This window comes from Vigna unguiculata, chromosome 10 (assembly GCF_004118075.2).
Source record: "Vigna unguiculata cultivar IT97K-499-35 chromosome 10, ASM411807v1, whole genome shotgun sequence".
Classification (NCBI taxonomy): domain Eukaryota; kingdom Viridiplantae; phylum Streptophyta; class Magnoliopsida; order Fabales; family Fabaceae; genus Vigna; species Vigna unguiculata.
The window spans coordinates 17202719-17274807 of record NC_040288.1 but is presented as its reverse complement, the minus strand read 5'-3'; the positions used below and the strand labels follow the sequence as shown (position 1 = coordinate 17274807).

The window sequence follows — 72089 nt, the reverse complement described above, 5'->3', positions numbered from 1 at the left end:
AGGCTATAGCGAAAAGAATATGAAGGTGTATAACTTATTAGTATGTGAGAGTGGGGTTGCATATGACATTATGAACATGATAAGGAATGATGTTGATGGTCAATAAGTTTGGGGGTGCTGGGAAAAGGTAATGTTTTGTTGGATATAGAACTATGATTTTTTGACACTTACTATCTATTAGGGTAAGGTTTAAATCTTAAATTGGTGTAGCTTTAGGTGAAAGAGATTGAATAAAAGGTTGGCATCATTTCAATAGGGAGGTAACAGGTAGTTTAATTATTTATGTACTGGAATTGGTGGACCTTTTCCATGAGCTTCATTGAGGTATTATGCAATGTTAAAGGACTTGGTAAAATCATAGGATTTGAATAAGGGAATTGAGAGTTATGAATGATAGACATTCGAACCCTGTGAGAACTGTAGATTACCAAGAGTCTAACCTTGAGTGACGAGTGTATTTATGGACTTTTGGAAGTACTTTAGTCTTTAAGCCAATCTGTTTTGGGGTGCTAAATCAGTAGATATCGCTACTAGTATAACGCCTGGTGGCCCGGGTGTATGTGCCAGGCGATAGGACCTCTAGGGAAGTCCCTGCACTGCGTGGCGCCTGGCGGCAAGGTGTGTTCCACTAGGCGACAGACCTTGAAACGGTGGGGTTGTCTGGAGCTTGGCGCTTGGCGACGAGGATGTTTTGCCAGGCGGTCTGCATAGGTTTTGTCTAGAGGCGGTTAGGCTGCACTAGACTATAATGTTGTGGTTAGTGGCTTGTATGTGTTGTTTTCACGCAGTGATGCGATACTTGGATGGTGGTGAACACGTGATGGTATAAGCAGGGAGGTTCATATCCTCATACTTTCGTGTGGGGATACGAGCGAGGTAGGTTCATATGTTCCGTGCTCACACTTGAGAGATGCTGCATGCGGGGAGGTACGTAGCTGGTGGATCACGTGTGTTGGACTACGAGCGGGCAAGTCCGTAGAGCAGGACTACAAGCGGGGAGGTTCGTAGAGGCAGGACCACGAGCGGGCAGGTTCATGTGAGCATCATAAATCCTAAATCCAAGGCTAAGTATTGTGTGATTTGAAGGTTGAAAAACCTTGGGGTATTAAGGTCTTGGCCAAGAACTGACTAGACTAAATTAGTTGGGTAATTGATATTATTAATGTATGTGTTATTTTCATTATGAGCTCACCCATTTTGTTTGTGATTGGCGATGATCATGTGATTCGTTACACGGGAGCAGATGATGATACAGGTGATGCTGAGGATGCTTAGGCGACGGAGTGAGGGCTAGCTAGGATTAGAGTTAGGGATTTTTATTATGTTTTTATGATTTCATATTTTTGGAGATTGTAATGTTTTTTTTCTATTACTGCTTATAGATTTTGGCGCGATGATTAAACATTTTAACTTTTTTCGCATTGGGAATAATAATATCGCGACGTATTAATTTCATTTTTTTATTTATTTATTTAATTAAGTAATATTCCTTAGGGATGTTACACCTCCCGCAAGCTGGAGAGGAGTTTCAACCATCTCTAGCTTGGACAAGTTTGCATGGAATAGCCAAGGGGGAAGAGCTTTAGTGAAGATATCAACAAGTTACCGAGATGATGGAACTAGAAGAAGTTTCATTAATCCTGCTTGTATCTTTTCTTGAACCAAATGGCAATCGATCTCCAAGTGTTTCATTCTTTCATGAAAGACTGGATTTGCAACAATGTGTAAAGCACTTTGATTATCACAATAAAGTGTTGCTGACTTAGAACACTGGATTTTGAGATCATGGAGAAGTAAGTTAACCATTGCAACTCGCAGGTAGTAGTAGCAAGGGCTCTATATTCTGCTTCGGAGGAAGAACGAGACACGATATTCTATTTTTTGGTTTTCCAAGAAATTAAAGAGTTCCCTATGAAGAAACAATAACCTGTGACTGATCGGCGTGTGAATATGCAAGTTGCCCAATCGGCATCACTAAACCCAATTAGGTGGATAGGATAATTCCGTTTGAAGTAGAGCCCCTTGGTTGGACAACCTTTCAAGTATTTAAGAACTCTTATTGCAGCACCTAAATGAGACTTTGTAGGATTTGCCATGAACTGACTTAATTATTGAGTCGCAAAAACGATGTCTGGACGAGTCGTTGTGAGGTAAATCAAACGACCAACAAGGCGCCTATAGGATAGGCGATCATCAAGTAATTCACTCGAATTATCCTATGTTAAACGAAGAGAACTATCCATAGGAGTGGAATCTGAAAGCAACCCAAGGCAGCATTTTCGTTGAGATACAAAGATGCCATCATCAAACCAGCTTACTTCTAATCCTAGAAAATATTTGAGTTCCCCCAAATCTTTAATTCGAAAATTGGATTGAAGTATATGTTGAGCTTTGTTATTTCAGTGGAAGAGTTGCCAGTTAAAACAATATCATCAATGTATATCAATAAACCAGTAAATTCCCCTTTTTCATGCTTGATAAACAAGTTGTGATCGGCATGTGATTATGAATAACCAAATGAGAGAAGAAGGTTAGAGAGTTTCTCATACCATTTTCGACTTGCTTATTTTAGGCCATAGAGAGATTTCTTGAGCTTGAAACACTGTAAGGATTCGTACCCATATAGACCTTGAGGAATCTTCATGTAAACCTCCTCGGACAAGTCATTGTGTAAAAAGGCATTACTAACATCCAGTTGCTGCAATTCCCAATTGTTTATGGAATTTAGGGCAAGGATAACTCACATGGTGATCATTTTAACCACTGGAGAATCCTTTCGTAACAAGCCTCGCCTTATATCGCTCCACACTCCCATCTGGTTTCCTTTTGAATTTGTAAACCCATCTACATCCTATGGGCTTTACATTCTTAGGAGTTTCCACAATCTCCCAAGTTTTGTTCAACTTTAAAGCCTCAATTTCATCCTTCATGCCTTCTTTCCAACAAGGCTTCAAAATTACTTCTTGATAGCTTAGGGGATCAATCTCAGAAGTTAGGTTCATGACATAATGATGCTCAAACTCATTAATGGAAGAAAGAACATATTGGATAGGATACCTGCACGTTGACGATGATTGATTTGGTTTGGTCTCTAGGTTGTAGCAAACAAAATCTATAAGTCGAACATTGGGTTTAGAGCTACGAGTGGTTTGTCTTGGTATGAAAGGAATAGGGTTTGGATGAGGTGAGGAAGAGATATGTGGCGAGATTGACTAGGATGGAGAAGAAGATGGCGAAATTTGTAGAGAGGATGAGGTTGTTGGGGAAGGTAAGGTTTGAGGTAAAATGGGAGTCTTTGATGGAAGTTGGTCCTGAGGTGTAAAATTATTGTGTTAAGGTGTAAGTTGGAGAGGATCAATGTCATGGAAGGTCTTTGTTTGTGGAGGAAATAACTTTTCTTTTTCTTGGGCCTCGGGTTTGTTATTAAAAGGAAAATGGGACTCATAGAAGATAACATCTCTAGAGACAAAAATGTCTTTATTTTGTAAGTCTAAAATAATATAACCTTTTGTGCCAAATTGATAGCCGAGAAAAACTTCTTTTCTAGACCTAGAATCAAATTTCTGTTTGGGCCCAGTGGTTGATGCATAACATAAAGAACAAAAAACTTTAAGCATGGAAAAATCAGGTTTTTGGTTATGCAAAGTTCGTAAGGAGTTTGTTTCTTTGTAACTAGTGAAGGTATACGGTTAATAAGATAAACTGCATGTTTTATTGCATAAGACCAAAAATGTTTGGGCAATTGAGATTGAAACATGAGAGCACGTGCCACATTAAGAATATGTTGGTGTTTTCTCTCAACACGCCCGTTTTGTTGAGGGGTATAAACACAAGTAGTGTGATGTATAATCCCTTTTGAAGCAAAAAAATCTTTAAGAAAAAATTTTGGACCATTATCCGTCCTAATACATTTTATTTTGGAATCAAATTGATTTTCAATTAAAGAAATAAAATTTTGAACATGTATTTTCACTTTGGATTTTGATTTCAATAAGACAATCCAAGCATAACTACTAAAATCATCCAAGATAGTTAAAAAATATTTTTCACCATGAATGGAGGCCTTAGAAAAAGGCCCCCAAATGTCCATGTGCACTATATCAAATTTTTTTGAAGCTCTACTATCACTAAGGCAATAAGGCAATTTTCTTTGTTTTGCAAAATGACAATGACAAATGTCACAATTTTCATTAATATGTTTTGGAATAAAAGGGAATTGTTCACATAACATATTTAATCGGTTTCCCGAGATATGTCCTAATCTATAATGCGAAAGGTTGGAGTTTGAGATGGTATTGGTAGCACTTTCATTAATGGAAGGTTTGTTTGTTGAAAGAACCTTGGCTTCTTTGTTGACTTATAGATGATAGAGACCTTATTGAAGATTAGCCAAACGAGAGAGTTGGGCCCTGTTACATCAGAAGAATTCTTTTGTTGTTGTGGTTGGAGCAGGGACATTAGGGTTTGATATTGGGCCTGGGTTAATGTTATGGGGCCTCCCTCCTTCTCGAAACTGTTGCCTCCCTCAGTTGGTTCGATCACAGCTGCATTGTTAATGGAGGAAGAGCTAAAGGCATCGCGATTGAACTTTGGCCTCCCTGGGTATCGAGGATGACTAGGGGGATAGCCATGCTTTCCCCAACACACGTCAATGGTATGTCCAGGACGGTGACAATAGGAGCATTTCTTAGTGGAGGCCCCTTTGAGAGCGGAAGAAGGACCAGAGCCACACCCTTTGCCGAAGAAAGAGTGATTAGCTGAATTCACAAAGGCGTTGGGTTCAGTAGGTGAAGATAAAACGAGTTGGCGTTCCTACTAGACAACCATGGAGAAGACGCGGTTGATAGCAAGGAGAGGATCCGTCAAAAAGATTTGGGAACGCACAACAAAGAAGTGTTCATCCAGAACTTTGAGGAATCAGATTATGAAATCCTGTTGGTGGTAATTTTTGACAAGACACAAGCAAGAAGAAAAGGGTTTGTAGTTATTGAGTTCTTCCCAAAGGGTCTTCAATGCGATGTAGAACTCATAGACATGACGAGTTCCTTGAGTGGTGTCCTGATTGTAAAACAAATCTAATACTATATACAATTGGGAACTAACAAAAGGCAAGATTTTCAATTGAATAATATATCTGACCTACTTCTCAATTCAAATTTTTATCTACAAAAGGTAAAAACGCTGATGTGTCAATCTCTCAGCATTTTGAAGTCTGAAAAAAAAATGGAAAAGAAATTGAAAACCGAAAGTTTTAATTAAAACTTCTTTCTCTCTCTTCCTCAGTCTTCTCACCTTCCTCTTTCTCAATTCTTTCTCTCTCTTTCTCATTCTCTCTGCGACCACCTTCTTTCTTCTTTCTCTCTCTTTCTCATTCTCTCTGGCACCGCCTTCTCACTTCTTTCTCTCTCTGTCTTTGTTTCTCCGCGTTCATCATGGTTTCTTTGCCTTTCTTAGCTTCTTCTCTAACATCTTCTTCTGTTCATCTTCTTCTTTTCATCGAGTTGTTTTTAAATCGCAAAAAAACGACTATGGAGATGGTTTATATTTTTTTCTGAGCTTTGTTCTGTTCATCTTCTTCTGTTCATCATTTTTTTTTCTTTACAGACTTCAACTGACGCTTACAAAGACATGCATCCGAGATTTGCCGTTCATCTGTCCATTTTTTTTGTGGATATCTATTTTTCTTCTTATATTTGTCAGATCTAACTTTTTCATGCGTTTTTTTACAGGTTTAAACCCAGAAGTCGTATTTATTTTGATTTTTCTCAAGCAAGCATCTCATTTTCTTCTTATATTTTGTCAGATCTAACTTTTTCATGCGTTTTTTTACAGGTAAGAACCCAGAAGTCAATTTTATTTTGAATTTCTCAAGCGAACAACTCATTTTCTTCTTATATTTTGTCAGATCTAACTTTTTTCATGCGCTTTTTTACAGGTAAGAACACAGAAGTTGATTTTATTTTGAGTTTTCTAAAGCGAACAACTCATTTTCTTCTTATTTTTTGTCAGATCTATCTTTTTCATGCGTTTTTTTACAGGTTTAAACCCAAAAGTCGTTTTTATTTTGAGTTTTCTCAAGCGAACATCTATTTTTCTTCTTATATTTTGTCAGATCTAACTTTTTTATGCGCTTTTTTACAGGTTTAAACCCAGAAGTCGATTTTATTTTGAGTTTTCTCAACCAAACAACTCATTTTCTTCTTATATTTTGTCAGATCTAACTATTTTTCGTTTTTTTACAGAACTAATATGGTTCACTGAGACATATGGTTTTATTACGCAGATTTCGTTTTCATTTTGACCTTTCTCAAGCGAACAACTCATATTCTTCTTTTATTTTCTCAGATCTAACTAATTTTTTCCGATGATGGTATTTTCTAGGATTGCTACATGTCTAATATGGTTCACTGCGACAGATTTAACATCAGGTTTATAAAAAAAATTTATCTAACTATTTTTGGCGTTTATGTACTTTGATCTAACTGTTTCTTATATTTTTCTTCTGTTTACATGCTTCAAATCAAGATTTCAAACTGATTCAAGAGTCTTTTTCGCTGTACAACTTAACTGGTAAGTAATTTGTATCAAAATCTACCTTTTTATTTACCAATTTATCTGTATTTTTCCACCTTTTACAAGCAACCCGTTCATCTTCTTCATTTTTCTACCTTCAACTCTCTTGGTGTCATTTTTTTTTCGTTCATGGTATTTTTTTAATAATGCATTCTATCAGCAGATCTTTTTATTGTTACCCGATTTACGTTTTTATTTGGACATTTTTCAAAGAGTTCATCATACACTATATTTTTTCAAAGTTCTACACCAAAAAGAGTTAATCTAACTATTTTTTCCGTTTATCTACCTTGATCTAACTGTTTTTTCTTCTGGATACAGGCTTCAAATCAAGATTTCAAAGTCATGCACGAGTCTTTTTCGCTTTACAACTTAACTGGTAAGTAATTTGTATCAAAATACCTTTTTCTTTACCAATTTATCTGTATTTTTCCACCTTTTACAAGCAAACCCTTCATCTTCTTCATTTTTCTACCTTAAACTCTATTTGTGTCATTTTTTTTCATTAATGGTATTTTTTAATAATGCACTGTATCACCAAATCTCTTTATTTTTACCCAATTTTTGACTTTATTCGGACATTTTTCAAAGAGTTCTTCACATTTTTCCAATCACCGTTTACTCCATCAAAACCATTTCGTTTACAAAACGTTTTGTATTCCAACCCCTTCAAATACTGCTTCGAATTTTTTCCAAATCAACCTGTCAATCAGTATTCAAACGCATTAAATTTCACACTGCTCGAGATAATGATGAATAAACTGCTCCATCATCTGCCACACGTTATAATTACTAAACTTTACTATATTCCAATATTAAATGCCCCTTCCTGAAAAAAATCAACATTAGTAAATTACATTAAATAATTCTTCTTCTACTTTTACGACGCTTCATAATTCTTTTTTTTAACGTATTATTTTTTAATTCGTATTTATTATCCTGTACTTTTACCAATTCAGACTGTCCAGTATGTACGGATACTTCCAATAGCTATGATTTCTCCTATTCTTTTTATATATATATATTCCCTATGTTTACCAATTCACAGTCAGACATCTGATTTTTCTACTGTTACCCATTTTCTTCTCTTACAATTATACTTAATCACCAACCTATTCTCCTGCAATGGAATCCATGCTCACACCATAATCCATACTTTTTTCAGAAATGGTTGGCAGATTCATTTCTATGTTTTTGAAAGACCAGGTATATTTTTTGATTCAAACTCATGTATTTTTGTTATTTATATTTATTTATTTCTTTATTCTTAACTTGCTAATCTTTTAAGGACTTTGGACACGTCGACCGAGTGTTCATAATACGCTGTTGGAAGGACCTTGCTACTAAATGGATTGTTGTTGATTACCAAAGTAATGTTCACCATGCTACTTACAACATGGATATTCACACTCCAATGATTACCCAAGGCTGGAACCAACTAAGATCTTTCTATGGAGATCATCAACTCTCTACAGAGGATCACCCTGAATTGTTTTTTGAAATTGAAAGTGAAAGAACAAGCAGAGATATCAAAGTTCTTTATCCATTTTTTTTGTATTAAAGTTGAAAATTTTGTATGTAATTTTGTTTGAACTTCTTATATATATCAATATATAAGAAGATTTCAATTGGACTCTTATTTTGTATGCAGTTATTATATATCTCAATATAAAAGTTATATTTTATTCTCTTTTATTATATGTATTTTCCTTTTTTGTATTAGATTTTGTTCGACTTCATTTTAGTCAATATAAATTAGTTTTAATTAGAAATTGAATTAATTAACATTAATTACCATTCCATATAAATTGGAAATTTAAAAGTTAGTGAAATACAATAACTATTACTTATTAATTATTATTATTAAAATAATATAAGTTATAAAATAATTAAAATATTTTTCACCATTTTCATAGTCAGAAGAATTTAAGATCAATTTTTATGGAAAAATAAATTTAAAATGACTTTTAAAAAACTTTTTGTATTCCAACGCCTCCAAACAGTGGTTCGAATTATCTCCAAATCAACGTGTCAATCAGTATTCAAATGCATTAAATTTTGCACTGCTCGAGATAATGATGACAACGTGTCAATCAGTATTGAAATGCATTAAATTTCGCACTACTCGAGATAATGAGGATTAAACTGCTATATCATCTGCTACACGTTTTAATTATTAAATGTTTTCATATTCCAATATTAAATACTAAATCGCCAACCAAGGAGCGTTTCATTTTTTTAAATTTCTCTTCATTATGGTTTTCACTTCTCAAGATAAAATTAATTGCACTGTCCAGAGTTATCAACACTTCTCAAGACGATAATCATGATTGCTCTACGTAATATTATTATCACTAACACGCTTTGATTACCAGTACCTCTCTTCACACTCAAAGATAGACATGTCAAAGTGAACCAACCCGTGTGAGCCGGGTTGGCTCACCACGAGCCGGGTTCAAAATGAGTGAACCCAACCCGGCTCACTTTCTGGTGAGCCAGAAATTTTGTAACCCGGCTTAACCCACCACGGGTTGGTGGGTTAAGTGGGTTGGCTAACCAACCCACCTAAAAAAATTATTTATTTATTTATTTTATTATTCAAATATTTAAATAAATTTTTAAGTAACCCATGAGATGACAATCATAGTAAAATCAAGAACCAATGTTTTGATCATGCTCACCACCAATATATGAAGAATTATTTCCAAGAAAGTATCCATTAGTCTAAGAAAGCATGACTAATATTACAAATTTTCTGTCATGCTATTCAACAAAATATAAATAAAAAAAAAAACTATACATTTTTTTCATGCTAATTTAGAAAAAATTGTTTATAAGACGGTTACTTGAGTAATTTACTATAAAGATTATTGTTAAAGATTAAAGTATCAACATATATATAACTTGACAATCAAATTAATTAAACATTCAAATAATTCAAATATAATTAAGCAACATTCTAGCATTTAAAAATATGAAATTGTGAACAAATATAATTGGAGTAGTAAATAATTTAAAAAAAATTAAAAGAAAATTTTAAAAAAATTTGTAAAAAAATGTTGGTGGGTTAAGTGAGCTAACCCACCTTCAATCCGGCTCGAACCCGTTTAACCCGTGGGTTAAGTGAGCCGGGTTGAGTTCAACCCACTTTTGAAAAAGTTGAATTTTTTTCAACCCAACCCGGCTCGAACCCGTGGTGAACCGGGTTGGCTCACGGGTTGAAACCCATTTTGACATCTCTACTCAAAGATCGCTGCTACGTCTACAATTTACAACTTATCTTCTTTCAAGGATACTCATATGGGTTCATATGTGTAGATCAGATTTCCAGACATGTATTGGAATATACAACATTCATTTATTATAGTAAGAGAGTGTCATGTCCCAAAAAAACATAATTGGTGGTCTTCATAATTAATGTTTTGGAGCAGTAAGTGTCATAAGATGACATTTTAGGAACCTTTACAAAGTTTTTTTAGAGAAAGTAACTATTGTTTTTAAAATAAATTAAACTAAAAATGGTAATACAATAAATTAATTAGGATTTGGTGTGGAATTTACAAAATATTACATGATATTTACTGAAATGTTTCGTAGTTTTGAGAGTGAATACTTTCAAATATAATTTTCATGTTATTTGATATAATAATATTTACTGTTTAAGAATTATAATAGTGAAGTAAATGAAAATCATAAGTTACAATTTATTTTTAAAATAAATGCAAATCGAGGTAAAATCTAAATTTTCTAAATTTTTCAACAAACAAAATTGAAATAAAGCTCATGCTTCAATAAATATTTATTAAAGTTTAATAAGTTAAATCCATGAATGAAATATATTTGTTTGCTTCCTCATTCCAGTCCCACGTCTTAAAAATTTCAGAGTACAAAAAATATTTATAATTTAAAATTAAAAGAATGCATAATGATAACTACCAAATATTTTTATATAACTATTAATAGTTTCTCCTTTTTTATAGACAAAATTAGTTATTTTTTTAATTTTTGTTTTAAAAATAATATTACATATTATAGTTTTTTGAATCTGATTAATTAATAATTTCTTATTAATAAAAAATGCAAATAAAATTATTTACTTTAAATACATTTATTTACCAAATTAAAAATTAAAACTTTTTTTTACTTGGCTTGCTAGATATGCTGTTAATACTTTTCAAAAAATACTTTTCATCTTCCAGAAATTAAAAGATGTTTAGGAGAATAAAAACAAATTTTCAGTTTCTTTCAACACTACTTTCAAGATAAAAATTTGTCTCTTCCAACACATTTTTATAATCAATTTAAATTAGCATTAATTATGAAGAAACCAACAACTTTTTTAGTGTCTCAATACAATGTTATATTTGAATTTATTGTATTATAATTTTAAATGGAAAATATTTTAAAAAATCTACATACCTTCTTGAAAAACTTTTATACGGGATCCAAAAATCTTCTCACATTCCCATAGAGTAAAAGTCATTTTGAATGACCAAAATCTCTAATAGTATATAATCTCATATATAATTATATACAATTGCAAAGCTAACAATATTGTTTTGAGTTTTAATGGCATTGTCCCAAAATATACATCATTGGTGGTCTTCATAATTAATATTTTGAAGTAAATATGATAAAATAACAACTTTAGAAACTTTTACAAAGTTTCTTGGAGATGGTAGCTAATTTTTATAAAATAAATCTAATTAAAGAACGTAATATAATAAATTAATTAGGATTTTGTGTGGAATTTATGAATATTACATGACTGAAATGTTTTGTAGAATCGAGAGTGAATACTTTAAAATATAATATTAAATCTTATTTGATAAAATAATATTTACTATTTCAGAATTTTTATAGTGAAGTAAATGCAAATCATAAACTACATTTTATTTTTATAATAAATACAAATTATAAAGGCATAATCCAAGTTTTTAAATTTTTGAACAAACAAAATTAAAATAAAGTTCTGACTCCATGAATTTGTCTCATTAATGATAACATAGACTTTTAAAAAGTTCAAAGTAGAAGAAAGATTTATAACTAACAAATATTTTTTATATAAGTATTAATATTTTCTCCTCTTCTACAGAAAAATTATGTATTTTATTAATTTATTTTAAAAATAGTCATTACATATTACACTTTTCTTAAAATCTGATCAGTTAATAGTTTCTTTAAATTAGTTACCTTAAATATATTTAATTACCAAATTAAAAATTAAGACTTTGTTTTTTTTTACCTAGCTTACTGAAAAATATATTTATATGTTTCAAAATCTACTTTTCATCTTCCAAAAATATAAAGATGTTAAGAATTAAAACAATTTTCCAGTTTTTTCCAACACTACTTCCAAGCTATATTTTTTCAACTTCTTAAAGAACTTTTCAGTTTCTTCCAACCTACTTCCAAGATATATTTTTACGGCTTCTCAAAGATGAATGTCTTTGTCATTAAATAACATTAAATATTAGAAACCAACAACTTTTTGTGTTTCTCATTGCAATGTTATATATGAATTTATTGTATTAAAATTTTAAATGGAAAATATTTTAAAAATCCACCTACCTTTTTAAGAGAGCTTTATATAGTTTTCAAAAATCTTCTTAAATTTTAACGTAGCTTATTGAATAAACTTTATAAATCAACACTTACGTCTTTCAATATACATGTAAAAAATATACAGAATAAATGGAAAACTTTTCGTCTTCCAAGAATTTTTCATTTTGAATTATGACTATTTATTATGAACAACAACAATCATGATTTGTGGGACTCAATGAATCATGAAGTATCAATCAAACACATAATTAGAGTTTAAGACATTCACGAAAAATATTATTTATCAATTTTAAGTATATAAAAAATATAAAAATTTTATATCATCATGTTGTTTTTTAGATGTTATATGCTTCTTTATTTATCGCTAATGATTAATACAAAATGCAAAATCTTCTTCTATTAATATGCTTGAAAACCGATTGATCTAATATTACTTATTATGGTTGTATTCTTAACTTTATATCAATTATGGTTTTAAAATATTGCATTGGAAACCAAAATCTTCTTCTATTAACGTGTTTGAAAACTGATTGATCTAATAATACTAATTATGGTTGTATTCTTAACTTTATATCAATTTATGATTAAATTTAAATATTAATTTAAGAATAAATTTATATTTATGTAGGATTAATGTAATATTATCATTTTATATTTTTATATAATATTACATCACATTGAATTTACATTGGAAACAATTTTTTTCATTTAATGTCCTTTGAAACTGAACTTTTCTTATAGTTGATTTTTGTAAATGTAAGCTCTTTTTTTTTTCAGTAATATAAAGTTTGGGCCTGGCCTTTTCGGAGGCCCAAGGCCCTGCCCTACAGAAGGGCACCCTACCCTACCACCAGCCCCTCCACTCTCCTCATTTCACACTCTGCTGTTTTTCAGAAACACTCTTCCTCTCCATTCCACAACTCAACCAGAAGTCCTCTGCTAGGGCACAGCAGATCTCCTTCACCTGGCTAGCTAAGTTCGTTTTGGCCTTCAAGTAAGTAAAAATCTTGGAAACTTTCATGGTCTTTCCTTTTCTTCCGCTGTTGGGCACATGAGTTTAGTTGGGATCTAACTCTGTACCCTTGCTTGGTCCTGGTTTCGTGGTTGCAGCCCAGTGTAGTAGTTCTGAAGCTGTGGTGTTCGGTGGTGTGAACCTGTTGTGGTTGCTAACGCTTAAAAAGGTAAGGGAAGCTAGATTCGTTTGTTCTAAGTTGTCCTTGGCTGTTTTTGGTTGTTTTCGTGTCCATATGCATGTATAGTATGTTTTGTTGAGAGAAATGGGGTTGCATGTGGGTTTGGGGGTGGATCTGGGTGGTTTCCGCCGTTGCATGTGGGTTGACAGTGGTGAACGCTGCTATTTTCGCCCAAGCGAGCTTGTCTCGCCTAGGCGAGAGTATCAGAGTACTCACCACCACGAAAGCTCGCCTAGGCGACCTGCCCACGTTCTGAGCGACGCCATGTCTCGCTCAGGCGAGGAGGTCTCGCCTGAGCGAGAAATCGTGAGAGACCCACGTCGCGCGTCTCGCTTGAGCGAGAATTCGTGAAGTGGTCACGTTGTGCGTCTCGCCTGAGCGAGAATTCGAGATGAGACCCTGTTGCTCATCTCGCCTGAGCGAGAATTCGCTGCCTCAGGAAGGCCAGCGTCTCGCCTGAGCGAGTTCGCAAAAGGGTGTCATGTTTCCTTGGCTGTTAAGTGATTTAATGTATGCATTGTTTTGATTATTCCCCCTAAATATGATGTACGTGAATATGCTTGGGTGTTTGGGTTTTTATGAATGAAACTAGCATGCTTGGGATGAGATTGATCATGGAGTTGTGGTTTTGTGATGTTTTAACATGAGGATTGTATGCATGAGATCAACGTGGTGGTTATAGTATGAGAAACATGATTGTGATGATGTGATAGGCGTAATTCCATGAATCTCGTGGGGAGACTTTATGGTGGCGTGTAGTGTATATATTAAGATAAGGATTCAAGTAAGGATCGCATCCCGAAACTCTAAAGGGTCAGTGAGTCTCAAGTAGAGCGAACTGACCCAAGTGGTGAGAGTAGCGGGAGGCCCTAGTCTTTGGCAGGATAATGGCCTTAGACGCTTGAAGGCTAACCTCGTGAGTGGTAGGGTGAAACCCATTGGCAATGGCTCTGCAGAGCAGTAGAGGCCACCACGAGTGCAGGCATCCAGTGAATCCGATCTTAATATATGTATCCGGATAATTGAGTCATAGTGTCTTGCTTGTTTGCCAAAACATGATCTATGTGCCTCTGTGTGGTATGCCTGGAATGTTTATGTATTTATCCCTTTATGCCATGATAAGTAATATGTTACACTAGCTTACCCTTACTTTCTGTGTATGTTATGTCTTGTGTCCTTCTCTTTTGCGATGATCACCTTTTGGTGGGAGCAGATGGAAGGAATGATCGGGATGGATCTGAGAGGAGCAGCGGTGCGGCCTAGATTTCCTTGTCTGGATGTCTTAGGAGTAGTTCATGGCCATGAGGCCTTTAGTATTAGTTGCCTCAAGGGCAACCCTTTTGCAAGACTGTTGAACTTTTAAAATTGTGTTCTCTTATGGCATGGTTGTATGCCCAGGTTCTTTCCTAAGTACTCATATGGATGACTGTAATAGCCACTTCCGTATGTTTCATCTGCTTGGTTCTCGTTACTATAATTTTGTGATGTTTATTTAGTAGTGTAATCTATTAAAAATGGGACGTCACACTTTTATGGTATCAGAGCCTTCGTTCCTAAGTGTCTGTGGGCTATGTGTTTGCTTAGCTTTCGTTGTGTCTTTCTTGTCATGTTTAGATGAGTTTCCAATCTAATCGAGTTTCTAATGGTGCTTTCTGTGTGTCCAGTGATATGGCACCCCCTCGTGTAGCTCCTCCTCAACCTTCTCAGGGCGACGGACAAGACCTTGCTAGGGCGATCGAGGCTATGGCTGCAGCCTTGACGCAACAGAGCAACGCTATGATGCAACAGCATGAGGCGGCGATGCAGCGCCAGGAAGCCTCTCTTGAGCAGCAGCACTTCATGATGCAGCAGATGGAGGCTGCTAGGCAGGCTGCTGAGGATGCGCAGAGGCAGCATGTGGATGCTCTCCGTCAGTTAGGGGAGAATGCTGCTGGTGCGCCGATGTATGGTCCTCATCCCCAACCTCCACCCCCTGAATGGAGTTTGGAAGACTTCTTGAAGCACCAACCTGCCAAGTTTGATGGCAAGAAGAGTCCTGACCAGGCGGACCAGTGGATGAAAGATATGGAGCGCATCTTTGATGCTAAGAGGTGCCCCGATGAGAGCAGGCTTGCTTTCACTGTCTACATGCTCACGGGAGAGGCTGAGCATTGGTGGGCCAGCATGAAGCTGGTGATGGAAGAGAAGCATGAAGACATCACATGGAGAGCCTTCAAGAAGAGGTTCTTGTCTGAGTATTTCCCTGATAGCGTGAGGTACGCTAAGGAGGTTGAGTTCCTCCAGCTGACACAGGGGAACAAGTCAGTGGCAGAGTACGCCGAGCAGTTCAAGCACCTGGGGCGTTTCTACACCATGCCGCTCGATGAGGAGTGGTGCTGCAGGAAGTTTGAGAATGGTCTCCGAGGAGACATTCGGTTGATGGTGGCCCCGCTGTCCATCAAGGACTTTGCGGCCTTAGTGGAAAAGGCCAGGGTCATGGAGCGGATGAAGGTAGAGGTAGAGGCTCAGCAGCAGCCACAGCAGAGAGTCAGCGGACCATCTGGGTCCAGGCCACGAGCCGAAGAGAAGAGGAAGCCATATGCTAGACCCCATCCACAGCCACAGAGATCTGGAGGTTTCTCTTCCCCGCCCGGCAGGATACAGTGTTACCATTGCGGAGGACCGCATGCGAAGAATTTCTGCCCACAACTTCCGGGTTTCCGCAGGTGCAACCTATGTGGCAGGGTAGGCCACTTCGGCAGGGATTGTCCTTCTGGGAGAGGGGCAGTAGCACGGCCTTCATCACAGACTCCGAGTCAGAGTTCAGGTCAGACTCAGCAGAGAGGAGGAGGCAGCAGGCCTCAGGCTACAGGCAGGGTTTTTGCTATGACTGGGTCAGAGGCGGCAGGTTCAGGTAACCTTGTTACTGGTTGTTGTGTGATATCTGGCAAGTCCTGTTGTGTTCTTTTTGATTCTGGAGCGACACACTCATTTGTGTCAGAGTCTTGTGTGCGGGAGTTGGGTCTGCCGGTGTGTGAGCTACAGTTTGACCTAGTGGTATCTACTCCGGCATCTGGGTTGGTTAGGACTTCTTCTGTGTGTTCTAGATGTTCAGTTGAGGTAGAGGGGCGCGTATACAAAGTCAATCTTATATGCCTCCCTCTGCAAGGGTTAGATGTGATCTTAGGAATGGATTGGCTCTCTGCCAATCACGTTCTCATCGACTGTCGGGAGAAGAAGCTGTTGTTCTCAAACTCAGAGGAGCCTGAGTTGTTGTCTTCTCATGGGGTTATGAAGGAAATTCAGAGCGGCGCGCAATGCTTTATGGTCTTTGCCAGAATGGAAGTTGAGAAAGAGGAAATGATAACAGTGATACCAGTGGTCAGAGAGTTTGAGGATGTGTTCCCAGAAGAGGTACCAGGTTTACCCCCTAGGAGAGAAGTTGAGTTCTCCATAGACTTGGTACCAGGAGCCGGTCCTGTGTCGATAGCTCCTTACCGCATGGCGCCAGCAGAGTTGGTGGAGTTGAAGAAGCAGATAGAAGAACTGCTTGAGAAACAGTTTATACGGCCGAGTGCTTCGCCGTGGGGAGCGCCTGTCTTGCTTGTGAAGAAGAAAGACGGTGGCTCAAGGTTGTGTGTGGACTATAGACAGCTGAACAAGCTGACTATCAAGAATAAGTACCCCTTGCCAAGAATAGATGATTTGATGGATCAGCTACATGGGGCGTCTGTGTTCTCCAAGATCGATCTCCGGTCGGGTTATCATCAGATTCTGGTGAAGGCAGAAGATGTTGAGAAGACTGCTTTCAGATCCAGATACGGGCATTACGAGTATGTGGTCATGCCATTTGGTGTGACTAATGCTCCGGCCTTGTTCATGGACTATATGAACCGGATCTTCCGTCCGTTTTTAGATAAGTTTGTCGTGGTCTTCATAGACGACATTCTCATCTACTCCAGGACGCAGGAGGAACATGCTGAGCATCTGAGGATAGTGCTTAGCATCTTGAGGGAGAAGCAACTGTTTGCCAAGTTGTCCAAGTGTGACTTTTGGATGAGAGAGGTGCAGTTCTTGGGGCACGTTATATCAGCTCAGGGTATAGCTGTGGATCCAGCTAAGGTAGAGGCCGTGATACAGTGGGAATGTCCCAAGACGGTGACTGAGATTCGAAGCTTCGTGGGTTTAGCTGGCTACTACAGGAGATTTATAGAGGGGTTCTCTAAGATAGTAGCACCCTTGACACAGCTAACCAGGAAAGATCAACCGTTTGTATGGACTGATAGATGTGAAGGGAGCTTCAGAGAGCTTAAGCAGAGGTTGACGAGTGCTCCAGTTCTGATAATTCCGGATGTGAGTAAACCCTTTGAGGTCTACTGTGATGCCTCTCATCAGGGCCTTGGATGTGTCTTGATGCAAGAGAGGAAGGTGGTGGCTTATGCTTCGAGGCAGTTGAAGGTTCATGAGAAGAACTACCCTACTCATGACCTAGAGTTAGCAGCAGTGGTTTTTGCTTTGAAGATATGGAGGCACTACTTGTATGGTGCACAGTTTCGTGTGTTTAGTGACCACAAGAGTTTGAAGTACCTCTTCGATCAGAAAGAGTTGAATATGAGGCAGAGGCGGTGGATAGAGTTTTTGAAGGACTACGACTTCGAGCTTCTCTACCACCCAGGGAAGGCGAATGTGGTGGCAGACGCATTGAGTAGGAAGGCAGTGCATGTGGCACACTTGATGATGAAAGAGTTGCAGTTGCTTGAGAGTTTCAGAGACATGAAGCTACAGTTTGAGTTGGAGCCAGAATTCATTAGGTGTAGCACCTTGGTTATATCTAGTGACTTCTTGGGCTTAATCAGAGAAAGGCAAGCAACGGATGTTAGTCTACAGAAGGTAAAAGAACTACTGGGGACGGATCAGGCCAAGGAGTTTACCTTGGGCAGTGATGGTGTGTTGAGATTCAGAGGCAGGGTTTGTGTACCAGAAGATGTAGAGTTGAGGAAGTTGATCCTTGAGGAGGGACACAAGAGTCGTCTTAGTCTGCACCCTGGCATGACTAAGATGTACCAAGACCTCAAGGAGAACTTTTGGTGGCAGGGCATGAAAAAGGAAGTTGCACAGTTTGTATCCGCTTGCTTGACGTGTCAAAAGGCTAAGGTGGAGCATCAGAAACCCGGTGGAACGCTTCAACCTTTGGATATTCCGGTGTGGAAGTGGGATAGCATAACCATGGATTTTGTTACCCACTTGCCTCGCACCGTGAGAGGACATGATGCTATATGGGTGGTGGTGGATCGTTTGACGAAGAGTGCTCACTTTTTGGCGGTAAATCTCAGAATGTCTATGACCAAGTTGGCCCAGCTCTACATCCGAGAGATAGTGAGACTTCATGGAGTGCCTAGTAGCATAGTGTCTGACAGAGACCCCCGGTTCACTTCCAGGTTCTGGCAGGCACTGCAGGAGGCTATGGGTAGCAAGTTGAGGATGAGTTCTGCTTATCATCCTCAGACGGATGGCCAGTCAGAGAGGGTAATTCAGTCCTTGGAGGACTTGCTGAGGACTTGCATCTTGGATCACCTTGGCGTTTGGGACGAGGTGTTACCGCTGGTGGAGTTTACCTACAACAACAGTTACCAAGCGAGTATAGGAATGGCACCTTATGAGGCTTTGTATGGGAGGAGGTGTAGGACTCCTTTGTGTTGGTACCAGGACGGTGAGTCAGTCTTGGTTGGACCTGAGTTATTGCAACAGACCACAGAGAAGGTGCAGTTGGTGAGAGACAGGTTGCAAGCATCCCAGAGTCGGCAGAAGGCATATGCTGATAGAAGGAGGAGACCCCTAGAGTTTAAGGCTGGGGAGCATGTATTCTTGAGGGTGACCCGAACCACTGGTGTTGGGAGGGCTATCCGCTCAAGGAAGTTGTCTCCTAAGTTCTTGGGTCCGTATCAGATCTTGAGGAGGATAGGGCCCGTGGCTTATGAGATTGCATTGCCACCCCAGTTGGCTAATCTACACCCAGTCTTTCATGTTTCACAGCTACGGAAATACGTGTTCGACCCGTCACATGTGTTGGAAGCGGAGGATGTGGAAGTCAAGGAGAATCTTCAGGTAGTGGTTCAACCCGTGGCTATAGAGGATCGACAAGTGAAGGAGCGCAAGGGAAGATCCACCAGTCTTGTTAAGGTCCTATGGGACCGGAGGACAGGTGATGCAACTTGGGAGCTAGAGGAGGACATGAGGAGTTCATACCCACATCTGTTCTGGTAAGTCTGATTTTTCGAGGACGAAAAATTTTTGTTGTTGGGGAGATATTGTAAGCTCTTTTTTTTTTCAGTAATATAAAGTTTGGGCCTGGCCTTTTCGGAGGCCCAAGGCCCTGCCCTACAGAAGGGCACCCTACCCTACCACCAGCCCCTCCACTCTCCTCATTTCACACTCTGCTGTTTTTCAGAAACACTCTTCCTCTCCATTCCACAACTCAACCAGAAGTCCTCTGCTAGGGCACAGCAGATCTCCTTCACCTGGCTAGCTAAGTTCGTTTTGGCCTTCAAGTAAGTAAAAATCTTGGAAACTTTCATGGTCTTTCCTTTTCTTCCGCTGTTGGGCACATGAGTTTAGTTGGGATCTAACTCTGTACCCTTGCTTGGTCCTGGTTTCGTGGTTGCAGCCCAGTGTAGTAGTTCTGAAGCTGTGGTGTTCGGTGGTGTGAACCTGTTGTGGTTGCTAACGCTTAAAAAGGTAAGGGAAGCTAGATTCGTTTGTTCTAAGTTGTCCTTGGCTGTTTTTGGTTGTTTTCGTGTCCATATGCATGTATAGTATGTTTTGTTGAGAGAAATGGGGTTGCATGTGGGTTTGGGGGTGGATCTGGGTGGTTTCCGCCGTTGCATGTGGGTTGACAGTGGTGAACGCTGCTATTTTCGCCCAAGCGAGCTTGTCTCGCCTAGGCGAGAGTATCAGAGTACTCACCACCACGAAAGCTCGCCTAGGCGACCTGCCCACGTTCTGAGCGACGCCATGTCTCGCTCAGGCGAGGAGGTCTCGCCTGAGCGAGAAATCGTGAGAGACCCACGTCGCGCGTCTCGCTTGAGCGAGAATTCGTGAAGTGGTCACGTTGTGCGTCTCGCCTGAGCGAGAATTCGAGATGAGACCCTGTTGCTCATCTCGCCTGAGCGAGAATTCGCTGCCTCAGGAAGGCCAGCGTCTCGCCTGAGCGAGTTCGCAAAAGGGTGTCATGTTTCCTTGGCTGTTAAGTGATTTAATGTATGCATTGTTTTGATTATTCCCCCTAAATATGATGTACGTGAATATGCTTGGGTGTTTGGGTTTTTATGAATGAAACTAGCATGCTTGGGATGAGATTGATCATGGAGTTGTGGTTTTGTGATGTTTTAACATGAGGATTGTATGCATGAGATCAACGTGGTGGTTATAGTATGAGAAACATGATTGTGATGATGTGATAGGCGTAATTCCATGAATCTCGTGGGGAGACTTTATGGTGGCGTGTAGTGTATATATTAAGATAAGGATTCAAGTAAGGATCGCATCCCGAAACTCTAAAGGGTCAGTGAGTCTCAAGTAGAGCGAACTGACCCAAGTGGTGAGAGTAGCGGGAGGCCCTAGTCTTTGGCAGGATAATGGCCTTAGACGCTTGAAGGCTAACCTCGTGAGTGGTAGGGTGAAACCCATTGGCAATGGCTCTGCAGAGCAGTAGAGGCCACCACGAGTGCAGGCATCCAGTGAATCCGATCTTAATATATGTATCCGGATAATTGAGTCATAGTGTCTTGCTTGTTTGCCAAAACATGATCTATGTGCCTCTGTGTGGTATGCCTGGAATGTTTATGTATTTATCCCTTTATGCCATGATAAGTAATATGTTACACTAGCTTACCCTTACTTTCTGTGTATGTTATGTCTTGTGTCCTTCTCTTTTGCGATGATCACCTTTTGGTGGGAGCAGATGGAAGGAATGATCGGGATGGATCTGAGAGGAGCAGCGGTGCGGCCTAGATTTCCTTGTCTGGATGTCTTAGGAGTAGTTCATGGCCATGAGGCCTTTAGTATTAGTTGCCTCAAGGGCAACCCTTTTGCAAGACTGTTGAACTTTTAAAATTGTGTTCTCTTATGGCATGGTTGTATGCCCAGGTTCTTTCCTAAGTACTCATATGGATGACTGTAATAGCCACTTCCGTATGTTTCATCTGCTTGGTTCTCGTTACTATAATTTTGTGATGTTTATTTAGTAGTGTAATCTATTAAAAATGGGACGTCACACTAAACATCAAGCAGTAGCTAATATTAGGTAATATATTCCTTCCGTGTGTTTTTAGAATAAATTTCAAAATTAATTCATTGAAAATAATATCGTTTTTAAGTTGTGAAAAATTAATCATAATACATATAATAATATTAATAAATTTTGGATTCAAATTTGAAATCGTAACGGACAGTAAAAGAAATAGAATGTGATAAAAAAATTAAATTTAACATTTAAAATGAAAAATATATACAAAAAGTTAATTTTTGTAATAAATACTTGAATATTTCTGATAAAAATATATAAATTCAAATATTCAAAAAATTTGATGACCCATGATATAATAATATATTATAAAATATAATAATATGTAACAATGTAAATATAAAATATAATAATATTAATATAATTAAAATATAAGGTAAAAATTATAAATTATAAATTTTTTAAACTTTTAAAGATATGGAAATAATTAACTATTTCAATTTCAATATTATTGCAAGATTAAAATTCATATATTGTGAAAATTGGAATTCGGAGTATATACAGTAACATTTTCTCTAAAAACAATTACCAAACTGAAACTTTAGAATGAAAGTGGTACTATTTGATTAATTAAACAAAAAATATACCAATAAAATTTAAATTTTAACATTAAAAAAATTGTAAAATAGCATAGGTTTTTCAATTTATAATGTCTCTAAACAACTTTCAAATATTTTTAACTTATAAGAAAGGTTCGTATTTTATATATTATCAAAATATGAAAAAATGATAAATTAAAAAAATTTAATGGAAATACATTAATATTCACAATTAAAAACAATAAAAGTTAAAAATATGATATAGAAAATAAACAAGTAATATAATATTTAGGAACAAAAGATCTATGGTTCTTAATAATATAATAATATATTAACATATTAGTCCTAATATAATAATAATAGTAAAAATAATTAAAATATAGTGTAAAGTAATAAATAAATAATTGTAAAATTTAAATATGAATTTTTAAATATTTTTAAATATTTTTCACATATTTTTTGACATTTTACACAAACTTAAACAATAATTTAAAAAATAATTTTTATAACATAGATATTGGTATATCATTACAAGTTAAAATTATACATTCTTAAAATTTTTAAAGATATAAAAATCACTAATAATGTCGATTTCAATATTTTTTTTTCTAAATTAGGATATATATTGTCAAATTTGAAATTCAAAATATATAGTAATAAAGTTTGAATTTAAATTCTAAATTTCAAAAGCTATGAAATATGGGAGCAAAGTTAAAATTTGAAATTCAAAATCCAAAAAAATTGTAAAAAAAGGACTTCAATAGAAAAGTCTATCAATGTCTAACCTTTGTATTTTTGCATAGTGTACTATTTATATTTGTCTACATAGTCTACATTTTGTAAGTTTTGATTGTTTACTATTTATATTTTGTTTGCAATCTAACATTTGTATCTTTAAAGAATCTACTATTTATATTTAGGTGTAATTAGTCGGATAATACTCACTTTTGTTTGGATATGTCAGTTTCATACCCACTTTTACAAAGGTGTCAATTGGGTCCTAACTTTGGAAAATATGTCTCAATCAGGTCCCTTTGAGAAAAAAATATTAACGCCATTAATGATATCGATATTTAAAACGACTTACAAGAGTGAAAGGAACCTAATTGAGACATTTTTTCAAAAGTTGGGATTCGATTGACACATTTTTAAAAGTGAGTACCAAATTGACACATCTGAAGAGATTGAGTACTATCTGACTAACTAAACATTACATTTATATGCACGATCTATCATTTGTAGCTTTATATCGCTTACTCTTCACATTTTTTGTATCGTCTAATGTTTGTATCTTTATTAAGTCTACTCAACAATTTCTATATTGTCCATCATTTTTATTATTAGAGAAACAACTATTATATTTTTCTACATTTTTTACTCAATATTTCATTCAAAATTAAATTTGATTTCTTAATTTTAATTATCTAAATCTTAATATATTATTTAAAATAATTATATATAATACATTTTATTAAAAATATATATAAATAACTTAAATACATTTTTATTATAAAATCAATTAAAATATTATTATTGAATTTTATAAAATAAAATTTATATTAAATTTAATTATATTTTTATAATTTCAAATTAATTTAATAAATATACTGTAATTTTTAATTTTAAAATTCGATATCCCGTGTGTTGCACGGGTAAAAATACTAGTAAACTTCAAATTGGAGAAATATATAAAACTTCTTATTCCAATATTTTTTGTCAAACAAAAACTTTATAAAATGGAGACTAGTAAAGTAGTAAAATCATAATAATAATAATAATAAAGAAGGTGCATAATATAATCATAATAATAATAATAAATATATTCATATATTTATTTAAGGTATCGTTAAAAATATTTTATTTAATTAAAATGTAAAATATAAAAAATATCAACATATTTAAAAAATATATAAAGATAAAATATAAATTATAAATTATGAGTTATGAGTTATGAATTACAAATTACAAATCGTAAATAATAATAAAAATAAAATATATTATATTTATTTAAGGTATCGTTAAAAATATTTTATTTAATTAAAATGTAAAATAAAAAATATATCAACATATTTTAAAAATATATAGATTAAAATAAAAATCCTACATCTCAAATAGTAATTATATATTCTTAAAAATTTATTATAATTTTTTTTTGTGAAATTTCTTAAAAAACATATTAGTAGAAAAATATATTTATAAATTCATTTCAGCATAAAAAATTACTTGCGAATTTTTTTTCAAGAAATAACTTATGAATTTAAAAAACGCAAGAAATTACCTATAGAATTGCGTTCTCGTGGTTCTCATGTGCAGGGTTCAATTGTTTTGGGGTTGTGACAGGTGACTCGCATTTCAAATCTGGTTTGTGACACAATAAGCAATTTCTGGCATGTTTAGGTTTGTGATTTCGAACTGGTTTTCTTTGGTGTTCCAATTTGTGTTGTATTGATGGGTGGCTTGTCATAGCGCAATGGCGCAATGGCATGGTGGACATGTGACATCCTATGATTAGTGCAGATTTGTGTGCAAGGATTATGACTATGCAACAAGATATGGTTCGAAAGATATATGAATGTAGGATAGTGCCACGTGGCATTCCCTGGTTAGGCTGATTTATGAGTCTTAGAGGGGTGAAAATAGAAAAAAATAGAGATGTGAAATTTTATTGAAATTGAATAAAATTAAAATAAAATAGAATTTTATTGAAAAAAAAACTAGAGTTACATTGATAAACTGAATGAAAATCGAAAGCAAAATAGTATTTAAACTTAAAATTATTTTATAATTTATTGAGTTAAATTTAATTAAAATTAAAGTTTAATTTATATTTTATTAGGTTAAAATAATATATGTAGGTATTTTTAATACCTGCAAGTTTTAAAAAATCTACTTGAAAAATCTAGTTGGTATCTGACACACGACTTGTTATCATCCTTACTTGCAACACAATTCTACCAACTTTCATTCATACCACGTTCTAACATCCCTAAAAATATCTACTATATTTCTAACTACATACACATATACTATATTTCTAACTACAGACACATAACTACGTATCTACTACAACCATTATTAATAACCATTATTTTCTAAATGCACTCCATTAATTATCATTACCAAAATCAAAATATTATGTTTGTTTCTCTTCTCCCATTAAATATACTATGAAACTCACCGACTAAATATGTTTGGTAAAATAATATAAAGGAAAATCATAACTATCTATTTGACACGGTAATAGTTAATTACAAAGTAGAGGTAATAATTCCTAACAGTCCAACGGTCACATCTTCTACCAACAATAAGATAAAACCTGTGCAAAGTTTGCAATAAATAGATTTATGTATAGTTTGAATATTTTATTAAAAAAATAATGGGGTAAACTTATCAAAAGGCGTTAAGTTTGGTTGATCAGGCGCGAATTTCCCTAAATAACAAATGATGGAAAATTGCAAAGAGATGAAGAGTGTGGGAGACACTCAAGCAAGGCGCGTGTGGGATGGAGATGATGGTTTATTAGCACCTAACGGTTAGCATGCGGAATCCTCTTACAATCAATGACTCCCGTACGCACAAACACACCAACATCACTCTCTGTCTCTTTGTCTCTCCGATTCTCTGTTTTGGTCTCAAATGGTATCACACTCTTTCCCTCTTCTTTCCTCTCTCACTCACCTCACCACTAACGTTTTCTTGTTCCGCTTCACATAACACAAGAACAATCCCTTACGGTGGCACCTTCTCTTTCCTTACTCTTTCAATCGAAATATTTATCCACGGCGGTTCCTCCGTCGGTCGCCGCCTCTCCGGCGTGCCCTACTTCGGCGACCTCCATTCTGGCGCGTCTCCGACAGCCACCTAATTGATGCATTCTGAGTTCAAGAGCCTTAAGTGTGTCCGCGTCTGCAAAGACTCCTCCACCGGTAAATCCCTCTGTTATGGTTAGGTCTATTTTGTTTGTCATCCTGTGCGTTTCGTCTCCATTCATGTTTTCTTCGTTTAGGTTTGACGCAATTGTGCTCCGTTTTCTTTTCTTGAAATCTTGATCTTCGTATATTTCTAACTTAATTAATTTCTTGTTATGATATTATATATAAACACGTTGCTTGAATGAAAGAGAACGATAAAGGTGTGTTGATCCAGATCTTTGAGATCGTGTTACTGAAATGGTGTTTGTCATAGCAATTCGTGCAATCAAAACTAAGAATCATACGTTGTTGAATGGAAAAATTATGAGAGTGATGTGGTCACGTCGCGATACTGATACGAGGAAGTAATCGTTAGGCACAGTGAGAGTGGCGGAGAAGAGGTGAGAGGGAGGAATGTCGATTCTTTGTTCACTTTTAATAATATAATATAACCAGTGGACGCCAGTGTGAATTGGAAAAAGGATTTGGTAGAGGGTCCCATGGGCCAGAAATGCTGCATAGCTTGCTTGCTGGGGCTGCTCCTGTGCAGCAAAAAGAGATACTCGGAGAGCATCTTTACATGCTTGTTCATGAACTAAAGGCATAACAATCTACTATTCTATTTTCCTTTTTGTTGTTGAAGGTTAAGTTTTTCAATTCTTATCGTGTGCTTACTGTGATATCTTTGAACAGCCTAGCATAGCAGCAAAAATAACAGGTATGCTTTGGAGATGGAAAATTGAGAACTGTTGGTTCTCCTCGAATCGTCGAAGGCTCTTCCAGCAAAGGTGGAAGAAGTTGTGGAAGTGCTTAAGAACACTAAGACCAAAGTATATGGACAGAACATACTTCGTTCAAATTACCTTTCAGCTCAAGTTGCAGTAAGCTAAACACTTTAACCTGATATTTGAGACATGAATTTTGACATCAATGATTACCTTAGCGTTTCTTCTACAATATATTTCCTCACAAAAAAACAAAATTACGTCTTCTAGGCTTAAGTTTGACAAAATTTGGAAGTGACGATAACAATCATGGATAAGTTTGTTTTTCGGTTTTGATTACATGGATAAACTTTGATGAATCTTAGTTAATAATTTTCGTTTCCTATTCATATGCTATTTACACACACATGTAGAATATATTCCGCACATGTAACCAATTTTTGGTAGCCTTGCACTCTACCACTTACCCAGTTCGTCTTGGACCTTGAACATTTCTATCGTGATCCTCTCTTGTAATAATTAGATATATACCATGATCAACTACCTTGTGACATCCATACCCATAACCCTACCAAAACCCTGACCTCTAAATCCTTACCGTAACCCTAACCCTTAAACCCTAACAATAAACTCCAAACACTAAATCCTAACATAAACCTAAACTCTAACCCTAAACATAACACTAATAGTAAACCATAAACCTAACCTTAAACTTAAGCTTAAACTAAAGCCTAACTTTTCTATAATTTTGTGACCGATTTCATTAGAGTTATAATTTGATTCTAGATATATTAGGATTATATTAGATTTCTGCAGGTTTATTAAGAAGTAGTAACGAAAGATTATTATTGTCTCTGTATATCCCTTGCTTTTGTTTTTTTAACTCTTCTACTGTTTCTTTCTCTACATTGATAATCTTCTTCTGTTGCATTAGTTTGTGTAATTAATTATTCATTGATTAGATTATTTTTCCAATTATTTTCATTCTGCACTTTTTTGACAAACTTAACCAATTCTTTTATGTGTTTCCTTCTACCACTTTTCTCTTTTATTAACATGTCCTTACTCATTTTAGTGTACAAACGTTGCATTTTTCATTTGTTTTGATTTAATTTCATTTTTGTAGGTTTGACAACAAGTAATAGGAAATGATTGTTACCGCTTTTGTACCCACACTTTAATTTTGCTTTTCTAACTCTTATACTTTTCTTTTCTGCATTGATAATTTTAATCTATTGTAGTTTGTAATGAATTTTCATTGATTAGATTAATGTTGTAGTTATTTTCATTTCGCACTACCTTGTGTTTTGTAATCAAATTTGAAATTTAGTTTTTACAAACATAACTAGTTATGCTACAGGTTTACTTATACTAATTTTATCTTTTATTAACATCTCTTCTCACTTACTCTAATGTAGCAATGTTGCATTTTTCATCTGTTTTGGTTGAATTTTATTTCTGTAAATTCATTAATAAGTAGATGTGAAAGATTGTTACTACCTCTGTACATATCCCTTGCTTTTGTTTTTCTAATTCTTATACGGTTCTTTTCTCTCTATTGATAATATTTCATTCTGTTGTAATAGTTTGTGTAACTAAATTTTCATTAATTACATTATTGTTGTATTTATTTTAGTTTTGCATTATATTGTGTCATTTAATCGGATGAAGCGGCGAAAGTGGCTAGCACGGACCAGTTCTTCTATTTTATCTTGGAGTGCTTTGCATTCTTCCGTAGTGTGACCATGGTTGCGGTGGTAGCGGCAATATTTGGTCATGTCGGTGTTGGGAGGTGTGGTTGTCTTACGTGGTGGAGGGATTAGATCGGCTTGGAGGGCTTCGTCTAGAATGCGGGAGCGGGCTACTGTGAGGGGGGTGTATCTGGTGAAGCGAGGGTGGCGGGGTTCACGTGGGCAGGTATCAGGGCGTGGGTTAGGTTGTGGGGTGGGGTTGGAGTTGGTGGCGGCGTAGTCGCTGCAGAATTTGGTGTGAAGGGTTTGCATTTCCTCCATGCGGACGTAGTCGGCTGCACGCAGCTTGAGTTCGTGCATGGAGGCAGGTGGGTGAAGGTAGACGTTGTTGGCGAAGGGGTCGGGTTGTAGGGTGAGAGTCATGCATTGGAGAATGATCTCCTGGTTGAGGTGCGGTGTACGAAGGGCGGCTTTACTGAAGCGATCGATGAACGCTCTGAGTGGTTCATTAGGTTCCTGTCTGATACCCAGTAGGGATATGGTGGTGGTTTGATGGGGACGGCTTCCAGCGAAATGGGTGGAAAACATGTGGGAGAGGATGTCGAAACTATCGATTGAGTAGGGCGGGAGGGTGGTGAACCATTCTAGGGCAGGGCCTTTGAGGGTGGTGGGGAAAGCTTTGCAAAAGACTGCGTCTTGGGATGTGTACAGGGCGACGTGGGTGATGTAGACTTTTAGGTGCTCGTCAGGGTCGGTTTCGCCGGTATAGCGATCCAGGGTGAATGGTTCCCACTGGGCCGGGAGAGGGGTATTGGCGATAAAATTCGTGAATGGGTGGCGGCGTCTGGGCTGGTGAGGAGGGGGCATGTGAGGTAGGGGTGGGTGGTTAATCATAGCAGGAAAGGTGGAGGTGATGTTGTGAGGAGGAATGTGGGTTGTGGGAAGATATTATGGGTTGTAGGGTGGGATATGTGTGGTATGGAGGGCGGTGGGTATGTTGTAGGGGATATGGGTGGTAGGGAGGGTGGGGGCGGGAGTTGGGGGTGCGGTGAGCCCCGGTTGACCGGATGCAAAGTGATGGGGATGGGTAGAGGTAACGGGTGTCTGTTGGGTGGTGGTGAAGGTGTGGGGGGTGGGATTGTATTCACTTTCTTCCTCTGTAGGCTGGAAAGCCGGAGACTTCACAGCTTCAGAGGTTTCTTTGGCTTTTCCCTTCAGGTTGGGATCCACCTCGATCCTTCGCCTGAGGCGGAAGTTCTCTTGTCTCAACGCCTCCATTTCTTCAGCACTGCGCTTCTTCAGGTCTGCGAGTTCCTGTTGCATCTTTGCTTGGCCGTCTAGGATGGCGGTCAAATCAGGGGTGATGCTGGGAGGTCCAGAGGGACCAGCATCCGCTTGCTTGTTAGCTCCAGCTCTGCTGCGGGTAAAAACCATCTTCAGAGAAAAATGGGTACTAAAGGTGTTCGTCTCGTGCCCCACGGTGGGCGCCAATTGTTCCTGCAGAGAACAAATAAGATAAGTTAGGCACAAGAGTCACCTTACCATGTAGTCCGATATCTCTTCGGTTGGCCTCCTTCTGGTTGGTACATATCAGCTTGAACCCAGGAGGGGTTACCTGCAGAAGAATCTCCAAAGCTTAAGTAAGTCAAAGTTCTCCGAGAGTCAAATCAGTGATTAATGAATGCGTACCTTTAAATGATGGGGTCCACATGTATTTATAGAGCATTAATGACATTTGACCATTTCATGGGCTGGGCCTTGACTTGGGCTCTGGGTGGGGCTTGTGAGTGGGCCAGGGCCCAAACCCAAGCCCTTAAGGTTTATTGGATGTGGACGTTTCCATTATGTTGAGTTCATTAGAGTGGTCGGCCTAGGTTCTAAACTTAGCGGATATGCTGGAGTAGTCGATCTAGGCCGGCTATTTGTCTTGATGGCTTACGTTGGTATAGGTTGTCCCTTTAGAAGTTTAGGTCAAGACCGGTATAGGTTATGCTAAGCCGGCCTAGGCTATATACTTGGCTGCCTTGATATGCACTGTTTACTTATTTGGTCTAGTTTGGTTAGGTGTGGTACCTTAACAATTTGAATTTTTTTGGCCACCCTTACAAATTCTTGTTGCAGGTGGCATACTTCACGTGTTTGCTTAAGTGATTGTTCTTTGTACCAAGTGACCAAACTTTTATTCTCGTTTAAACACGTTCACACTCACATTAAGCGAGAAAATACTCACTTAAAACATACATCCTACCACTCTAAATGAAATATTATGTCTTCTCTTATAATGTGTTTTGTCATGCATTAAGCTTTGTTTATGCACACATAAGGGTAGCTTAAAGAAATTATACTAGCTTAGGAAACCAAACAAGTCTTTGCATAATCTCTTAATTTTCAATACAATTTTTTTTGTCTTGTCATGTCATAGTCAGAACCAATTAGAAACTTTAAGAAAAGAAAACGATAGGAGACAAGAAAAGACAGAAATAAAGACGTATAGGTGGGATATTAATATTTTTAGGTCCTCGTCATAGTTAAAAGAGAGATGCTTTTAGAAACTAAAGCAGATTTTAATTAGGAAAACTTCATAGTTATTAGTGTAATATTTTCTTTTCTATGATTCATAGTGGATGTTGGTCTAATTTCTTAAATGCTAAGGAAGAAAAGGTTCTGTGATGCTCTTAACGCGCTTCCATATGGTCCAACTTTTTAAATGGCTAAAGTAAGAAAGGTTCTGTGATTGGTATATAAAGATCATGTATCTGACTGTATTGCATTAGTGCTTTCTCTTCTAAAACTTCGTTACCTCATCAATCCTTTCCATGGAATTCGCATCTTCAACATCCAAACTCCCAGAGATGTACGACGTGCTCATCAACTTCACAGGAGAAGACATCCGCATAAAATTTGTTTCTCATCTTGATTCTGCCCTCACTTCTGTTGGACTCACCACTCTCCTTCACCACGACAATGTAGTAAAGTCAATGCACATCCAACAACCTATTCTGAATCGGTGTCGGGTAACAATTGTTGTTTTCACCAAAACCTATTCTGAATCTGTTTGGTGTCTTCATCAGCTGCAACAAATCATTGAATGGCACCAAACTTATTGCCGACATGTTCTACCCGTATACTACGAAATTCAGCCATCTGATGTACGTCTTCAGAAGGGTGATTTTGGAAAAGCCTTCAAAGCAACTGCACAACAAACATTTTCCCCACAACAAATGGAGCATGGCATGTCCGGCTGGAGAGCAATCACAGGTACACCACTCTCTCAATCTATGATGTCCGGATATAGATACGGATACAGACACGACATGGACACGGATACGGAGATATGGCCAAATTGAAAAAGTATAAGACACGGACACGGCAATATACATATTATAAAATCTAATAATTTTATTTCATAATAAAAAAAAACATTTAAAATATCATAATGTTTGAGTCTTATATATGTTAATCTTCATCAAAAAATATAACTTCTAATTCTAGTTCATCGAGAGATAGGCTAGCAATATTAAGAATTCCATTATCATTCATTGAAAAATCATCTCCAGCAATATCCCACAAGCTAGTTTCCTTTTCCTTGTATTTTGAGGAGTTTCTTGAAAGAAGACGAAGATTACTGTAGACAAATACTAAATCTTCTGCCCTTTTAGGTGTCATCTTATTTCTTTTTAAAGAATGTATAAAAGAGTAGGTGCTCTAATTTCTTTCACAGCAAGAAGAAGAACATGGTTGTCCAAGTAGCTTAAGAGCTATATTTTGAAGTATTGGTGCATGAGATCCATGAATAATCCACCATGACTTTGCATCCATTTTGCCTCTATCCCTTAAAGAGTCCTCATCTGCAAAATCTCCCAATTTACCTGAAAAGTTTGCGAACTCTATATCTCTTAAAACATTTTTTCCTTTCTTGAGTAGGTTCAAAATCTTTATGTGGGGCACGTCTTTGTGGGTCTTCATTTAACCATTCAGGACTGTAATATCTACAATTTTAAAAAAGACATAAAGATATATTAACATAATATTATAAATTTTAATAAATATAGTCATAAAGTAATTTAACTACATAATTACCTTGGATTTAAAGAATGAGCAAGGCAATGAAGAGATGTGCTACTTTTAGTCCAATGATCAATCAATATTGAATTTACCACCTCAAAAAAGGATGAATGTTCAACTTTTGTCTTCCTTTCATGTTGGTATATGATCTTTTTAACATTTTCAATCATTGAGTCCCACATTTCATATACCAAGTGAAGAGTAGCCATATCTGTATCTGTTTTTCTGAGAACATCATAAATAGGAGCAGTAAAAGCAAGTATGTAGTCAACCTTCATCCACCAATTATCATTCAATAAAGTTGCTTTCACAAATTGTGCACTGTCCACATTGTCCTCTTTATAAGAAGACCAATCATCACTAATAACCATCTCTTGAAGTCCTTTCTTCAAACGTTGAAACCTTTTGAGCATGATAATGGTTGAAGCAAATCTTGTAGAAGCAACAGAAAGCAACTTGAATGAGTTGAAGGTATTGAACATTGACAATCTCATAGAGTGCCCCACAATAAATTTTTTGATAAATGTAGCATCATCAGCAATTTGTGTGGTCCAAAAACATTCTTTATAAGTATCACTATTTCTTTCACAATTTTTTGCTGCACAAATATTTTTCAATGCAAGATTCAATGTATGCACTACACAAGGAGTCCAGTAGATTGAAGGAAATTCTGCTTCTATAAGCATACCTGCTTCCTTACATACAGTTGCATTTTCAGTTATAATTTGTACCACATTTTTTGGTCCAACCTCCATAATTACATCTCTCATGTGTTTAGCAATAAAATCTTTGTCCTTTATCTCACCAGATCCATCTATTGACCTAAAAACATTGGACCACTCTCAATGACAGCCATAAAATTTATAAGTGGTCTTCTTTGAGGATCAGTCCACCCATCACAAACAATTGTCACACCTTTATCATTCCATGAATCTCTTATGGGTTGTAGAAGATTTTCTACGTGACTTCTTTCTTTTGCAAGTAAAGGACCTCTCAATTTATTATATGTTGGTGGTACATATCCACTGAGATTAGAAGTATTGGCAGCATAAGAAAATGTGCTCCTGTAGTGAGGATTTTTTGCTAGATGAAATGGTAGTCCTGAAGAATAAAACATCCTTGCAATTTCATAATCAAGAGTATCTCTAGCTTGGATATTGAAAGAAGCTTCTAAAGGACCTTTATGTTTTGGATTAACACCGTTATTCGTCTACTTTCCTTCATTAGATACAAATGGTAGATAGACCTTTTTCTTCTTTGAATTTTCTATTTTCAATGCTGCTTCATTAGTCATGTTTGGACAAATTCTAACTCCTACTCCCGTTAATTTTAGCAAATGAGATCTTACTCGAGTATACGATCCATTGAATGATAAATCACACAAACTACATTTAATCATATTATTTCCACGACTATGAGTTTTTCTTAACTTTGTAACATATCTCCACAAAGATTTTGTTTCATCTTCTTTTTCGATGGCTTGACTAGGTATACTCATCTTAATTTCCTATAATAAAATAAATTTTCTATTAAATTAATTTATTTAGGTATAAAAAATAATAATATCACAAACTAAAAAGAAATTATATAATTTAAATTCGACAAATATTAATTATAACAATAAAAAACTAATATTTTAATTTAAATGGGACAAATATTAAAAAAGATATAATTCAAATAAAAAATATAAATTTAAATATAAAAAAAAGTTATTCGCTCTATGTAGATTTGTTTCATTTTACTTTAAACTTGTCTTTTTCATTTGAATTTATATCTTAACATTATATAAAGGTGTTTTAAATAATAAAAATATAGCAATAAAAAACTTCAAAACATAAAAAATGTTATTTTTCTTCTATTCTAGTTAATTTGATCTTATAAAATTTCAACAATAGATATATTGTTCCAGCAATTATACAATTAAATTACATAATTTTAAATTTAATATAATAAATAAATTATAAAACACAATAAAACATTATTTAATAAATACTAACAACATTAACAAGAAAATTGTTCACATATTCAAATATACACTGTATAAGAAAAACTACGATAAATCATTTTTACATAAAAAAAAACTATGAAGGATATTTATTTAAATTATAAAAAAGAAAGTTTATAAAGTTACCTTTTCTAGACTTTCTTTCTTCTTCCCTTGGTTCTACAACCGTAAAGCAACAACTTTCCTTCGTTCTACAACTACAAAGCAACAGCTTTCCTTTGTTCTGCAATTGCTAACAAGTTTTCTAATTGTATTTCATCTCAACTCAAGCGCTCTCAATCTCGATTCTTTCTTTTGTTTTTGTTACCTGTGATTATAACATCTCATTTTACTCTAATTTATAGAATAATTTATCCTCAACTCAAGAGCTCCCAATCTGGAATAATTTATTTTTGTTTATCATCTTTATTTTATTTTATTTTAATAGAAGGTATGGAAGATTATTTTTTATCTTTTTATTTCCATTTTTATTTAAATTTTTTGGATTTATTTTAATAGAAGGTATAAAAGATTATTTTTTATCCTTTTATTCCATTTTTATTTTAATTTGTTTGGGTTTATTTTAATAAAATGTATGGAAGATTATTTTTTATCCTTTTATTTCCATTTTTATTTTTATTTTTTTGGGTTTATTTTAATAGAATGTATGGAAGATTATTTTTTATTTTTTTATTTCCCTTTTTATTTTAAATATTTTGGATTTATTTTAATAGAAGGTATGAAAGATTATTTTTTATTTTTTATTTCCCTTTTTATTTTAAATATTTTGGATTTATTTTAATAGAAGGTATGAAAGATTATTTTTTATTTTTTATTTCCCTTTTTATTTTAAATTTTTTGGATTTATTTTAATAGAAGGTATGAAAGATTATTTTTTATTCTTTTTATTTCCTATTTTTATTTTAAATTTGTTAGATTTCCCTTTATTCTCTAAAAAACAGAGAAGAAAAATATCATACCAATCAAATAAAATATTCGAGAGACATTAAAAGAAAAGGGCAATCAAATAAAATATTCTAGTAACATTAAAAGAAAAGGGCAAAAAGTGAACAAAACAAAACGTGAATCATTTTCCCTCGCATACGCGAAAAAATTATCAGAATCCCGTATCAGTCGCGCATCCGAGCAACCAGAGGTGTCCCCCAGCGCGTGTCTCAGAGCTAGTCGTGTCTGATCCATGGAGAAGCTTCCGACACCGTGTCGTGCAGGTGTCCGCTGCGCCTCCGCTTCCGTGTCCGCTTCGGGAGCGGGAAGCGTCGTCCAACCACCGTGTCAGAGCATCACAACTCTCAATCAACCATATTTTATGCTTGTGATTTAACTTCGGTAACAGATGACTTTAATTGTAATTGAACGTGAAAGAGTGATGCTGAATTTACCAGTCTTGTTTGCTACAAAATTTCTAGTTGGATTACAATCCCACGTAAAAAATGCAATTCAAATTATAAAAGATAAATCCGTGGGAGTTTGTATGATAGGGATATGTGGAATAGGAGGATAGGGTAAAACCACACTTGCCAAAGCCATCTATAATCAAATTCAGGGTACATTCACAAAGGAATTTTTTATTGTAGATATCGCACAAGTTAGTGAAAAAAGAGGGCTTCTTCATTTATAAAATTATTTCAAGCTTTTATTTCAAATTCGAAAGCCAGTACATGAAAGAGTCTAGAGAAAAAGTGAGGGAGGTAAAGAAAGATTATGAGGGAAGTTTTTTGGAAAAATTTTGTTTCCCTCCTTCATTTTCTTTGAAGGTATTTATAGGAGACGGATTTCAAAATTACATTTCATTGATGATTTCAAATTACATTTCATTGAGGATTATTCATCATGGACCATCTTCCTTGTATTTTATCGAGCATCTTTTTTCTAGTGGAGTCTTTTCTTCTTTTCATAATGGAGCATCTTCCTTTTATTTTGTCGGACATCTTTTTCTAATGGAGTCGTTTCTTCTTTTCTTTTTCTTTAATGTCACCTCAATTTGATTGATCGACGCTGGGAATCTTTGCATAATGGCGAGAAGCTATGGCCTTATCTTTTGTAGTTGCTTTCCGGATATGACATAGTTGTCCAATCCATTTTCTTCCTGTTAATTCCATTATTTCGGGTAATTCATTCGGGTTAGTTCAAGAAAGATCTATCCCATACTAATCATCCCCATTTTCGAAAAAAGGATGATCATCAACTTCTTCTTTTTCAGAGGAATCTAAAGATGATAATGCTTGCAACAATGAAGTCTTTATATCAGCTTTGGATTTTCCTTTTAATTTTAAACGGAGTCTTAACATCACTTCACTTTTCTTTTGAGGAGTGGCCAAATTGAGAGACTTATTTTTCCATGTTCTGAATTTTTCTTCCAAATATTGAACTTGAAATTTCTTCCACTAAAAAGCCTTCATTTTAAGGCATAAGGTTTTTGGGAATGGGGCTGGTTTATGCTGATGTAATTCATAAATATGCTGACACAACCAGCTTAGACTCTTTTTAGCACAAAAATTTAAAAGTTTTTCATGAATAGGCATATTCGGAGTGGCTTTCTTGAAATCTTCATAGAATTTTACCATTACTGGAGGAAAAATAGACTTTGTAGGCCCTGCCCAACAAAACCATTCTTGAAACCACACTAGTATTTCTTCATTTAGAGGATTCTTGAAACTGATGTACCAAGAATGCTTGGGATTTGGATCACACACGACACAATACCAGGCATTTTGATAATCAAAATAATTATAAAAAGGGGGGTCAAACACTCTTGAAAATCTCTTTTCAGTTAAAGGACTTTGATTCCAATCTTTATAAGACAGAACTCGATTTATTTGTCATTTCGAGTAGATGGTTTTTAAAGGATCTTTCTTATATACTTCAGGATAAATCTCAGCAGAAGCGGTATCAATAAGAATCATTTGATAAACTTTTTTTGTTTTTTAATATTTTCTTTTAGAATCAATCCCCATTTAGGGGCCAGGTGGTTAATTATTACTGTTGGGTCAAGTTCTTCCCATTCCTTTTCAAGGGTTACAATGGCAGAACACGTTTCCTTGATAAGAAAAATCCATGGGCGACTCTATACTACTAGTATTAGGAAAGGTTCCTAATACTTGAAATTTATTTTCAGTGGCTGTCAATGTGCTAGGGAGAACTCTCTTTTCATTTAGGGTAGAGGTATTTCCTTTTTCCAAAGTCTTTTTACTGTAGGTAGGGGCAAAGTTGTCTAAGGAAAAACCTTTAGACTAGGGACTCTTTTGGCTCATTTCCCTGTAAAAATTCTCTTTTTAAAAAATCAAGAATGAAATTAGTTTTTCCTTTTATGAATTTGATTTTAAAATCAAAACAAGATAAAACTTTGCCAACGAGCAAAAATTTGTTAAGAAACCAAATTTGTAACATCTGTTTCCAAAATTTCTTTTGCCAATTTACAATCAACTCTTAGCAAAAAAGTTTTATTTATTAAATCAGTTTGGAATTTAGAAATACACAAAAAAATTGAAAGTATTTCTTTCTTTACTATACTATACTTCTGTTCAACGGCGGACCTAGTAAGGGACGGGGGGGAGCCGTGGCCCCCCCAACGTTTTTTATTTTTTATTTTATTTATATTATATGAATTTTTTTTTGTTTTTAATTTTTTAAATTATTAATAAGAAATTTAATGTTTTGGAATTTTTTAAATAATAAAAATATATATTAGGAATTGATAAATATTAAAATAGGTATCTTTTTATTTATTTTATAAAATATAACATTTAATGTTAATAAATAATAAAACATAAAATTAAATTTAATAATAAATAAATAAATTTATTAAGATATTTTTTATTTTGTCTCTCACTGTTTTTTGAGTTTCTCACATATTGTATTCACTTTAGACTTTTACTTGTTTTGTTTTCTTTTGTTTATGAAGAAAAAAATAAAGTTGAACACAAATTCATTATTTTGTGCTCTCATTTTTGTATGCTTTCTTCTATTATTGAAGAAAAAAGTAATTCTTTTTTTCTCAATTGATAGTGAAATATTAGTTTAATAATTAATATTATTTTTTATCTCACGAGCATTTGGTATATTTATTTTTATAAATATCAAGAAAAAGCAATGCACTAAGTGTTTTTTAATAACTGGTTTTTAATTGTGACTTGATTATCATATATTTTTCTTTTATTAATTACATATCACAATTTTTATTTAAATTATGATAAATTATCTTTTAGTATTTCTTTTAAAACATAAGTATATTGATGAAGAAATAAAAGAATAAATTAATTATTTAAAAGTGATAAAATGGAAGCTACGAGGAAGAAAATAGAAAAAATCAATCTTTGACAAAAATAGGAAGTCAATTACATCTATTTCATTGATTTTTTAATCTGTCTCGTCTTATTTTAACTCTTCTTGTTTCTACGACTATATCAAAAAGATAATTTTCTACAATGAAAATTATCAAAATAAGACTGCAAAATAATATGGAAGATGAATTTTTTTTGCTGACGATATGATTATTTACATTAAAAACAAAATATAACTACAAATTTTAGTATTGATTCAATTATTATTAAGTTAAATAATCTTACGGATCCATAATTAAATATATAAATTTTAAGTATATTTTGGCACCCCCATAAATATCGAGCAAGTTCCGCCACTGCTTCTGTTGAGTATCATTCCATATTCCCGAGTGGTATTTAACTATTTGTTCCTTGTCGTTTAACTTTTGTTTTAAGATTCCTCCAAAACCTATTTTCGATGCGTCCGTTTCTATTATCATAAAGGCTTCTGGATTATGCATTCTTAAGCAAGGAAGGTTTTGTACTAATTCTTTTATTTTTATTACTGCCCTTGAATGTTCATTTTCCCACTGTTTAGGGTTCTTTCTTAAACGATTATAAAGGGGTTTTGCAATTATTCTTATTTCAGGGGTAAATTCAGAGACATAATTTAAACATCCTAAAAATCGTTGTAATTGGTTTTTATCATTTATTTTATTAGGGAATCTACTAGCAAATTCAATACTTCTTGCGATAGGGGTTATTTTTTCTTTATAAATTTCGTGACCCAAGAATTTTATTTTTGTTCGTGCTAAATTCATTTTCTTTTCGAATAAAACTAACCCATTTTATTTTATTATTCTTTTAAATATATTAGATGTTTTATACGTTTGTCCCAAGGTTATGAGAAAACAAGTACATCATCTAGATATACAATAGCGAATTCATTATAGGGACTTAAAATATTATTCATGATATTTTGAAATTCTGCTGGGGCGTTTTTTAATCCCATGAGCATAACATTCCATTCATAGTGTCCAAAGCGTACTACAAACGCGATTTTATATTTATCCTTTTCTTTTAATTTTATTTGATAGTATCCGATTTCATATCAAATTTAGAGAAAATTATTGCCTTATATAATCTTTTGTATTAATTCTTGCTTGTCTAGTAATGGGTATCTTATTCATTTTAAAACATTATTTCAGGGTTTGTAATCTAATACTATATACAATTTGGGAACTAACAAAAGGCAAGATTTTCAATTGAATAATATATCTGACCTACTTCTCAATTCAAATTTTTATCTACAAAAGGTAAAAACGCTGATGTGTCAATCTCTCAGCATTTTGAAGTCTGAAAAAAAAATGGAAAAGAAATTGAAAACCGAAAGTTTTAATTAAAACTTCTTTCTCTCTCTTCCTCAGTCTTCTCACCTTCCTCTTTTTCAATTCTTTCTCTCTCTTTCTCATTCTCTCTGCGACCGCCTTCTTTCTTCTTTCTCTCTCTTTCTCATTCTCTCTGGCACCGCCTTCTCACTTCTTTCTCTCTGTCTTTGTTTCTCCGCGTTCATGATGGTTTCTCTGCCTTTCTTAGCTTCTTCTCTAACATCTTCTTCTGTTCATCTTCTTCTTTTCATCGAGTTGTTTTTAAATCGCAAAAAAACGACTATGGAGATGGTTTATATTTTTTTCTGAGCTTTGTTCTGTTCATCTTCTTCTGTTCATCATTTTTTTTTCTTTATAGGCTTCAACTGACGCTTACAAAGACATGCATCTGAGATTTGTCGTTCATCTGTCCATTTTTTTGTGGATATCTATTTTTCTTCTTATATTTGTCAGATCTAACTTTTTCATGCGTTTTTTTACAGGTTTAAACCCAGAAGTCGTATTTATTTTTATTTTTCTCAAGCAAGCATCTCATTTTCTTCTTATATTTTGTCAGATCTAACTTTTTCATGCGTTTTTTACAGGTAAGAACCCAGAAGTCGATTTTATTTTGAGTTTCTCAAGCGAACAACTCATTTTCTTCTTATATTTTGTCAGATCTAACTTTTTTCATGCGCTTTTTTACAGGTAAGAACACAGAAATCGATTTTATTTTGAGTTTTCTAAAGCGAACAACTCATTTTCTTCTTATTTTTTGTCAGATCTATCTTTTTCATGCGTTTTTTTACAGGTTTAAACCCAAAAGTCGTTTTTATTTTGAGTTTTCTCAAGCGAACATCTATTTTTCTTCTTATATTTTGTCAGATCTAACTTTTTTATGCGTTTTTTTACAGGTTTAAACCCAGAAGTCGATTTTATTTTGAGTTTTCTCAACCAAACAACTCATTTTCTTCTTATATTTTGTCAGATCTAACTATTTGTTTCGTTTTTCTACAGAACTAATATGGTTCACTGAGACATATGGTTTTATTACGCAGATTTCATTTTCATTTTGACCTTTCTCAAGCGAACAACTAATATTCTTCTTTTATTTTCTCAGATCTAACTATTTTTTTCCGATGATGGTATTTTCTAGGATTGCTACATGTCTAATATGGTTCACTGCGACAGATTTAACATCAGGTTTATAAAAAAAAATTATCTAACTATTTTTGGCGTTTATGTACTTTGATCTAACTGTTTCTTATATTTTTCTTCTGTTTACAGGCTTCAAATCAAGATTTCAAACTGATTCAAGAGTCTTTTTCGCTGTACAACTTAACTGGTAAGTAATTTGTATCAAAATCTACCTTTTTATTTACCAATTTATCTGTATTTTTCCACCTTTTACAAGCAACCCGTTCATCTTCTTCATTTTTCTACCTTCAACTCTCTTGGTGTCATTTTTATTTTGTTCATGGTATTTTTTTAATAATGCATTCTATCAGCAGATCTCTTTATTGTTACCCGATTTACGTTTTTATTTGGACATTTTTCAAAGAGTTCATCATACATTATATTTTTTCAAAGTTCTACACCAAAAAGAGTTAATCTAACTATTTTTTCCGTTTATCTACCTTGATCTAACTGTTTTTCTTCTGGATACAGGCTTCAAATCAAGATTTCAAAGTCATGCACGAGTCTTTTTCGCTTTACAACTTAACTGGTAAGTAATTTGTATCAAAATACCTTTTTCTTTACCAATTTATCTGTATTTTTCCACCTTTTACAAGCAAACCCTTCATCTTCTTCATTTTTCTACCTTAAACTCTGTTTGTGTCATTTTTTTTCGTTAATGGTATTTTTTAATAATGCACTGTATCACCAAATCTCTTTATTTTTACCCAATTTTTGACTTTATTCGGACATTTTTCAAAGAGTTATTCACATTTTTCCAATCACCGTTTACTCCATCAAAACCATTTCTTTTACAAAACGTTTTGTATTCTAACCCCTTCAAATACTGCTTCGAATTTTTTCCAAATCAACCTGTCAATCAGTATTCAAACGCATTAAATTTCGCACAGCTCGAGATAATGATGAATAAACTGCTCCATCATCTGCCACACGTTATAATTATTAAACTTTACTCTATTCCAATATTAAATACCCCTTCCTGAAAAAAATCAACATTAGTAAATTACATTAAATAATTCTTCTTATATTTTTACGACGCTTCATAATTCTTTTTTTTAATGTATTATTTTTTAATTCGTATTTATTATCCTGTACTTTTACCAGTTCAGACTGTCCAGTATGTACGGATACTTCCAACAACTATGATTTCTCCTATTCTTTTTATATATATATATTCCCTATGTTTACCAATTCAAAGTCAGACATCTGATTTTTCTACTGTTACCCATTTTCTTCTCTTACAATTTTACTTCATCACCAACCTATTCTCCTGCAATGGAATCCATGGCCACACCACAATCCATACTTTTTTCAGAAATGGTTGGCAGATTCATTTCTATGTTTTTGAAAGACCAGGTATACTTTTTGATTCAAACTCATTTATTTTTGTTATTTATATTTATTTATTTCTTTATTCTTAACTTGCTAATCTTTTAAGGACTTTGGACACGTCGACCGAGTGTTCATAATACGCTGTTGGAAGGACCTTGCTATTAAATGGATTGTTGTTGATTACCAAAGTAATGTTCACCATGTTACTTACAACATGGATATTCACACTCGAATGATTACCCAAGGTTGGAACCAACTAAGATCTTTCTATGGAGATCATCAACTCTCTGCAGAGGATCACCCTGAATTGTTTTTTGAAATTGAAAGTGAAAGAACAAGCAGAGATATCAAAGTTCTTTATCCATTTTTTTGGTATTAAAGTTGAAAATTTTGTATGTAATTTTGTTTGAACTTCTTATATATATCAATATATAAGAAGATTTCAATTGGACTCTTATTTTGTATGCAATTATTATATATCTCAATATAAAAGTTATATTTTATTCTCTTTTATTATATTTATTTTCCTTTTTTGTATTAGATTTTGTTTGACTTCATTTTAGTCAATATAAATTAGTTTTAATTAGAAATTGAATTAATTAACATTAATTACCATTCCATATAAATTGGAAATTTAAAAGTCAGTGAAATACAATAACTATTACTTATTAATTATTATTATTATTAAAATAATATAAGTTATAAAATAATTAAAATATTTTTCACCATTTTCATAGTCAGAAGAATTTAAGATCAATTTTTATGGAAAAATAAATTTAAAATGACTGTTTAAAAAACTTTTTATATTCCAACGCCTCCAAAAAGTGGTTCGAATTATCTCCAAATCAACGTGTCAATCAGTATTCAAATGCATTAAATTTTGCACTGCTCGAGATAATGATGACAACGTGTCAATCAGTATTCAAATGCATTAAATTTCGCACTGCTCGAGATAATGAGGATTAAACTGCTATATCATCTGCTACACGTTTTAATTATTAAATGTTTTCATATTCCAATATTAAATACTAAATCGCCAACCAAGGAGCGTTTCATTTTTTTAAATTTCTCTTCATTATGGTTTTCACTTCTCAAGATAAAAGTAATTGCATTGTCCAGAGTTATCAACACTTCTCAAGACGATAATCATGATTGCTCTAGGTAATATTATTATCACTAACACGCTTTGATTACCGGTACCTCTCTTCACACTCAAAGAACGCTCCTACGTCTACAATTTACAACTTATCTTCTTTCAAGGATACTCATATGGGTTCATATGTGTAGATCAGATTTCCAGACATGTATTGGAATATACAACATTCATTTATTATAGTAAGAGAGTGTCATGTCCCAAAAAAACATAATTGGTGGTCTTCATAATTAATGTTTTGGAGCAGTAACTGTCATAAGATGACATTTTAGGAACCTTTACAAAGTTTTTTAGAGAAAGTAACTATTGTTTTTAAAATAAATTAAACTAAAAATGGTAATACAATAAATTAATTAGGATTTGGTGTGGAATTTACAAAATATTACACGATATTTACTGAAATGTTTCGTAGTTTTGAGAGTGAATACTTTCAAATATAATTTTCATGTTATTTGATATAATAATATTTACTGCTTAAGAATTATAATAGTGAAGTAAATGGAAATCATAAGTTACAATTTATTTTTAAAATAAATGCAAATCGAGGTAAAATCTAAATTTTCTAAATTTTTCAACAAACAAAATTGAAATAAAGCTCATGCTTCAATAAATATTTATTAAAGTTTAATAAGTTAAATCCATGAATGAAATATATTTGTTTGCTTCCTCATTCCAGTCCCACGTCTTAAAAATTTCAGAGTACAAAAAATATTTATAATTTAAAATTAAAAGAATACATAATGATAACTACCAAATATTTTTATATAAATATTAATAGTTTCTCCTTTTTTATAGACAAAATTAGTTATTTTTTTAATTTTTGTTTTAAAAATAATATTACATATTACAGTTTTTTGAATCTGATTAATTAATAATTTCTTATTAATAAAAAATGCAAATAAAATTATTTACTTTAAATACATTTATTTACCAAATTAAAAATTAAAACTTTTTTTTACTTGGCTTGCTAGATATGCTTTTAATACTTTTCAAAAAATACTTTTCATCTTCCAGAAATTAAAAGATGTTTAGGAGAATAAAAACAAATTTCCAGTTTCTTTCAACACTACTTTCAAGATAAAAATTTGTCTCTTCCAACACATTTTTATAATCAATTTAAATTAGCATTAATTATGAAGAAACCAACAACTTTTTTAGTGTCTCAATACAATGTTATATTTGAATTTATTGTATTATAATTTTAAATGGAAAATATTTTAAAAAATCTACATACCTTCTTGAAAAACTTTTATACGGGGTCCAAAAATCTTCTCACATTCCCATAGAGTAAAAGTCATTTTGAATGACCAAAATCTCTAATAGTATATAATCTAATATATAATTATATACAATTGCAAAGCTAACAATATTGTTTTGAGTTCTAATGGCATTGTCCCAAAATATACATCATTGGTGGCCTTCATAATTAATATTTTGAAGTAAATATGATAAAATAACAACTTTAGAAACTTTTACAAAGTTTCTTGGAGATGGTAGCTAATTTTTATAAAATAAATCTAATTAAAGAACGTAATATAATAAATTAATTAGGATTTTGTGTGGAATTTACGAATATTACATGACTGAAATGTTTTGTAGAATCGAGAGTGAATACTTTAAAATATAATATTAAATCTTATTTGATAAAATAATATTTACTATTTCAGAATTTTTATAGTGAAGTAAATGCAAATCATAAACTACATTTTATTTTTATAATAAATACAAATTATAAAGGCATAATCCAAGTTTTTAAATTTTTGAACAAACAAAATTAAAATAAAGTTCTGACTTCATGAATTTGTCTCATTAATGATAACATAGACTTTTAAAAAGTTCAAAGTACAAGAAAGATTTATAACTAACAAATATTTTTTATATAAGTATTAATATTTTCTCCTCTTCTACAGAAAAATTATGTATTTTATTAATTTATTTTAAAAATAGTCATTACATATTACACTTTTCTTAAAATCTGATCAGTTAATAGTTTCTTTAAATTAGTTACCTTAAATATATTTAATTACCAAATTAAAAATTAAGACTTTGTTTTTTTTACCTAGCTTACTGAAAAATATATTTATATTTTTCAAAATCTACTTTTCATCTTCCAAAAATATAAAGATGTTAAGAATTAAAACAATTTTCCAGTTTTTTCCAACACTACTTCCAAGCTATATTTTTTCAACCTCTTAAAGAACTTTTCAGTTTCTTCCAACCTACTTCCAAGATATATTTTTACGGCTTCTCAAAGATGAATGTCTTTGTCATTAAATAACATTAAATATTAGAAACCAACAACTTTTTGTGTTTCTCATTGCAATGTTATATATGAATTTATTGTATTAAAATTTTAAATGGAAAATATTTTAAAAATCCACCTACCTTTTTAAGAGAGCTTTATACAGTTTTCAAAAATCTTCTTAAATTTTAACGTAGCTTATTGAATAAACTTTATAAATTAACACTTACGTCTTTCAATATAAATGTAAAAAATATACAAAATAAATGGAAAACTTTTCGTCTTCCAAGAATTTTTCATTTTGAATTATGACTATTTATTATGAACAACAACAATCATGATTTGTGGTACTCAATGAATCATGAAGTATCAATCAAACACATAATTAGAGTTTAAGACATTCACGAAAAATATTATTTATCAATTTTAAGTATATAAAAAATATAAAAATTTTATATCATCATGTTGTTTTTTGAGATGTTATATGCTTCTTTATTTATCGCTAATGATTAATACAAAATGCAAAATCTTCTTCTATTAATATGCTTGAAAACCGATTGATCTAATATTACTTATTATGGTTGTATTCTTAACTTTATATCAATTATGGTTTTAAAATATTGCATTGGAAACCAAAATCTTCTTCTATTAACGTGTTTGAAAACTGATTGATCTAATAATACTGATTATGGTTGTATTCTTAACTTTATATATTTTTATGATTAAATTTAAATATTAATTTAAGAATAAATTTATATTTATGTAGGATTAATGTAATATTATCATTTTATATTTTTATATAATATTACGTTACATTGAATTTACATTGGAAACTATTTTTTTTTCATTTAATGTCCTTCGAAACTGAACTTTTCTTATAGTTGATTTTTGTAAACATCAAGCAGTAGATAATACTAGGTAATATATTCCTTCCGTGTGTTTTTAGAATAAATTTCAAAATTAATTCATTGAAAATAATATCGTTTTTGAAAAATTAATCATAATACATATAATAATATTAATAAATTTTGGATTCAAATTTGAAATCGTAATGGACAGTAAAAGAAATAGAATATGATAAAAAAATTAAATTTAACATTTAAAATGAAAAATATATACAAAAAGTTAATTTTTGTAATAAATACTTGAATATTTCTGATAAAAATATATAAATTCAGACAGTGGCGGATGTTTTGAGGGGCAGGGAGGGGCCATGGCACCCCCTCCCATTTTTTTTAATTTTTTTTATATTATATGTAATTTAGAAAATTTTAATATTTTTTAAAAAATTTAAATGATATGTAATTTATATTAAAAAAAATATTATTAAATTAGGTATTTTTTTAATTTTTTATAAAGTATAACATTTAATAATAATAAATGATAAAACATAAATCAAATATAATAAAAATTAAAAATATTTATTAAGATACATTCTTTTTATTATCTTTTTGAGAGATTTATCTCTTATTCTCACATGTTTTTTTTCGCTTTTAAAAAAAAAGTTAGATACAAACTTATTATTTTTTTCTTTTAATTTTATTATAATTGAAGAAAAAAAAGAAATTCTCATATCTTACTTCATCCTGGAATATTTGTTTAATAGTTAGCATTATCTTTTATCTTATGAGTCTTATATTTATTTTTTATGAATATAGAAGTAAAAGTAATGTATGATGTGTTTTTTCATAACCGATTTTGAATTGTGACTTTATTATCATAGATTTTTTTAGGAATTCTCATTTTTTTATTAGATTGTAATAACTTATTTTTTATTTTAATCATTTTTAGGAACTCTCAATCTTTTATTAGGTTGTGATAAATATTAATGAAGAATAAGATAATAGATTCATTGTTTTAAAGTGATAAAAGGAAAGCTACATGTGAAAATGAAAACAAGACTAATTCAATTTTTTACATATTCTGAAACATAATACTAATGATTATATTGTTCAATTAGAAGATCCTTTTCTTAAAGTTCAACGAGTTACATGAGAAATTTTCTATTAATTATTTAGAAAGGTTTTCATATTTATATTAAAAGAAATAGCTGAAAATTTTAGTTTTTATTTAATTATTGATGAATTCAAGAATATGAAAAAATAATACTTTAGATATGTGTGATTTGTTTTGTAATTACGGTTATATTAAATTATGTATTAAGTTTTATTGTATAGTGACAATAATTAAAAATATAAATTTTGAGTACATTTTTTGGCTCCCCCAATATTATTGGGCAAGATCCGCCACTGAATTCAGATATTCAAAAAATTTGATGACCATGATATAATAATATATTATAAAATATAATAATATGTAACAATGTAAATATAAAATATAATAATATTAATATAATTAAAATATAAGGTAAAAATTATAAATTATAAATTTTTTAAACTTTTAAAGATATGGAAATAATTAACTATTTCAATTTCAATATTATTGCAAGATTAAAATTCATATATTGTGAAAATTGGAATTCGAAGTATATACAGTAACATTTTCTCTAAAAGCAATTACCAAACTGAAACTTTAGAATGAAAGTGGTACTATTTGATTAATTAAACAAAAAATATACCAATAAAATTTAAATTTTAACATTAAAAAAAATTGTAAAATAGCGTAAGTTTTTCAATAGATTCTTATAATGTCTCTAAACAACTTTCAAATATTTTTAACTTATAAGAAATGTTCGTATTTTATATATTATCAAAATATGAAAAAATGATAAATTAAAAAAATTTAATGGAAATACATTATTATTCACAATTAAAAACAATAAAAGTTAAAAATAAGATATAGAAAATAAACAAGTAATATAATATTTAGGAACAAAAGATCTATGGTTCTTAATAATATAATAATATATTAACATATTAGTCCTAATATAATAATAATAGTAAAAATAATTAAAATATAATGTAAAATAATAAATAAATAATTGTAAAATTTAAATATGAACTATTAAATATTTTTAAATATTTTTCACATATTTTTTGACATTTTACACAAACTTAAACAATAATTTAAAAAATAATTTTTATAACATAGACATTGGTATATCATTACAAGTTAAAATTATACATTCTTAAAATTTTTAAAGATATAAAAATCACTAATAATGTCGATTTCAATATTTTTTTTCTAAATTAGGATATATATATTGTCAAATTTGAAATTCAAAATATATAGTAATAAAGTTTGAATTTAAATTCTAAATTTTAAAAGCTATGAAATATGGGAGCAAAGTTAAAATTTGAAATTCAAAATCCAAAAAAATTGTAAAAAAAGGACTTCAATAGAAGAGTCTATCAATGTCTAACCTTTGTATTTTTGCATAGTGTACTATTTATATTTGTCTACATAGTCTACATTTTGTAAGTTTTGATTGTTTACTATTTATATTTTGTTTGCAGTCTAACATTTGTATCTTTAAAGAATCTACTATTTATATTTAGGTGTAATTAGTCGGATAATACTCACTTTTGTTTGGATATGTCAGTTTCATACCCACTTTTACAAAGGTGTCAATTGGGTCCTAACTTTGGAAAATATGCCTCAATCAGGTCCCTTTGAGAAAAAAATATTAACGCCATTAATGATATCGATATTTAAAACGACTTACAAGAGTGAAAGGAACCTAATTGAGACATTTTTTCAAAAGTTGGGATTCGATTGACACATTTTTAAAAGTGAGTACCAAACTGACACATCTGAAGAGATTGAGTACTATCTGACTAACTAAACATTACATTTATATGCACGATCTATCATTTGTAACTTTATATCGCTTACTCTTCACATTTTTTGTATCGTTTAATGTTTGTATCTTTATTAAGTCTACTCAACAATCTCTATATTGTCCATCATTTTTATTATTAGAGAAACAACTATTATATTTTTCTACATTTTTTACTCAATATTTCATTCAAAATTAAATTTGATTTTTTAATTTTAATTATCTAAATCTTAATATATTATTTAAAATAATTATATATAATACATTTTATTAAAAATATATATAAATAATTTAAATACATTTTTATTATAAAATCAATTAAAATATTATTATTGAATTTTATAAAATAAAATTTATATTAAATTTAATTATATTTTTATAATTTCAAATTAATTTAATAAATATACTGTAATTTTTAATTTTAAAATTCGATATCCCGTAAAAATACTAATTAATTACCATTCGGGGTTCCCCTCTTTCTCGTTCATTTACATTATTTATGTAAAAAGCAGCACAACTCCAAGGTGATTTGCTTTTTCTAATTAAACTCTTTTCAATAATTTGATTTATTTCTTGTCGACAATGTTCGAGGGTTTGTTGATTCATTTGTACAGGTTTTTCTTTTGTTGGGATCATTTTATCATTAAAATTTTCTTCATAAGGTAGGTCTACTTCAAAACTATTTCGGTGCCAAAAAGTCGTTGGTACGTCGGCACATATTTCTTTTTTAAAATCATTTTCTATTTCTAGTATTTTTTTTTATTATCTCGTTTTCTATTCATTCATAATCTATTTATTTTTTTTTATCAACTATATTTGATCTTTTTTATTTTTTATAATGCTTAGAAAGTTTTCTTCTTCCGATTCTTTTATATTTTATATTTCTTTAAATTTTATAGGTTTAATAAATTCAAATAAATTATTATTTGTTTTTGTTCCTTCTTCTGATACAGTGAATGGATAGATATGGGTTAAAAAGGGTTCCTAAAATTATTTCTTCTAAAATGTCTTTGGTTACACGAACTGCACATTACATTTGCACAACCATGGCAGAGTAATTTCATTTAATGATAAAGATTGGGAGGGTATAATATCAAATTTAGGATAAGGAGACAAGGTGGAGATTTTTGTGACTTGTAATCATGGATTTGGTAGTCAAGAACACGTATGTCTATGTGATATGTGGTGAATCAAATGACTTAGAAAAGGAGCCCGCGCAAAAGAAAAAGTCCCTCATTAGATTTATGAAGAAAATTGTATTCTGACTTTTGAGTCATTTATATCTTTTTTGAGAATAGCAGGATCACTTTAGTTATGGAATTACTCCTTGTGTCCTTAAGTGCAATTTATTTTTTCTCATACTTTTCTTCTGTTTCTGAAAGTATAGATATTCTCATTGGCTTTATTTGAGCTGTTTATTGTTTTTGTTTTCTCATTCTGTTAAGTGTTTTTTTCATTTCTTATAGTAAGCACCGTATAGCCTCATCCATTCGTTTAAGACTAAATGAAACAATTTTTTTAAATTGTCTTAAAATTAACTCTTATAAATTCATATTCATTTGATATATAAGTCTGATATAATCTTTTTAAAAAAATCCAAAAGAAACAACATTTAGACTAGTGCACAATATTGTTTGATGACTACTAGTTTATACTTTATGTATCTTTTATAGAATTGATATATAGATTATAGTGAGTTTATAAATGTTTGTTACATAATCAACGATAAAGTAGAAATTAATTTTTTTAGTATCCTCTAATGTCATCATTCAGGGAAAGGTATATAAACAATGTAACAGTACAAAAATAATTATTAACAATACAAATCCTAACATTCAAAATGTATGGGCTATCGTTTATAAAATTTCAGTATAAGCTATAATGAATAAAACTAAACAAATACACAAACAAAGAGAGGATATTCAGGTTTCTATAAGGTGCTTGACACTACGCCAAATTTAGCAATAGACAACGTTTTTTTTCTTAATAGATAGCGTTTTTTAGGTGCTATCTATTGGAGCGGTATATATTAATAGACAACGCTTGTAAAAAAGTGTTGTCTAATGACACTTGATAGATAGCGCTTGTCTAAACAAGCGTTATCTATGTATTTTTTTATAGATAACGCTTTCTTTAGAAAATGATGTCCATCAAAGCTCTCATAGACAACACTTGACTCAATAAGCGCTATCTATGAGAGCAGTTTTTCATCAATAGGTACCACTGTTTCAATGCATTAGTAGATAGTGCTTGTTCAAACAAACATTGTCTATTTTTTATTAATGGATAACACTTTTTCAATTAATCAATAGATAAAATTTTTTAAAACAAGCGATGTTATTGGTTTGATTATTTTTTATTATAATTTATTTATTTTGTTCATTTTATTCTTTGACTCACATGCCTGTATGAAGAGTTCGAACTTGAAATCAAGCAAAACTGAAATGAAAGGGCATTTAAATTCTTACATAGTTACACAAAAAACTTAATGATATTTATATATTTTTTAAAAGGTATAATATTACATGAAAGAAATTAGAAAAAAACTAAGATTTACAGTACTCATCCATCATGTTACATTTTTGCTAGACTGTGGGGCCAAAACACTTTAGGCAAAACATTGCTCCTAACCTTCGCTACTAACCTGTAAACATTTACTAATGAGATAAAAACACCAATCTTCCTTGACTTCAATGATTTGATTGTTAGAGAATTGTTGACATCTGCAACTAGGAAAATACTACAACAAAGAAAAATAAAATAAAATAGTCAATCAAAATCCTACAACAAATGAATAATACATACAATTAAGATAACTTACATCTATTGGAATTGTCCCTCCTTCATAATATGTGAAAATTTCCTTCATATATCGACAAATGTAATACCCACAATCATGGTCGTTTGATTGTTTTGGACACTAGAAAACATTAATACAATTAGTATTAACCTTCAAATAAAACAACAACATTTGATCTTCAAATAAACAATTTAAATCTACCTTAATTGTTGTCCATTTGATATTGCTTAACTTAGACTTTGAAACCATAAACCCTCTTTGAGCTCGGTAGATTTGTATAACCCTTGTTAATAATAAAAATGAAGCATATATAAGTAAAAAAAAATATACAAAAAGTATTCATATATGTGTGAATCACATTAAGAAGATTCTTACATGTCAAACAACTTCTTCAAATCTTGCCTCATATTAATGTCTTTCGCCAATGGGTCAAGATAATAAATTATCTCCATTTTAAGATTGATTCCGAGCAAGACCCAATGTTGGCTAAAATTGGAAATCAATCAACAAAATTAGATTTTGTGCATCTAACTTTGAAAATAATACATTATTGATAAAGTTAGGGAAAAAAAAGTATTACCCTGTATTGATAGAAGCAAGAACAAACTTATTAATCACCCCATTGTCAAGAAATATACTCACTATTTTTTGCATTCTCTCTTTCATTGGTAGTTCATGTGTTGTTATTTGGGGTGATAAAAAGAAGAACCCCTTATGATTTGGCTTAATGAAATTTTGATATAGGTACCTGACAAAAGAAAGATATAAGAATTAAAAGTTAGTAAAATCATAAAAGCTACTCATCAAAGATTAAAGTCAATTATAAAAAAGTAGTATATTGTACCCGATATATATAGAAATTGTAGTTGCACCAAGCCATGCATAGTCAATAATTTCTCCAATAATTTCTGCATTAATGATTTCTTTATGTTCATCAAGGCCAAATATGTCTTTCTCTATTTCTATTGGGAAAAGTGACTCTGTAGGCTTTAATTTCATATATGAAGAGAGGTAATTGCACCACTGAGGAAGATTGGGGTGAATCACTTTACGAGGAATATGTTGAACAATCATTTTTCCTTGACATTTTCTTTTAGGTGCAACAGATTTATTCGCATTATTAATCTTTTTCTTTTTAGATAGAGCAGAATCCTAAAACATCAAATTAGGTGATAGATAAAATATTTTCATAAATAATTATGAATTAATAAGGTTTGACAAACATACCGCATCAACAACCTGTAAAAGATTGATTGGCCATGCCACAAATGTACCTATTGCTTGTCGTATTGTCATTATGTCGTCATCAACATTAGGTATAGGCAAGGATACATTTGGCTCCAGAGTAATATCTACATTAACTTTAACATGTCCATTAGGTAAAGATCTACCATGTAGTGTATCACCTTTAACATTATGCAATTTCCCATGGGCAACCAAGCAAAGTAATGGTGATGATACAAACAATTTACAACTTGAGACCCCATAAATTATAAAATATAATTATAAGATATAATGTTTAAAGTGACCAAATGTAGAGAGCTATTACAAATTTAACGTAAGCAAGTTATGCTAATGTAGAAAAGTTAGTTACCTCGGGAAAACTATTTTATGAAATTGTGTAACTCCCTTGGCCACTATTGACACCAATATCAGGTTCTTCTATGTTATTAGATGTGTCCTTCTTTCGAAGTGAATTAATTTCATTCTCCATCTGTGCCATTCTTTCAGCCATGTCTTTCTTTTGAGTAGTCAATGCATCATGGTATTGTTGTGTATAATGCTTTTTGGGCGGGAAATAATCTTTGTGACTGACTCCAAATCCTGTTGCCCTAACACGACCCGAATACTCTAGGACACATAAAGCTTGAGCAAGAATGTTTGAGCGAGCATTACTCATCTCTTCTGACTGTATAGTTTGTGACAATATTACCTACAATAAACAATAATCAAACATATCACACTTATTCTCATATCACACACGCACACACACACACACACACAAATATAATATGAAAAGATATCACTTACACATTTGTTCCAAACTTGCTTAACATCTTCATTTTCAATTTCCCCAGCCTTGTTCACATGAGCATGCTTCCATAATTCTTGACGGGGAATATTACTAACATTTGAGCCTAATTCCTTTATCTAAGTTTTGGGAAATATAATCAACCTAGTTACAAATCAATATTAGCAAGTTGTGTATTGTTTATTTATTGATATATTGACTTACCATTTCTTGTTCTAGGCGTGCATACCCCTTATGCGAACCTCTATAAGGGTACTTAGAGTGTGATGCTCTTTCCTTATTTTCTAGGCTTTTTTCCTATATAGAAAGATTGTAAATGTAATCTTATGTACATGAATCAAAGGATAAATACATTGCATTTGGATATTACAAATTACCTAGAAACTTGTATCCATACGTTTTGCAACAAACTCTTTCCAAACATCCTCACTAATCATTGATGCATACTTTAAATGTGTAAACCAACCTTTTCTTTCTTGTAGTCAACTTTAAATGATTAGGTTTTGATAAAGCTGTCGTTGACGCGATCAAATTAATACTACTTATCTATATCAACTTTAGTATTGTTAAGAAAGTAGTCAACAAAATAGTAAGGGTAAAGTAACCCAAAGTCGTCTCCCAACGAACGTGAAATTAATTTTTAACAAGTTAGTTCTTATAAAACTATACAAGAGTTAGTCAAATAAAATTATAAAAATATGAGGGATAAAGATTAAAAGATAAAATAAGATATAAACAATAGTAAAGTAAATAGATTGATTCCATTGCTTTTTGAAAATAGATTCATCATCGGTTATCTAAAGATTATTGCTCAATTAATTATTGTTGTAGATTTGCAAATTAATCAATGTAAAGTCTCAATTAATTTGTTGGCGTTCTCACTTTTAACCAAAGTACAGTCTCAATTAAAAGTGAGAACTTTTAGATTATCAATAGTAAATTCAACCAAAGTACAGTCTCAATCAAATTTTATTATGCCTAATCATGTCTATTTTTTTATCTTCTCACCAAATAAAAAGCTTAATTAATCAAAGTAAATTCTCAATTAATTTTAGTTAGAGTAAATACCTTTAATCAAAGTAAAGTCTCATTTATTGGTAAAAACTCATTCAATCACATGAAAGTTTCTAAATAAAATCAAAGTAAAGTCTCAATTAAATTTAAAAACCCTTGAACTCATATGATCAACATCCATATAGATTTAAAATCATTACTTTTTACGTGATTCAAAGATAAAAGACATAGATGAATTAAAACCTCAACAATAATAAAAAGAACAAAACAAAGATATTAATTGATCTAACCTCAGAATCCAATTAAGAAATTACAATGGAATCAACCCAAGAAGTTTAGAACTCCATGAATGCAAAATAAAAATAGAAGAATAGAGAGAAGAAAAGAGAGAAAAAGGAAACGAAATTAGGCACCCCTAAGGGTTCCAAAACTCCGAAGTCCCGAGCTTGTTCTTCTGCTTCTCCCTTGGTCTCTTTATATAGGACTTGGACTGGGCTTTTCTGTTACTTAAACCTCTCAAATATCTTTTAAAATAAAGATAAAGATAAATATTCAAAGATATTTGGAGAGATATAAACTATTTGACAAATATAGTTGGTTAATAATTTATGATATAATTAAATTAAATAATTATTTAAAGATATCTGATAAATTATCACCAGATAATATTTGTATTAATTTTCTAAATAAACCATTTTCAATCCTGTAGTCCAATTTTGCAGAGACATAAAAAAATATCAATATTTGCAAATAAACCCCTATCCTTGGACCAGTCTTTGACTTTTTGACCAGATTTGACCAGCTTTGCTGCTCCATTGACCAGTTGACCAGATTTGACCAGTTTGACTGTCTAACCAAAGGATGACACGTGGCAGCTCCTTCTCTCTCCCAAATTAGGGTTTCATTCTCACACTCTTCTCTAACTCGCGGTGGCTGCTGTTGCGCGGAAATGGTGGCGCGTCTTCTTCTCCAGCGGAGGCGTGGTGGTGGTTCTGTGAGAAGATGGTGTGGGCTGCTGCATTTTCCGCTGCCATGGATCTGTTCTGGTTCGGTTTGGTTGTAGATCTGGAGCTGTTTTCTGCTAGATGAAGATGTTAGTGTGGAGCAAAACGGTGGTTGGGTTGCAAGAACGTGGAGGATGCGCTGGAGAAGATGGAAGCTGTGCGAATGGAGGATGCTTCTTGGTGATGGTGCTGCACAAACTGGTGCACGAACGTCTCCGCTGCTGCCATGGTTTCCCTACGTGGACGACGAAAGGTTCGAGGAGCTGAACGTGGTGGCTGCGGGATGAAGATGACTCGCGTGCTGCTGCAGTGGTGGTTCGTTGCTGTTTTCCGGCATGGCTGTAGTAGGCTTCACGGTGATGCTTCATGGCGGCTCTACATGTGCAGCGTTGAAGGTGGTAGTGTAGGTGATGACGGAACGCGTTTTGCTCTAGTGGTGCCGCTAGTGTCTGCCGGCGAGGGTGGCGAACGATGTTGCTGCGATTGCTCCAGCGAGAGTTGCGGCTGCCGTGGAGGGTGGTCATGGTGGCTGAAATTAGGGTTAGGGTTTCATGTGTGAGATGGAGGAGATGATGACGTGGCAGTGTCTAATTGGTACATATGTGTTTGCAAGGATTAATGCCACGTGTCAGCATATGGTTGGCCTGATTTGAAAGTTGAGGATTAAGTGGTAGGAGGGATGTAAATAGACATATTAGGGGGTGCAGAATAAGTTTTGGTGAGACCCATTTAGAAAGAGGGGAGTGTATAAGTAAAAACTAGGGGTGCATAAATGATTTTTCCAGAACTTGCTAATTTTAGCCTTATTTAAAGATGGTTTCTAACTTCAATCAATTTATTTTCCCACCTTGAAATGAGCTTAATCTTAACTTCAGCTACATCAACAAACATTAAAATATCCAAAAATAATTTATGCAGCTAAAAATCACTTTTTAAGACATTTTTATCACACAAGCTCAAACAGCTTAATTATCATAATTATCAATTAAATCACTCTTTAATCACATAAATTCAATTAAATACCCAGAATTAAACACTGAATGAGGGCAAAAATACGCACTCATCAGGTTTCTTACTTATACAAAATGATGGATTTATCCAAATCCCTTCCTCATGGTCATCTCTCTTATACAAGATATCATCTGTTATTGGATCATCATCATATGATATGTCATATATAGGATCATCCTCAATATTTGTATTTCAATTCTCTATATCTTCATTGTGATGATCATTTATTTTATTGGATAATAACACAATTGACCAATTGACATCAACAGGATCAGTGACATAAAATATTTGTTGCACTTGTGATGCTAAAATAAATGGCCCATCCTTGTACCCCACTTTATTAAAATTCGCAAGCATAAACCCTGCCTCATCTTGTCGAACTCCATTATTGTTATCAACCCACTTGTAACCAAATATGGGAATTTGAAATGTTTTGTAATCCAACTCCCATATGTGTTCAATTACCCTAAAATATGACATATTTGCATATATAGGAGTTCTATCTTTAGCACTTGAGATATGCATAGATTCAGCCACCAAAGTGACACCACTATTTTGCATGGTGCTTTGATTATCTCGTTCTTTGGTACAAAATGTGTACCCATTAATCATATAAGCAATGTAAGAGAAGACTTGAAAAGTTGGACCATTTGCTAACCATCTCAATCTGTCAGAAATATTAAAGGAGTTCACATTTAACTCTGCATAAATATGGCTTTTTAGCCATTGTATAAAAGTTGCATTGTGTTCTCTACTTATCCAATTGTCAGTCCTATTTGGATCTAATCTTTTTAGCATGGCTTTGTGTCTCTCAATATATGGTTCAACTTCTTAATCATTGTGTAAAATATACATTTGAGCTTGTTCCCAATCTTTCCTCGATATGGTCACTATGGTCTTTCTAGTAATCCCTCTACTGAGGTTCTTGCTAAGTGTCGAGCCTTTGGAAGTCCTATTGATTCAACATTAGAAAGGTAATTAGTACAAAACTCAATAGCTTTTTCAAGTATATATTGTTCCACTATACATCCTTTTGGTCGACTTCGATTTTTCACATAACCCTTCAATATCTTCATATAACGCTCCATTGGGTACATCCATCTCATATATGCTGGCCCACAATATTGTGTCTCTTTAACTAAATGAATGGTAAGATTACCCATTATGTCAAAGAAAGAAGGTGGGAAAAACATTTCAAGCTCACACAAAGTTACAATAATTTCTCTTTCTAGTGCTTGCAATTTTCCAGTGTCAATCACTTTGCTACAAATGGCTCTAAAGAAATAACATAGTTTAGTTATGGTCCATCTTACCTTTTTAGGTAAAATGGAACGTATGCCTATCGGTAGAAAATGCTCCATGAGAATATGACAGTCATGAGACTTCAACCCTTTTAGTTTTAGATCTTTCATAGATACTACGTTTTTTATGTTTGATGAGTACCCATCTGGAACTTTAATTCCTCTGGAACACAAATTTCTCCTTTCTAGATAGAGTATAATCTACTAGTGGTAGATATTGACGTTTACCTTTCTTTATTGGTGTTAATTCTGTTCTAATTCCCATATCAAGTAGGTCCAACCTTGCATTGATGCCATCCTTATACTTTCCAGGAACATTCAACAATGTACCTATCACACTATCAAATACATTTTTTTCAATATGCATGACATCAAGGAAATATCTAACATACAAGGATTTCCAATATGGCAACTCAAAAAAGATTGACTTTTTCTTCCACCCAGATGTGACTAGATCTGCTGCAAAAGTTTTACCAAATTTGTTGTTTATATTCTTTACTTTATGAAAAACTTTATCACCAAACAACAATTCTGGAGGTCTACGTTCCATTAAACGCTTTTCTCCACCCTAGATAACGATGTTTTGAAGTTAAGAATTTGCGATGACCAAGAAAAACATTTTTCTTACCATGTTCTAATCGCACCCAATCTGTATTATCTTCACATATAGGGCATGCACACTTCCCTTTGATACTATATCCAAATAGATTACCGTATGGTGGAAAATCATTAATTGTGCCAAACAACATTGCTCTTAGCTGGAAACTTTCTTCCATATAGCCATCATACACCTCTACACCTTCGTTCCACATATCCTTCAAGTCTTCAATCAAAGGTGCCAAGTATACGTCTATGTCATTCCCTATTTGTTTTAGACCTGGAATTAACATGGACAACATCATGAACTTCCTTTTCATGCATAGCCATGGAGGTAGGTTATATATAATCATAACCACAGGCCACGTGCTATGTGAGTTGCTTCGCATACCATGCGGATTTATTCCATCAGTAGACAAAGCAAGACGTAGGTTTCTTGGTTCTTTTCCAAAATTAGGGTAATCATGGTCAACTTTTTCCCATTGAGGAGAATCTGCAGGATGTCGAAGCTTTCCATCACATATTCTTTCATATGCATGCCATCTTAAGTTCTTTGCGTCTTGTGCATTATGATACATGGGCCTAAATCTTGGTATTATAGGAAAATACCATACCACTTTCATCGGTGCTGAATTTTTCTTGTAGCGTAATGCTCTACATTTAGGACATTTATCCAATGCTGCATATTCATTTTGAAAAAGAATGCAATCATTTGGACAAGCATGAATCTTCTCGTAGCTCATACTAATAGCACTTAACATTTTTTTAGCCTCATACATTCGACAAGGAAGTACATTATCTTGTGGTAGCATTTCTTTCAAAAGTGATAGTAATTCAGTAAAGCTCTTATCAGTCCATCCATTTCTTGCTTTCAAATTGAATAATTTTAACACTGCTAATAGTTTTGTGAAACTAGTACAACCATTATACAATGGTGTCTTAGCATCCATTGTCAACCTATCAAACATTTGAGGGCAATCTCGCTTATCCTCTTTAACAATGTTTGATATCATGCCCATTATGTGCTATATCATTTTTTTTTTATTTTCACCATGTTTGGTCCAACATAAATAACTTTTATCAATTCTGTTGCATACTAAATGTGCTTCTAACTCATCTGTGTTCACTACCCTTGAATGACAACACTTCAAGCATGGACAAATGATTCTACTAGGGTGTTTTTCATGCTCAACTGCAAATCTACGTGATGAAAGATTATCTTGTTTCTTTTTAAGATTATTTAATATGGTGTGAGTTGATTAAGAAAGCTAAGTGAAATCCCCACTGGACATTAAGATAGCAAGCTATCTAGATGTGAAGGTTCCTTTGACAAAGCTCAAAAGAAGAAGATGATGGATTGATTCAAATCAAAAAGGAAATGGAAGGCACATAAACAATAGAAAACCAAGAACAATTAAAGGAAGAAGAAAACATAAAATGGAAAGGAAAGAAATGGTAAAAATGTGAGAAGCACGCCACTATAAGGCTAGGCTAGAAGCCATGGCAACCTTGAAGATGAGTGGATGTGTGCCGCCACTTGCTATGCAAGATAAGGCTTGTTGAAGTCTTTGGAGCTTCAAAAGAGTCTCCCTCCTAAAGTAGGAAAGAACAAATCTAGCGTGCATCAAATTTTTAAGGTCCCTCCAAGAAGTCGCGAGTGACTTTTGGTTAATATTGTCCATACATAATTGATGCCACCAAGTCATGGCATAATCCTCAAACTCTAAGACTACCAAATCTACTTGCTTTTGATCACTAACTACATGAATGGTAAAAATTTGGTCCACTTTTTGTTCCCACTCAATGTAGATGTTTGGGTCATTTTCTCCTTTGAACTTAGGAATCTTTGGAGTTTGCTTCTCTTGTGATGGGTTGCGTGCCCCCTTTTCCAGGCGTCTCTTTCTTGCTCTTTAGCTTCAAGCCTTTGAATGTGCTCTTGGATTCTTAGGTTACTTTGCTCATTTTCTTTTCTCAATTGTTCAAAGGACTCCTTCCTAGACAACTCTAAACCCCGAAGCAATCTCATCAATGTATTGTTTTTGTTTGGAGTAGGTGCATTTGATAAACTTGCCATGATTCCTACAACAAAACACTCAAAGCCAAGACAAAATAAATGAATTAGGGGTTAGAGAACATGAAAAACGAAACCAATTCCAACCCAAAATGCAACCCAAGTGTTTAGATCACACTCCCAAAGTACCAAGGCAAGGCTAGCACTCAAAATCCACCAAAGGATTGAAGAAAACACTTTTAAAAACTTGTGCAAAACCTTTCAAATGCAAGACAAGTGATTCGGCCACAACACCCCAAGAGTTTCAAGAAAAGAAAACTAGTAAGACAAAACAAAGAACACCTAGTGACAAGCAAGAAAAGCACAAAAACAAGGAAAGCTAAACTCTAAAGAAGAAAAGTTTGAGACAAAACTTTTAACAAGACTAAAACAAGAAAAGCACATTTTAAAGACTCTATGGAAAGTACTTGACAAGCATCTTCAAGTCTTAAATCATGCATACACCAAGAAAGATCATAACCAAGTTAAAGTATGGAACAAATTAGCCAATATCACCCAATTCTCAAGTATGAAAACTAGTAGCATAACACCTAGTGAAAAACACACTTTTGGTTCACCAAGGAGCAAGGTTGCTCTCGGTTTTTAGGCAAAAATTGGTGCAAAACTTTCTTCTTTCACAACTAGTTTCATAAAATGGTGAGAAAGAGGTTTAGGTGGCTTGGACACTTAGTTCCTCAAGTTTTAGGCCAAAATCAATTTCATGGAGGATACATCAAGCAAGACATAAAGTGAAAGCAAGATTCAAATACTTGGAAAAAAAGAATAAGAAAACTTCAAGCTAACATATGACATATGACTCAAGCAAAAGTTAGGCACATTTAAAGACTCAAACATGTAGCTATCATGCATTTAAACTTTTGGAAATGAAGGTCAATGATTAAGCATACAAAGACATGTTATCCAACAACATTTAGGAGTAAGAAGAGTAACAAAAACAGTAGCCAAAACTGCCCAACATAACCTGAAAAATGTTGATTTGCGGTGATCTCGGCAGCTCTGACCTTTGCTCACTATTTGAATCATAACTCTCGCCACAGAACTCCAACTGCATTGGTTCTTTTTTTGTTAAAAACTAGACTAAAAGAGCTTTCTTTGGACATCAAGAACGTAAGTTTTTGACCACTGAGAAGGTGCAGTTTAATCTTTTAAAATCGTGAACAGTTTCTGCCAGCATTGTTTTTATGTGGACCATTCAAAGATAACTACACAAGAAAAGGTTAGAACATGAAAACACCATATTCAAGGACAACCAAAGCTCTAGATACCAAATGATGAAGGATTATCTTGTTCCTTTTTAAGATTATTGAATATGGTGTGAGTTGATTAAGAAAGCTAAGTGAAGTCCCCACTGGACATTAAGATAGCAAGCTATCTAGATGTAAAGGTTCCTTTCACAAAGCTCAAGAGAAGAAGATGATGGATTGATTCAAATCAAAAAGGAAATGGAAGGCACATAAACAATAGAAAACCAAGAACAATAAAAGGAAGAAGAAAACATAAAATGGAAAGGAAAGAAATGATAAAAATGTGAGAAGCACGCCACTACAAGGCTAGGCTAAAAGCCATGGCAACCTTGAAGATGAGTGGATGTGTGCCGCCACTTGCTATGCAAGATAAGGCTTAAAAGTATTCACTCCCAAGGGAGGAAACTCTCACAAATGGTTGAGACACAAGAGTGTTTTTACTTTAAAATGTTCAACCCTTTTACATATCTAGGAGCACCCCTTATATAGAAGAGTTTAGGGTCCTCTTATTGTCTTAAATTCTTGGTTCTTATTAAATTTCTCAAGTTTAGTTAACGTAAATTAAATGCATTTCTTTTTCATCTTCATCACAAACCTTCTTCTTTGAAAAAAAGGAATCAATTTTTTTACTTTTTATCATAATCTTTCTAATATAAATTTATCACCTCTTACCTATTTAGAAAAAATAAAATTTATATTCACAAATCACAATTATCACAATGCAAAACATAACAAAACTCATACTACTTTAATTAAATAAGCAATACTGTATAAATTCAAAACTTAAAAAAAAAAAAATTGACCATAGGTAGCGAAAAACACAAAATCCCTAAATTTCATAATTAAGGATTATAATATGAATCTCAATCTATGTGTTTCCAACCTCTATTTCCCAACCTATCTCTTTGTATTTATCTATCTTCACACACTTTCATGATAATTTACATGGTAGAAAGATCTTATAGTCAGAAAAAAAACCCTAATCTCTTTTATAAATTAATGTCTCTATTAAAATTTTTTATTTTATCTTTCATTATAATTTTCCATAATATAATTTTAATATAAATAATATATAATATAATTTTAAAAAATATATAAATATGTATAAAAAAAAATTCAAAAAAAGGGGGAGCCGTGGCTCCCCCTGTCCTATCCTAGTTCCGCCACTGGTAACGGGTATATACTTGTACTCACACCCATTCCAACTTTCTTACTGTTTTAATATTAATTAATTAATTATTATAAAATAATAAAAAATTATGACAAAGGAAACATAATATTATCAAATATTCAATATTAAGAGGAGGGTTGTTTCTCCAATATCAAATATTTATAAAGAAATTATGTTATAATTGTATATATTTTAAATTAGAAAACAAAATAAAATTTCATGAGAACCAAAACTTCTGTTAAATTTGCAAACATTAATGAATTGTAGCTGATAAAATTTAATTTGTAAAAAAATATAAAATGAAAACAAATATTCAGATTAAATATATGTTAAATGTATCTTTACTTCAATTTTATTTTTTAAATTCTAATGAATCTCTTTTTTATATACTAATAAAAGTTATAATAAATCACTTGACCCAAGTAACGCAAAGAATAAATATTAAACTACTAATAATAAATTTTCAAAATAAATATTGTATCTTTTGAACTTCAATATATGTTGGGGGTGGTAAAAAAAAATTCATGACAATTACATTAAAATTTTATATTATAGTAAATAAAATTTATTTATACAATTATAGTGACAAAATCAAAGTATGATAATGAGTTAAAATATAAAAGATAATTATATAAAATATATCAAAATAATATTTTACATTATGAAAATAAAAATATTAAAAAATTATCAAATGTGTGTCTTAGAAATAATTTGAGAGACCATTGAATGAAATCACACGAAGGAAAACAACTATATAATCAAGGATATGATAAAATGAAAAATACTTTATAGAGATCTAAAAAAACTTTTTAAATATGAACATAACCAATGTTTTGGAAATAACGAAAATTGTTTTAGCGAAACAAAATAGTTCTTCAAATGAAATAATAATAATAATAATAATAGAGTAAAAAAGATAAATTTTTTATTTTACGTAGTAAAAAAAATAAATTTTGACGAGTATGAGGACGAGTAAAAAAGATAAATATGTACAATATCAATTTTATAATTATTTCGTAAAATTAATTAACTGCACTATATCTAATATCAATTTTATTTATTATACTTAAAATTGAAATTATTATTACATCATTTAGATTTATTACTTGCTACTTCATTACTTTAATAACAATATTTACAACAATATAACATAATTTTCATGATATTTTATTACATAATATTTTACTACTTAATATAAAAAAAAATTACAACTCGTGCCAGTCTCCTAGTTATACAATAAAAAAAAAAAGCCTATAACAATAAATCTACCCAGTACAAAGAAACTTCTTTGAATTGGTTTGTGGTCGAGGGAGGGAGTGATAACATGGGATTGATTCTTAATGGCATCTTGACTCATGCAAAAAGATTTGCGGGATGAAAATTTATTTTTATATAAACACCATCGTTCAAAATCACTTGTATATCATGGACACCACCACTCTTTATTATTCTATTATTTATATTTTTTCTTCACCGAGCTCAAGTATGTTTATTATTCAGATGTACACTAATATATTTATTCTAATTTTTGTAATCAATATTTACAAATATACTCTAATTATAAAATGTATTTATCACCGTCCTAATTTTAAAAGTTAAAAAATGTTTTCAAATTAAGTATAAATGAAAATAGTGACAAAACTTGTATGGAACCTGATACGTTAATTCTCACAATTTGACAACATTTGAACTCCTTGACCTGGCACGTGACGCGGAAATAGCACCAGTGCAAGAAGGACCTTTGGCAGCGGTTGTTTTTAATATTCTGCACCGGTTCGGGAACCGAAGCATATTGGGGCGAGGCCAAAAGGTCATAGCTTTTGGCCTCGGTTAAGAACCGAAGCCATAGAGGGCGCTTCTGTCTCGGTTTTCAATGCACCCGAGGCCATAGACCCTGCCTTTTGCCTCGGTTTTCACTGCACCCGAGGCCATATGGGCCTTTTTTTTTTTTAAAAAATTCGATAACCCTTTTGGCCTCGGTTTTTGCTGCACCCGAGGCCATATGGGCTTTTTTTTGCCTCGGTTTTTGTTGCACCCGAGGCCATATGGGTTTTTTTTTTTTTTTTTAAATTCGATACCCTTTTGGCCTCGGTTTTGGCTGCACCCGAGGCCAAAAGCACCCTTTTTGCTTCGTTTCTGGTATGAACCGAGGCCTAATACTCTGTTTTTTTTTTTTAAATGCAGTTTCTGTTTTGGTGTTATTCCCACATTTAAACCTGCAAATTTTGTTCAGCACCCAGCACAGACCAGAATAGACCAGAACAAAATATTTTAAAACACATCCACAATTCAAATTCATTTAAAAGACAATTACAAATCATTTACAATCAAGATACATGTTCTAATCAATAGTATTGTACATTTCAATTATATATTTGGCACATGCTATCCTACCAAACTTGATGGACTTTGCGGGAATTGCTGCAGGACTCTTGAATGTCTACAAAATAATAGATTAAGTTAAGTTAGTATATAAAAAGGAAATATTGCAAAGTATTCATTTTAATTCAAATATATATTACCGTTTCCCAATTTGTTGTAATACGAGCACACACAGTGGTTGTCATCCATTGCATTATATAGTAACCGCACTCATATGAGCCGGTTTGTCTATTACACTACATTATATTAACAACGTTACAATTAATTAATGAAGAAAATCAAGCAAACAATCATGAAGATATGGATAGAAATATCAAACCTGGAGAGAACACCATACAAGACCTTTTGCCTTAGTCGTTGATCTCCCTAACAACATGTTATGTGCAGCAATTGAACTATGATATAGGGAATAAGTTAGGATATTTTTATATAACATGTCATATTCATAAGATTGATATTGAGGTTCTTACCAATCTATCACTTGTCTAAGATGGTTGGGGGGAGGGCGATGCAAAGAGCAAAACCACACAGCAAGGTTCTCCCTTAGGGAAACCACAAGTAACTGCCAATGACGCCTGATAAGAAAATAAATTCATTGTTATGCATTAAAATGACTTATTATATTCATAAGTTAACAAAAATGACTTACCCAGCAACATAAGGGACAAAATAAATTTCTTTTCCATGTTGAAAGCATTTGGTCACATATGCTTGAATGTCATCAAACTTGTTGCCTTCATGGGTGAGTTGGGGGTCTATAAACCCATATACATCATTCAGCCCCATAGTTTCAGTGACACCAGACAGATACCTAAACCAAAAATTGATTTGATATAAGTAAATACATAAATATATCAAATAACTATATATAATGACTAAAAGACTTACATCATCCATAATTGAATAATGGTAATATTGAGTTCTTCTTGTCCTCCTGCAAGCTCCAAGACATCTTGGGAATGCAAGTAAAGTGGGATGTCAAGATCTCTCCCAAAAATGTTAGCATCCCAAGGAACCTGCATCGGCTTATCAGCTATGATTTCTGCAAGTTGGAGCAATGCACCAAGAGGATCATCCAAAGAGAGAAGAATCTTCTTTGATTGAGGTTTTTCCTATATTGATGCAATTTCAGTTAAAATGGAATATAATTTAAGTTTGAATATAATAAACATGTAAACTTAAAAATGTAGTATATTTGTGGGTTTAAGAGTCTGTACCACGGGGTCAGTATCAACCAAATCTCTAGGCCAGGCGAGGAAACACTGGAATGCCTGTGCCACAGTATACACCTCATCTGTTGGCACAGGAACTAAAGCATACGGCATGAGAACCTCCTCTACCGTGACCTTAACCTCATCCTCTGATAACTCCATGCCATGAAGAACTGTGGCTGCCTCAAATACTTTTCCACGAGCCACTAGTGTCTTCTCTGTACCATCCCAAATATATAGCTGACATGGATGAGTGTCATCCATGTCATCCCCAGGTGGAGCTGAACAACTCCCCTTTCCGCTTCTACCTGTTAGAGCCAACGATTTATTAATGTTATTCAATTACTTTATTAAATATCATTTATTCAATTCATAACTTATAGAAAACAAATTTACCCGTGGGAGGCACAAATGGGTCTAGTTCTGGCGGATGATCCACTGGCGAACGAATGCCATAATGCTCAAATTGGCGCATTAGTTCTTCTCTCACTTGCGCCGTGATCATTTCCTTTAGTCTTTGTTCATAATCAGCACCATGACTGCATGAAGACTGACGAGAGGAGGAACCAAAAAATTGGCGTATGCCGACTCCTGATCCAGCACCACGCACACGTCCAGGGTGCTCAGGTCGTCCAATTGCAGCAGCAAGTATGTCATGACGACCTTCTGGAATGAATCCTCCTTGGGAGGTCTGCTCAACCAACGAATCCTACAAGGTAACAAAAACATTTATAAATCAAAATACAATATAAAACATGAACGAGCAATTTAGATAAGAATTGTATCTTACAATTTTCTCAGAGATTTCTCGTGCAGAGTCAGAAGTGTAGTTGCCTGATGAGCGTAAACGGGCTAACTTCCACTTCTGATGACGTGATGATGGTGAAGGAGGCTCAGTATCTTCACCCTCAGAAGGTGGGGGCCTAGATTTTTTCTTTTCTGTCATTATCTTCTCTTCAAGTTTTCTATACCCACCACGAGATAATATGTGCGGGTTTGTATTTTGAGCACTTATGCTTTGAGCCTTTTTCCTCTTGACCTGTAACATATAAAACCCATTTTATGAATTAGTTAAAATTTTGCATAATTATCAATTGTGCTATTGATGATTTCAAATAAACATACCTGCCATCCCTCAGATGTCCGAAGCTCAAGAAACTGACGCCATGTGTCTTCATCAATCCAAGTGTATTTCAACAATGGATTTTCATTCTTTTTATGTCCAAAGACATACCTTGACGTCAACTTGGTCTTAAAACCACGAAATTTCTCAGCCACCGATGACAAATATTTTTGTCTTAAGGTCGGCACATTTGGAATATCAAATGTTAGCTGCAATATAGAAAATGTCATCAACAATATTTATCATATTATCAACAAAGTCAAAGTATAACTTTAATAACATTAATATTAGTTACCAATAAATCTTGCCATATAATTTCCCAATCAACTTCAGTGACATGATCAAAAGATGGCGTAAGGATTGATATTCTCTCTCGTGCCAACATTCCTAAATAGCTTTTGAAGACGTCCCCATAACGACCACTAGGTTCACCAGTGTCGACGTTAATATCAACATGTGTTTTCTGACCTTTAGCTCTTCTAATTAAGAGCTCTCTCAACCTAGTGGCTCCTCTAGTGGGTCTCTTAGTAGGTGCTTCATCCTCTGATGAAGTATGTTCAGCCATGTATCTGTGAAATGAAAACATAAAAAAACATTAATAAGCAACTAACAAATTAATATATAAAACATTATTTAACAAAACACCTAAATGTTAACAAGAATATGAAATTCATACATAAAGTTATTGATTGGTCATATGTATATTCCTTCATCGTGATCTTCTCGAATTGCATGTACATCATCAACTAGATGGATTTCATCAATATTTGTCGTTCTTCTAAATGGGTGGGTGACAGCAATATTAAGATCACTCATATTCTCTTTATTAGGATCAATTTATTTTTTTCCATGAAGAGCGACAAACCAATGTTCAGACGTAGGATCTTTAACATAGAAAACCTGAGATGCTTGTTGTGCCATGATAAATGGCTCGTCTCGATAACCCACCTTTCGAAAATCCACTAGAGTCATTCCTGATTCATCTATTTTGACACCACTCTTATTGTCAATCCACTTACATTTGAACAGTGGAATAGTAAACATGGTATAATCAACCTCCCATATCTCTTGTATTACACCATAGTATGTCATTGATCCTACTACGGGATTTTGATCTTTAGATGTAGAAAATTGTATCGACTCGGCTTCAAGACTGACTCCACTATTTTGTACTGTGCTTTTATCATCAAGACACTTTGTATAGAATGTGCAATTATTGATTTCATAACCTGTACAACAGATGACATCAAATTTCAACCCATTTGCTAACCACATCAAAGTCTCAGAGCATTGCGCATCTTTCAAAACCTCAGATTTAAACCAAGGCATGAATGTTCTATTATGTTCCATCAAATGCCATTTCTCTGATTGTCTTGGATTGTTCTCTTTCACAATGACTTTGTGTGCAGATAAGTAAGGCATTACCTCATTTGTGTTGTTCAAAATGTATAGGTGTGCTTGCATCAACTCTTCGCGATTTTTGGTAACCACACTCACACCTCGTATGCTGTTACTTATAGAACACCTGTTCAACCATGATCTGTGAGGAACTCCTATCGATTTTGCTTTTGCCATGTAATCTGAACAGAACTCGACACTTTCTTCAGCAATATATCTTTCGATCATTGAAGCTTCTGGACGATATTGATTTTTCACATACCCTTTCAAAATCTTCATGTAACGTTCAATGGGATACATCCATCTTAAGTATACTGGTCCACAAAACTTGATTTCTCTCACCACATGAACAAGTAAATGTACCATGATGTCAAAAAATGATGGAGGGAAAAACATCTCTAGCTGACACAAGATGATAACAATTTCGGCTTGAAGTTCATCTAACTTTAAAGGATCAATGACTTTGCTACAAATTGAAGAGAAGAATGCACACAAACGCGTTATAGTTTGTCTAACATTTTTGGGTAAAATTCCACGAATAGCTACAGGTAACAATTGTTGCATTAAGATGTGGCAATCGTGAGACTTGAGGCCAACAAGCTTCAAGTCTTGCATGGACACTAAACTCTGAATATTTGAAGAGTATCCTTGAGGTACCTTGACACTCTTTAAACATAAGCAAAAACTTATCTTCTCTTGTCTGGACATAGTGTAACATGCAGGGGGCAAATAAGTGCGCCTACCAACCTCCCTTGGTGCCAAGTCTTCTCGGATCTTCATTTCAACCAAATCCAAACGAGCATTTACTCCATCTTTTGTCTTTCCCTGAATGTTGAGTAGTGTACCAATCAAGCTATCACACACATTCTTCTCTACATGCATGACATCTATGCAATGCCTAACTTCTAACTTCGACCAATATGGAAGGTCAAAGAATATTGATTTTTTCTTCCAAGGGCTCGATGCAGATGACTTCTTGGACGTTTTACCAAATACATGATGTACTTTATTAACTTTTTCATGAATTTCAATGCCAGTTAATGGAGTTGGTGCTTTGTCATTCTCTTGATGTCCATTGAATGCTTTCTTTAACCTTCGATAAGGATGATTAGCTTGTAAAAACCTTCGATGGCGCAGATACACGGTCTTCCTTCCATTTTTCAATTGATGAGATGCAGTGTTTTCTTCACATATAGGACATGCTTTATGACCCTTGACACTGTACCCTGACAAATTACCATAAGCTGGAAAGTCATTAATGGTGCAAAATAACATTGCATGCATCATGAAAGTTTCAGAAGCAACAGCATTAAATACTTCAACACCATCAACCCACAACACCTTCAAGTCTTCAACTAGAGGATTGAGATATACATCTATGTCATTTCCAGGCTGCTTTGGACCAGATATCATCATAGACAACATCATGTATTTTCTCTTCATGCAGAGTCCAGGAGATAAGTTGTAAATGAATAATATAACAGGCCAACAACTGTGATTTGTACTTAAATTACCAAATGGATTCATTCCATCGGTAGCTAAGCCAAAACGAATATTTCTACATTCTTCACCGAACTTGGGAAATTCCTGATCAATATTTTTCCATTGCATTGAATCAGTTGGATGACGAAGGAGTCCGTCACATCTTCTCTCAGTTGCATGCCATCTAAGGTTTTTAGCGTCTTTAGGATTTGCAAACAAACGCTTAAGTCTAGGCACGATTGGAAGGTACCAGACTACTTTCAAAGCAGATCCTTCCTTCTCTATTTGACCATTATCTTCACTGTTTCTTTTCTGCTTGTACCGTGATGACCCACACTTTGGACATTTTTTCAAATCTTCAAATTCTTTTCTGTATAATATGCAATCATTAGGACATGCGTGTATCCTTTT

The 72089-nt window shown here is 33.0% G+C and overlaps 1 protein-coding gene and 1 long non-coding RNA gene across 4 annotated transcripts; both read left to right on the top strand.

Annotated features, from left to right (window-relative positions):
* The first annotated feature begins 6534 nt into the window (after nucleotides 1-6534).
* LOC114165785 lies at nucleotides 6535-7954 on the top strand. The gene is made up of 4 exons (XR_003599781.1): nucleotides 6535-6570; nucleotides 6895-6952; nucleotides 7739-7779; nucleotides 7862-7954. It is a non-coding gene; the product is annotated as an uncharacterized LOC114165785 (long non-coding RNA).
* A 22287-nt stretch (nucleotides 7955-30241) lies between these two features.
* Nucleotides 30242-43091, top strand: LOC114167519 (disease resistance protein ADR2-like). Of its 3 annotated transcripts, none has more exons than XR_003600248.1 (7): nucleotides 30242-31736; nucleotides 40853-40882; nucleotides 41331-41377; nucleotides 41462-41519; nucleotides 41843-41900; nucleotides 42687-42727; nucleotides 42810-43091. XR_003600248.1 is itself a non-coding variant. In XM_028052620.1 (7 exons), exons 1-5 carry the CDS (start codon nucleotides 31295-31297, stop codon nucleotides 41895-41897), a joined length of 705 nt encoding a protein of 234 aa, XP_027908421.1. In that variant the 5' UTR covers nucleotides 30242-31294; the 3' UTR covers nucleotides 41898-41900; nucleotides 42687-42727; nucleotides 42810-43091. The 3 variants fall into 3 exon arrangements, 1 of the variants encoding a protein (XP_027908421.1); XM_028052620.1 differs by having other exon boundaries at nucleotides 40780-40882; XR_003600249.1 differs by lacking the exon at nucleotides 40853-40882.
* The last annotated feature ends 28998 nt before the right edge of the window (nucleotides 43092-72089 follow it).

Bases quoted from the DNA above. Each gene is read 5' to 3' on its own strand.
- LOC114167519 (XM_028052620.1), top strand. From the start codon at position 31,295: ATGGAATTCGCATCTTCAACATCCAAACTCCCAGAGATGTACGACGTG. The intron at 31,737-40,779 runs GTACACCACTCT...CGTTTTTTACAG, and splicing joins CGGCTGGAGAGCAATCACAG to GTAAGAACCCAGAAGTCGAT. The intron at 40,883-41,330 runs GTAAGAACACAG...GGTATTTTCTAG, and splicing joins TTTCATGCGCTTTTTTACAG to GATTGCTACATGTCTAATAT.